Raw genomic sequence first — 72,089 nt, forward strand, 5'->3', positions numbered from 1 at the left:
CAGATCTGGTCAAATAAACCATCTGGAGAAGAGAATAATACAACACCTGTTCATGCTGCCAGCAAACAGGCAGATAAGGTCATGTGACCTACTAGAAAAGTTTAAGGTCATATGACCTATTAGACAAATATAAGGTCATGTGACTTACTAGACAAATATAAGGTCATGTGACCTACTAGACAAATATCTGGTCATGTTGCATACTAGACAAATGTAAGGTCTTGTGACCTGCTAGACAAATATAAGGTCATGTGAGTGTGACCCACAAGGCAAATAGAAGGTCATGTGACAAACTGAACAGTTATGAGATCATGTCACCATGTCATCTACTTGAAACTATTATGAAAAAAGATAAATTGACTGAATCATAATTTTTGTTTTGTCTTTTAAATGTTAAATAAAATGTTTAAAACTGCGTTTATAATTTCAGACAAATAAGAGATAAAAAGAGAAGACATCTTTAACGATCGCACATCTTTAACGATCGCACATCTTTAACGATCAACTGTTGTGAATGGAACTAACAATCGACAAAACCGTAAATGGATGTTAAAATTTTATTTTTCTAAGAACGAAAACAATAATTTGCAATGGAACCATTTTGGAAAAGTTTAAAAATCAATTATCCATTTATAACTCGAATTTCCCTTAATTTGAATACTAGAAACCTGCTGGGTCACGAAGGGTTAACTTTACCTATGGGTTTGAATGATGAAAGATTAAATGTGAATACTTTATTTTCCAAATATTCAAGAGTTTCACATTTCAGAAGTTTGATCTTGCAGGCATGTTTCTTTCCGCAGTTTATATTGCGATTGTTTGTATTTCAGAATTTTATATATCAAGAGTTTGTTTTTCATGATTTTATTTTTCATGAGTTTGTATTTCACGAGTTTGTATTTCAGAAGTTTTTATTTCAGAAGTTTGCATTTCCGAATTTTATATTTTATGAGTTTGTATTTTTGAAGTTTATTTTTCTGGAGTTTATATTTCAAGTGTTTGTATTTCAGAAGTTTTATTTTGGGAGTTTGTATTTCAGGAGTTTGTGTTTCAAGAGTTTGTATTTCAGAAGTCTGTTTTTAGTAGTACATATTTCATAAGTTTGTATTTCAGTAGTATGTCTTTAAGTAGTTTGTATTTCAGAAGTTTGTATTTCAGGAGTTTGTATTTCAGAAGTTTGTATTTCATGAGTTTGTATTTCATGAGTTTGTATTTCATGAGTTTGTATTTCATGAGCTTGTATTTTTGAAGTTTGTATCTCAGGAGTTTGTATCTCAGGAGTTATTATTTCATGAGTTTGTATTTAAGAAGTCTGTTTTTAATGAGTTTGTATTTCAGGAGTATGTATTTCAGAAGATTGTATTTCAGGAGTTTGTATTTCAGGAGTTTGTATTTCAGGAGTTTGTATTTCATGAGTTTGTATTTCAGAAGTTTGTATTTCAGAAGTTTGAATTTATGAGTTTGTATTTCATGAGTTTGTATTCATGAGTTTGTATTTCAGAAGTTTGTATTTTTGAAGTTTGTATCTCAGGAGTTTGTATCTCAGGAGTTATTATTTCATGAGTTTGTATTTAAGAAGTCTGTTTTTCATGAGTTTGTATTTCAGGAGTATGTATTTCAGAAGATTGTATTTCAGGAGTTTGTATTTTGGGAGTTTGTATTTCAGGAGTTTGTATTCAAGAGTTTGTATTTAAGAAGTATGTTTTTCAGTAGTACATATTTCATGAGTTTGTATTTCAGTATAAGTAATTTCTATTTGAGGAGTATTTATTTCTGGAGTTTGTATTGTAGGAGTTGGTTATGGCACCTCATGGAATATAGGTTTGTTAATAGACCCAAATAAGAACTGTTGTCAATAATTCGAAATTGATAACCAATAATATTGGGAACTTTAAATTATGTGAACATTTTTATAGTTAAATATAAACATTTACTGAATATCAATAAACAAATAAAGCTGTGGAAATATTGGACAAATTAATGAGAAGGGAAAGAATGATGAACAACTTCATGCATACCTAGGGTTGGTAACGTTTTGATTTTTGAAAAAAACGATCGTTTCGTTAAGAAAACGTCGAGGAAAATCGAAAAACGAAACGATCGTTTTTAAAAACGATCGTTTTTTTAAAAAGTTCGTTTTTTAAAAACTGTCGTTTTTTAAACGATCGTTATAAAAAACGATCGTTTAAAAAAACGATCGTTTTTCAAAACGATCGTTTTTATAAAGTTCGTCGTTTTGTTAACGATCGTTAACGACTACCCTTCGTTAACGATCGTTAACGACTACCCTTCGTTAACGACTAACCTTTGTTAACGATCGTTAACGACTACCCTTCGTTAACGATCGTTAACGACTACCCTTCTTGATAATAACCGTAAATTTGGAGACTACAGTCCTTCTTTCGATCTGTAGAATTAATTATCTTTATGTGACGTAATTATCAATCATTACCTTATCCAATCACTAATCAAATCAGTCTTCTAGGGATGACCTTTCATTAACTAAACAATTATGATCAAAACCTAATATTTTTAATATCTTGTACTTTAATTTCTTGTGTGCCAAATTTCAAGCATATATAAAACAAATAAAGAATTAGGTTTTAAAGTTCATATTGACCATTTTGCGGGGCTCATGGCGGCTCTGCACTCTCAAAAGTAGAACAAATTTCTTCAATTCAATTCAATTCCGCTGAACATTTTATAAATCTAATTAAAGACGACATTTATGACTATCTTCAGGACGTCGTAAAAATGATAATTTTTTTTTTCAAAAACGATCGTTATTTTTTAACGATCGTTTATTTAAAAACAATCGTATAAAAAACGGTCGCTTATCGTTTTTCTGAAAATGATCGTTTTCAAAAACGATTGTTCATCGTTTTCTAACAGTTCAAAACGAGTGGGTTGTTTTTAAAACGATCGTTTTTTTGAGAAAACGAAACGATCGTTTTTAAAAATGATCGTTTAACGAAGCAAAAAACGATCGTTAAACGATCGTTTTCAAAAACGATTACCAACCCTATGCATACCCTTAGTATCTAATGGGGTATTGTATGGATATGTAAGGAAACCATTAAATTGTTTAGAAATTGTCTTCATTATTTTTATATTAAGGAGAAAGTATTTTTTGTAACTTTTAATTCTGCATTATAATTTGCAAAAAGTAAATTCATTTTTGATGGTTTTAGGACTTTTAAAGGTTCACCAACAATTTAAAAATTGTTTATTCTAAAAATATGCTTTTCTTACACTAACTTTGATCCTGAGAGCAAATACATGCAGTAAAACGAACCAAAAGAGAAGATTTTGAAACAGTCATCTTCTGTTTCTTAGCTTAGGATAAAAGCAAAACTTTATAAAAGCAGACCTGAACAGAATACAGTTTAATAGTTTGAAGTTTATTTAAAGTTTTTTAAAAATGAACCAAAACAATTAACAACCCTAGTTATAGATATAGATATCTGATTGACTAGAGGGTCATCGTTTTTAAAAAACTAAGAAAAAACAATTGTTTTAACTGCCTACTTCTGGTTTAAATTTGACAGAATAACCAATTAAATTTGAATCAGTTGTTAAATTTGAACCAATAGTTGGTATTTCATTGATGTAGCTCAAACTCATTAAATTCAGTCCCTGAACATGCAATTTAAAACTTTCCTTATCGGTCTCATTATTTTTTTCCAGATTTGGATTCCAAGTTTTGAGAATTTGAAATGCTTAAGAAGTGTTTTGTTGTTCTTTGTTTTATTTGTGTGGCATTTATTATATGTAAATGCTTTATTAGATATACCAGGAAAATACACAGTTAGAATTCCTGATAAATAAAATAACATTTTATTATCTGTTCAGACTAAATTATATGCTCTGGGCCCAGAGGTCATATAACTCATAAAATAAACCTTAAGATGCCATAATTAAAGCAGTAATTGCTAGATAACTAACTGAATTATGTACAGGTTGGGGGAGNGTGTTTTTTTTATATTGAAGCACAATTTTTACACATTTTGTTAAAACTGAACCATTGACTATCTGACAATAGGCAATATTAAATCTAATGTGGCTACATCAATATGTTTCAACATTAACATACACACATTTCCCCTCTATTGAACAGCACTTACAGCAGGGGTTAATATTGTTGGCCTAGCTCAACAGGCAGGGCTAGCTGGTGCAACTAAAGCGGCAATTTGTCATGCCCAGTTTTGGGCTTTAAAGTGATCAACCGTGCAGGACAGTATTATACTTGCTAGCAATGAATATAAAGTGGGTTTGGAAAAAAGTAACTGTGTCGGATAATAATGTGGGCGTTAATGATATATACAAACTTTAAGATATTTGTCAGTAAAGCTATTTTAAAATTAATTAAGGATAAGCGAGGATTTAATTCTGTGAAAATTAAAACCCCTCCCCGCCCCGTTTCAACCAGTAAGTTCTATTGTCAATTGTCAATATGCTGTTAATTTTTTTTCCAAGAACCAAAATTAATTTTTTCATCTGATTTTTTTTATCAAACTGAAGTATTTCTTTGTAGAGATGAATCAGTTTCCTTCATAAGGTAGTTTTTTTCTTCAGAATATTGGGGAAATACAGTATTTTATAGAATATAGTAGAATAAATATCATTTTGAACTTCTTTCTTTCTTTTGCTGTTTCAAGAGAAATTATGGTTATGAATTTAGTAATTTATAATTGTAATTTTAAAGATACATGTCAAAAAATGTTCAAAGTATATTTAAAGAATAAAATCAGTTCAAAAAACAAATTCCATTGGGATTATTTGTAAAAAAGAATAAGAAATATATTATCAGCTATTCCACTATTTTATGGTTAACTTTTTTTGATAACAAAAGTGACAAATTGTAATTTTAGGATGGATTTTCTAAAACTAAATCTTTTTTATTAGATTCTTGTAAGTAACGGTTGGTTTAATGTTTATTTAGTACTTTCAATAAATATTGCCCCTTTTGTTATTGTTGTTTTCGAATTAGAAACCTTGCCAAGAATAATTAAAAATTAAAAATGTTGACTGTGATAAATCAAACATAACTATTACAATAAACAAAAGCTTTTTTATCTTCATCTTTAATTAAAAAACTAAACATTTAAATTTCTCTCATTCTACTTTAGAGGAGAGCTAACAACAAATCTTCTGAAAGATACTTTTATAATATATTTTAGCAAGGAAAGATATGTGGATACTCCTGGTGTACAACCAACTGTTGTATTCTGTTTCCGCAATCCATTCATCTTTGAGGGACAAAACATTATCAGAAAAGTCTTTTTGAAGTTGAATTTGTATTCTATGACTCGCATTACAGTTTATAAAGTACTTTAATTGTTTTTCATTTTCATGAAAGGAACTGACAGGACCTTCATGAATATGGTAAGTGTGCAGCTGTTTTGAGGCAATCCGCCATTGTGTGGCCAACCACCAATGACACCCCAATACTCCCTTTGAGGGTAGTGCTGTGATGTGGGCTCTACCATAACCTCTCTTTGGGCTGATGGATGACTGTTTTATTTATTTATTTATTTATGCCTAACACAAGGCATATGGAAAAAAGGCTCATTTACCTTGGCTGGGCTTTAATAGTATTCATTTTTGGATTGTTAATAAACCATTTTCACTATTTATATGTAACATAAAAAATCTATATAGTAGCTATAAATGGAAACTTCCACAATTAAAGAACAGGAAATCTATATGAGACTAGTGAAATATCCCTTTTTCATTGTAAATTGATATTAATAAACTCCTATTTAATCAAAACTCAAGAAAATACATTGATTTTATGGTAAGCATCAAATTACTAGAAAATGGTAAAAATTGTCAAACATTGTAAATTTTTATGACATTGATTCTGATGTTAGGTACTTTCCCAAAGGCATTTTCCCAAGCGGCAACTTCCCAAGTCAGTCCTAGCCAGTGAGCTTGGCCCTCAGCCTGTTTAAGCCTTTGTGCTCATCCCCTAGCCTATCTAAGCCCCTGGTCTTGGTCCCAATTGCAGCCTTTGGTGGCTCTGAGGGCCTAACCTTTTACTTTGGGAAGTTGCCTCCTGAGAAATTGCTCATTTGGGAAATTGCCATTTGGGAAATCAATACTTGGGAATTTGCCTCTTGGGAAAATGCCTCTGAGAAAGTACCTAACACCTTCATTCTATAGAAATGTCATTAAATATTTTAAAATCTAACCTTACATGCTATTTTTTTACTTTTTGATATCTGTCTTGAACTTGGTAATATCATGGAAATAAAACTTTCGAAAACTTTCCTATTTAACCCATGTTTTGGCCATTTTGCCAATTCTAGGACTTAATTCATATTTTACCAGATTTGTTCCATGCTCAAACTTTGCCAACACTTGGATGAGAGAAACTCAACTTTTTATTAGTTTTTAGTCCAAGTTCTGTCATGACCAGTATTTAAAAGTTGTTCACCCCAGACTAACCAGGGCGAGATGCATTTGGGTTCTACTATTTTCTCAACATTTTACAAGTTTGGGTTTAATAAAAAAGCTCATTTGACATTACTGGTACGACTTTGTGACCTTCAAATGCTTCTCTAGTTTTGATTTTACCTTCACAAATGAGAAAAACACATTAGAAATTCAAAACATTTTATTCTTCTCCAGAGCTCTTCAACAAGAGGAGATATGATTGAAAACTTCAATCTTAGGTTAAAATTACTTAAGTCTAGCGTGCAGCCAATTATATTTTGTAAGAGTCAAAATTTCTCGCATGATTGCATGAACTATTGTTAACCATGGTCTGAATATCTTATCAACATGATTTTGTTTATGATGAAGAATTTCACAGATGAATCAAAAGCCACTCCATACTATGGACAAGATTATGGTAATATCACATACAATTTAGGTATGTCGACCATCTTACATCACAAGTTTTGCAGAAACTAAAAAAGATTAATTATTTAGGTGAAAAGAGCAATGTTAAGAAAATATCAATTGAACTTCTTGGCATAAAGTCTATGTCATCGGATCGTGAAGAAATTGGTAGCTTCAAAGGTTTGATCATTGTCATCTAAAAGTTGATGGTTAAAATGGATAAACGAATACACTTTTAATATCTATACTTATTAGGAGTTGTAACAAACATGTCTTGGTTTTCTTTGAAGGATCGTAAATGCTTCATATATGATGAACTGATATCGCTAAGTATCAAATTGGCCACATTCCAAATTACATACTTTGTTCCAAAAGAGAAGGATGGATTTTTCAGCATTTGTCTAGGGTTCCCTGGTTATGAATATAGATGCTTGGGATCTAAATATCACCTGAAAGATGAACAACTGAAGTATCCAGAGACGTTTATTTATATGGACAACATAAATATGCTGCTCATGAAAAACCGAAACACAATCAGGAATCCTTGTATTAATGAGAAGTACAATGATAAATTGAAGGAGCTTATTTTTAAATTAATATTTTATTCCAATGTTTCCTGAGTTAATGACTATTTTTATAGGCCTTGATGATCCAGAGGTTTGGATGTGAGCCACCTTACTTCAATACTAAAACATCTATACCTTGCAACAACACAATGCTCTTCCTATTAGGTATTTTATATAAACTTGTATGTGGTTAACTGTTATTTAACATAAAATCTTCACCTTCAAAAATCAAAAAAAAAAAATTGATAATTTTGTATACTGTTCAATATATTTAACAAAAGAAAAAGACGTGCAATCTATAAAGGAAAGTTATAGGTTGGAAACCCATCATTTTCTGGCACTTTTTATATGTACGTCCACTTACTAAGCTTTCAACTGTTAAACTAACTTAGTTCTACCAAATTCCCTAATCAAAATTTGAGCTAAATCAGTCAAGGAGGTCGTGAGTTATGATCAGACATACAAACAAATAGACATCCAAACAAAGATCACTACTATAAATAAATAGAGAACTAGGCTTCCACGGGGCACTATGCTCTCCAATTATTGTATTTACTTTAAGGATTGCTTTTCAAGCTGCTCTTCATTCTTCATAATTGTAAATATCAAATGTTTGAGCATTTTTCTGGAAGCATTGAAAGATTTCTAAAAATCCCCCAAAAAAATTCTAGACAAAAGTTTCAGTTTCAAGACAAGCGATAAACTTACACTTGGGTCATGTGAGATGTCACATAAATTTTGAGCCTGGTCGGTTCGACCGATTTAACATTTCTTACCCAAATTTGAGTATGTATTGTAATATACAATAAAAAGGTAAATACTCTCAAGCCAGAAGGGCTAAAACCAAGTTCATTCTAACCAAATATTAAACGATGTAAGGTACAGATAATTTATTAAATGATAAAAATAACAAACAATGCTTGATACAAATTATCTGGGAAATGAAGTTTGAGGTTGAGTTTCGACTAACGATCCAGTTCTCTTTATAACTCCTTGATATGAAGGTTCGTCGTCAACTGCCTGTGGATTCGGTACAGGTTGACCTGTTCCCTTCTATCAGGGAATCCCTGATGCTAACAAATTCCCAGGTCAATGGACCTGGCCTCTCTACCCGAGCCCCATCCTAGCGTCGGGTCAACCAACTTGAGTTTCCCGTCATACTATTTACAGATTCTAACTAGGGATAAATATTTTTATCCTTGAACTATCATCAAAAAGGATCACAACACCACGGCATTGTTACAGTATTGTATATAGTATATACTGTATAAAATATGCTTTGTAAATGGATTGAATTCCATTCTGTTTTCATGCATTTTAAATTCTGATTTTCACATTCCACATGTTTTTCTTTTTGGAATGCTTGCTCTTTAAGTCTTTAAGACTTTGAGCCTATGCATTGTAATTTATACACATATGCTCGTAAAGCTATCTACAGAATCAAAAACGGTTAAATAAGTACACCTTTTAGCTTTTATTTTTCCTGACCTTTGAAACATCTTTGAGTGGAAAGATAGACATCCTTATCCTAATCCCATAAATAGGGATATTATGAGTATTTAAAATAGATATTAAAATATCTCATTTATGTCTAGGAAATACGTTCCATGGAACTGCTTTTGAACAGATCTACACCCCTCCCTGTACTGAAGGAGAGTTTACATTTGAGGAGAAAGTTAAAGAGATATCTAAAGGGTATGAAACCCTAACTGGAGAAAATGGAGCAGTATTTACCAAGAGGAGAGTTGTTCTTCGACTTCAATATTCAGATAAATACCAGATAATAGAACAATCACAAGCATTCACAGGTAAATTAATTGTTTATCAAATTACTATTCCTTTAAAGGTAAATGAATGTCAGGTGAACCCCCTTTAAGATGGTGTTTTCCCAGAGGCATTTTCCCAAAGGCAGCTTCCCAAATTTGCAATTTACCTAAAAAAAAACTTTCCAAAGGTTAGGTTAGGCTGCAATGGGGGGCCAAGTGCTGTGGTTAGGATTGGCTAAGGGGCCGGATTCTACATGTAGAACAGGCCACACTAGTCAAATGTAGGTTTTATACAAAATAGCTAACCTTGCAAGGGGTTCTTCTAGATACCTTGAGTAAAAGATTCATGAAGAGAACAAATTATTTGGTGTATACAGCCTAAAAAAGTAATTGAGAATCTTAGTTTTGCCACTGTATTACCAGTTAAATACTCTAAACAATAATTCCATAAGCCAATTTCTTTGACCAACCTACCTGTAAAATCGGACCCTATGTCTTATATTATCAGTTAGACCTTTAAATTGTGTTGTAAAGAGCAATTATCTAAAAAAAGGGAATAAAGAATTATTTATAGAAATATTTTTATGGTGATACAGGGGAGAAACTATAAATATTAATTATTATTTTGCTGTACTCTGGTCATCAAATTTAAATTCATTCTCATCATGAATGTTTTACTTAAGTTACCTGGGAGAACCATGAAAGGTTGTTATTTTGTAACAATTGAATTTATCTTAAAAACCTACATTTCTCTAGTGGCTAGGACAGAATAGGGAAGTTGTTCTGAGAAATTGCACAGTTGGGAAGTTGCCCCCTGGGAAAATTAAAAAACTTACCTGGTTGTCCAAGAAATGTAATGCACAATTTAAATCTAAATAAAGAAATAAAGAAGTCTAAATGTATGAGACTGAACAGGAAACTAAATGAAAAAGCTAAATGTAGTTTTTAACTATTCTGGTATAGAACTTTCTCAAGAAATGGAAAATCTTCTCAAGCTTTGCTACTTTCCCATTATCTCTTAATCTTTCACAGGTTTTAGTGGATTTTTCTAAATTTTAAAGGAGACTAAATTGAAGGGAGATTTTTGCCACTCAGTAAGATGACCATGAATATCATCCTTCAATCTTCAGACAGGAAAAAACTAACCTTCCTTGTAATCATAAAACACCAGAAGATCTCAAAATGTTCCTTCATGCAGTTAAATCAGAAATCCTAGACCCAGAGAATAGAAATAAAATCAGACCTAACCTACCTCCTGGAGAATTAACAGATCTGAAAGAGTTGATCAGTCTTTAGAGAAACTGGATGATCACTTTAAACCTTGTGATAAGGGTGCAGGAATCATAATTCTGAAGTTTGAGAGTTACATGGAATCCTGTCTGAATGAACTTTCTAATCAACAACTGCAAGAGAATGGAAAACTAAATCCATACTATGTACAAGTTGAAAAGAAGAAAGTTATAGAAACAAAGAAACAGATAAAGTGTATTGTAAGTACTGCAGCTGATAAGTATTTCATCACAACTGAAGAACTTAATGCTATGCTGACTGATGACAAGAATCCAGCAAAGTTTTATCAGCTGTTCAAAGTACATAAAACTTACATTCCTGGAGATACTCCAACAAGAAGGCCTATTTTCATAGGCTCAGGAAGTTACACAGAGAATATAAATTTATTTGTGGACAATTTTCTGAAACCCCTTTCCAAGTTACACCCATCTTATTTTCAGGATATTCCAGATTTTTTGAGATGTATTGAAGAGATTAACAAAGATGATTTACCAGCCAACTTTATTCTATTCTCATCTCATTCTAATCTATACCTATGTCATTTGTGATTGAGCTGCTTAACATTTGTTTGAAAAATAACATATTTGAATTTGGTGGTAAACTGCACAAACAGTTGATAGGAACAGCAATGGGAATACATCCAGCCGGTGCTTTGGAAACGCCTCAACACGGAAACGTCTCAACGCGGAAATGCCTCAAAAACCAGTTTTGAGGAATTTCCGTTTTTTTTTGGGAAATCCCTCAAAACTGGAAAATGTTGAGGGATTTCCGAATATTTTTGAGGCGTTTCCTAATATTTAAAGTTGAGGTGTTTCCTCTTTTTTTTTGAGGCGTTTCCGTTTTTTTTTGAGGCGTTTCCGTTTTTTGAAAAAACTTTTAAAACTTTANACATTTTTATGGCTAAGCTTGATGATCAAATTGTGAAACTTGCAAATACATACAAAATAACTGATGAGTGCCCCCTGAAGATCTGGAAAAGATTTCTGGATGATTGTTTTGGAATCTGGACAGATTTTATTGAGAAAATATATCAACTCCTGGATGATATCATTAAATTTCATCCTTCAAACAAGTTTACTCTAAAACATAGTTCTCCATTTTATTGTGGTTTAAAGGATGAACATGACTGTTGGTGCCACTGAACAAAAATTATTCCATTTCTTTCCACAAAACTGTACATTGAAGATGGAAAAATCAAAACAGATCTCTACTGAAAACCCACAGATAGATGTGTGTACCTAATGTGTGTACTCTAATATCCATAGGAAGATTGAGATTAATGGAACTTTAAACTGTAAGACCAGAAATGTAGTTTACTGTATTACATGTAAGAAGTGTAAACTACACTGCATTGTATTAGACAAACAATAAGATCTTTAGATGAAAGAGTGAGAGAACATATTACATTACATTAGTAAATTTCCATTCAAACCAGCCTACAGGAGAACAGTATAACCTTCCTGGACCTTTTTTTAAAATAATCTTTTTTGTTTTTTTATTTTCTTATGGCTTTTAACAATTTTTTTTATTTTTTTATCGATTTTGATGGTTACATCATTTGAACTGACGAGGGTCAACCCAGACCGAAATATATTTTCAATAAATGTGGAACTAACATCTACTTGCTTACTCTAATGGCTTTTAACAATTTTTGATGGTTATATCATTAGAACTGACCAGGGTCAACCCAGACAGAAATATATTTTCAATAAATGTGGAACTAACATCTACTTGCTTGCATGCTCTACAGAGGTTTAGTCCAACACCATCACCGAATTTTAGAAGGCATATTTGAATGCAAATCTTCTATATGAAAATTGTGGTTGATCTATGAAAGTGTTTTTTCAATTTAGGCCCCTCTTAAATCTTGAAACATTGAATACAATTTTAAGTGGAACCAACCATACTTGAGCTGCATCTCAAATTTAAGCGGCATGGCTTAAATTCTTTAAATTTGGCCTTTGAGGATTTAATCACAAAAAATAAAAATGTGATATGAAGAGTTCAACCTTTTTCTAAGATAACTTTGCCATTCTTGCTATTAATTTTTTGAGATCTAGATATTTATTATCTCCGTATCGAGATTATATTAGTTGTACAAAATTGTTTACATGTATTAACCCATTAGTGACGAGACAAAAAATTTTTTCTGATCTTGCTGAAAAATACAGGGTTAACTCATTGTAGTGTCCATAGATTAGATCTAAAGTTTCAATTTTTTTCAATAAAGGGTTGTGGAGATACAGAGGCCGGCCAATTTTGTCCGGCTCGGACCAGGTCAAAATTGACCGCCCGGTCAATTTTGACCGTCTGAAAAAAAGACAAAAAAAGAGCAGTAAACATAAACTTTTTACACTGAACATAACATTAGCATAAAGTTGAAATATAAATGCACACTTTTCATAAAAATAAATAATTTTTAAAAACATTTTTTCACTGATTTATACCTGTTGTCCCCAGAGGTTTCAGAATTTAAAGATGTTGACATTGTATTTACCCCCCAAGTGAAGCCGGTTTAACCTATCGACCTGTCACCTATTTGCAAAACTTGGCATATATGTAGGAAGGATCTGGAATAAAACGAGACGACATTTGGTTTAAAAATAAAGGCGCTAAAAATTAAAAACCTTACCCGGTCAAAATTGACCGTCCCGTCACGAATGGGTTAAATAAAACTATTTTAAGATACTATCATGTACATACATTTTTAAATTAATTGAGAAGAAATCAAACAGATACATTTTATCGTTTTTTCCTGCTAAAATTGATGATAAATTTATATTCAAGTATTGATAAGACAGCATTTTTAGGATAAAAAACGAACTACATTATTTATAAAAGGATAGCATATTTGTATGCAATAAGACTGAGAGATATTACAAACAAAGTTAGTGTAATCGCATATTAGAAAATGCTAAACATAACTTTGTGCATGTTTTTAAACTACATGCAGGGGGGCTAGTTTTCTTTTTTAAATTAAAGAGAAATTATGTTATCTCGTTACATTTAAATTAAAAAGTGATTATGTTAGCTCGTTATTATTGAGGCTACATAATAAAAGGAACGTTATAATTAAGGAATGTACCAACGAGGAACATTGATGGTTCCTCGTTAATACTAACAAGGACAGTCAAAAAGACAAGACTGCAGTCTCTTTGTTGTCCCCATATTTTGTGAAGTCATGGTCCCTCGGCAGTGAAGTTTGTCCGCCGGTTCACGAGGCGTTTCAGTTCTGTTCAATCTGAATTAGTAACAAGAACCATTAGTTAATTTAAAGCATTCTTAAGTACTTTGATAGAACTCAAAAAAATTCAGATCATAGACTCTTTCTTTAGTGACGAATTATAGAATAGTATTTATAAACAAATATTTGTAAAAAAGTTCTGGTTGGATAGATAAGAACTTTACAAGAGCTATATAGGACTACTTAATTTTGTTGAATTTCAAGAATTATTATGACACTAAAATCTTTAATTCTAGACTTTTGACAACAAAGTCTATAAATACAGAATTATGACACAAAAATCTTTAAATCTAGAATTATGACAATAAAATCTTTAAATCTAGAGTTAGGATGATCAGATCTTTAAATCTAAAGTATAACAATAAAATCTTTAAATCATATTTAAGAGTGGGGAAATTTGATTCGATTTAATGGGGTTAAACCTTTGCATTCCAATGTGGTCCATGTACACGCCCTTCGACCTCTGTATAAAAAAAATATAAAATCCGGTGACATAGACGGAAATCTGCCAGTCTCATCTTGCTATTAATAATAAAGGTGTTTAGGGTACTTTTGTAAATCAGGCATGCAAATCTTTAAATGATTGATCGAAAATATGTCACCTGTCAATTAGCAGTACCCCCTTCAAAGACCTACAAATTGGCTTTTAAAAAAAAGGCTCAAAACTGTAATTGCCAAAGCACATTTTAAATAAGTTAGCTTCTTTTAGCCTGTTATGATCTATACTTTGCGCGCACTCAGCAGTATCGATTTATCAGTTTATGATAAATGAATTTTTTACTAAACCCTAATGCTAGAAAAAAATCATCGGCTAATCATGAGCTCATGTAACACTGTAAACTTGCGTGAAAAAACTCATGATAATCCTGTTTTACTTGGACCTCCTGATAGTGCCTCATGATAATCCGGTGTGTCATGATAAATCTGTCAGATTGGTCGAAAACTCCCATGTAAAGCTTTGTTAATGTTTAGAATTGTCTTTGTTTGCTGAGATTGTTGGCTATCTTGGGATATTCCTTGGTTTTTCTTTTCTTCAACTAGTTGATTTCTTTAAATATCTATACAATATTATAATTAAATGGATCTTTAAAATAAAAATAAATAATAAATAAAACAGTAATATTAACAGTTAGAACAAGGGTTTTCATACAAGTGGTAAGGAGATTCATATTCAGGCTAGGTGCCTAGATAGTAGATATTAATGGCCCTTACGGGAATTGAAAGTGACATCATAATGTTTATCCAGGGGAAAAGATCTCTACGGGAGCAAGTAATACATATTGACCACTGAAATTTTGGGACCCAGGGACACAAGCATCCAATAATATAGGACAAATGTGAGAATCTATACTCAACCAGGACTGGCTCTAAATGTCACACAGGGACACAAGCATCCAATTATATAGGACGAATGTGAGAATCTATATTCACTTAGGACCGGCTCTAAATATCACACACGGACACAAGTGTCCAATAATGTAGGACTCAAGCTTAGACTCTATACTCAACCAGGACTGGCTCTAAATGCCACACAGGGACACAAGCATCCAATAATGTAGGACTAACTCTCAAGATTGTACACAAGCTCTATCAGTCTATATCAATTATCTAGGTACAACATCTGCTTGTATAATTTAACGTGTACACAAGCTATCTTTCAAGCTAAATTTGATTCAATGCCAAATTGCACAATCTCAAAAGCTATCGATGTCAATCAGAAACTAGCTCGAATCAATGCTAAAACAATTATATTGGACGCTCGTGTCTCTGTGTGGCATTTAGAGTTGGTCCAGTTTGATTTTGTTAATTGATGGACCCGAATAGATACATCTCAATTGAATTGTAATGGAGTAGGTATTTGCTACAAGCCAACTAACAAAATCTTCTTTCCTTCCTTTTCTTGTTTGCTTCTTCAACAAAGATTTCAGAGGGTTGATAAGATATAAGTTTATTTTCATTTAATACATACACTATCCAATTCCTCATTATGCCCATCTTTCACAATATATCTAGCTAATGGTAAATTATCCAAAACGTTAGATATATAGTCCAAAACTCAGTGGTAAAGTTTTGATGATATCTGAATTTTCAACTTTTTCACTGTTTTTAACTAAAAATAATTTTATATAATTGTAGCCTGATTTAAAATTTTTTTTTTATTTTCCAAATTTTTAAACTTTTCAAACCAAGTGAATTCAATATAGTTATTGATCTTGACCAGGCCCGTAACCAGGATTTTTCCAGGGGGGTGCAAAGAAGCGCGCTGCAGGGAAATTTTTTTTTTTTTTTTTTTTTAGAAAGCAATGCTTGGTTTGTTTTTATGGTGGTATATGGTTTTCTTTATTACATTGTCAATGTTTGCTATAAAGACTAACCTTTTTAACAAGTGTATTTAAGCTTTTAAGGGTTACATTTTAGTGCCTGTACTGCTTTGTACTGCTTAACCAACAGAATCAAGTTATCATATGATAATGATATATTCACATTTCTTATTTATTTTTAAAAAAACTTTTCAACCGGGTCATATCAAGGGGGGGGGCCTAAAAGTCTGAAAGCTTACAGGAGATTATCAGTTCATTTCCATGGACTCCATGCATATAATTAATAAAACATACTGTTTTAATTAGGCTTAAACAACTGTTTATTGACTATGAGTAAATTAAGATGTTGTGTTATATTTAAATAACAGAGTGTACTGACTGATCAGCTGTTATGTTAGCCTGCGACAGCTGTGCTGTGGAGCACATGAGACAGGACTCAGGATGTTCAGGATGAGGTGACTTGATAGAGTACACCTACACACACAAACACACACACCCACTTTTAATGAGTAACAAACAATAAGATTATAATTTGGTTTGGGAAGGGAATCAACTCTTGCTTGAGCTATATTATAGGTAACTAGATTTTAGAAAATTATGAGAAACAATTTCTTTTATATGGGACTGGGGGGGGTGCACTTTCGTCATTGCACCCCCCTTTCAGAAGAAAGGGGGGTGCACATGCACCCTTGCACCCCCCCCCTTGCATAGTTACGGGCCTGATCTTGACGAAAGTAAAGTTGTACACTGTATGTCCAATAATTCTATTGCATGCTCTATCTATAAATCAATCAATGTTCGAGCAATGAAAAATTTAATAATGTTTTATTTTCAAAGCTTTACTGATTTTTAAAAAGTTTTACTTTTAAATTGGAACCTTCTCCAAGAAGCAGCCGGCGGGGCACCTCCATCTGCCGCCGCCGTCCACCGCTGGGTTATCTGAAAAAACACTAGAACTTTCTGGAGAATCAGAGCCTTCTCCAAAGACGACTTAACAATAAATAAATAAAAAGATCAAAAAGAGTGGAAGATATAATCAAACATAAAGGATGTCAAAAATCAGCACGAATTAAAAAGATGTTCTAAAGAACCTATATTTCTCCATTACAAATAAATCTATAATTTTTATTCTAAAAGTTATTAGTTCATCGTCGAAAAATACTAACAATCCACCACCAATTTATATTAAATAGCGTGAACAATAAACATGTAACTTACCTAATCTTTCCCTTTCATTTTTCTTTTATCTATATTTTTATATTTTTTTCGAATTGGGGGGAAATATTCCCATAACCTCTACTTTTGGAGGTTTTTAAATATTTCCTCCTGAAACACTTAATTTTGTACGTTTTTGTTAAATTTCATAAATAAATAATTTTTAACTTATAAGAAAAATCAGGGGTGAACATATTCTACTAAATTTTTCATTTTTATCCAGTTTTTCCAAGTTTTTCAAAGTTTTTTTTTTAAATCTGAGCCTTCTCCAAAATTTTAGGGGTAAATTTATTTTACTTACTCCTGTAAGGACCTGTTCCCTTGGAGAAACATTATGAAGTCACTTCCTGTTCCCGTAAGGGTCCTTTATATCTGCTTAAGATCAAAGTAAAGAGCCTTCAGTGAACTTTAAATAGTTTGTGGAAATAGTAAAAAAAAGTGCACGCAAAATGTCAGTGCCATCTTTGTTCTCAAAAAGCTTATCTTGATACACAAATCAAAATGTAAAATATGTGCACAAGAATAGTCAGTAGATCATGAGATAATCTTGACAAATAAAACTAGCCAATGAACAACAGGGACCTTCTGTTCCTTCTATCTGTTGAGTGGTTTATCTGATTCGCAACAGTTACCTTTAAACCTTTGACTGATCAAGTTAATCTTAAGTAACGCTTGTGATTGTACAACACTTTGTTTACAAGCTATTTTGAATTTAAAATATTAATATTTACTTTCTAGAAATGAGATAGGAAAAATTCTTCGATTTAAATGTAAAATATTCAGTAATTTTATTTCGGGGGACACAAGTAACGGATGAGATACGTATTCACACAGTCCGTATGTAGCATACAACGGTTTTTAAAGGAATACACGGGGGATTTCGATAGATTTACACACATATGTCTCTGAAATCAATAAACAAACAAAAAGATTAAAGAGGACTGTTGTAGGTCACTTGAAATTACCCTTACAGTCCCTTTGTGCAAAGAAAAAATTGATATTAAAAAATTTTGTTTTCTGTATATTTTTATTCACGGGAGGGGGGTTAGTTTATAATGTTTGGCCGAAAATATCCGTTTTCTATTTCAATAAACTTTAGAATTTTTAAACGTTTTTAAAGAAAATTATGATTTTGCAGCTATTTCATTGAACATACGAAGTTTACCAGGAAAATGGAACAATTTTTTGGACTTTTTACTAGATCTTAATCAAGGTGAATTTAAGTTTGATATAATCTGTATGCAAGAAGTTTGGACAATACCTAAATATTTCAAAACGAATATCCCTGGATATAAGCCTGTAGTACACAAACTGCGCAATCAAATGGATAATTTGTGTTCAACTGTAGGGGGAGGGGTAGCATGTTGGGTAAAAAATGAACATGATTTTGAGGTCCTAGAAAATATATCTGTCTTTGAGGAAAGAGTTTTTGAATCTATCTTTTTANCTTTATGGAAACTGTGACCATCTTTCTGGGCCATGCGCTGCAGCTAGGACACAATTTGCATTATTACAGAGTATGAATTAATGGTGTCATATACAGGGTTAGCCACAAGAAATGAGATTTTAATGACAACCTGAAATTCTGAAATAAACTGATCTGAATTTCATCTTCTGTTCGTTTTGAATGTAATATTGCAAAAATGTTTAAAATATTTGACATAAAGGAAACAACACCTTTACAACCTATGCATGCAAGGTAAAAGACTGAAAAGATTTTGCACAGTTGTCTTTAATTCGTGCAATGTACCATATTGATAAGTTTCCAAACAAAGCTGGGTTTCCAGACCAGTATTTATATCTTAACAAATTATTTGGACGAGCTTGCACACCAGGCAAGATACTGTTTGGTTACGGACCAGGAAAGGGGTGGGGGTGGGTTGAAAGGGGGAAGGTGGGTTGAAAGGGGGGAGGTCGAAAGGTAAGAGTTAGTATGAATAAAGGGGGAGGGTGAATATGATTTGACCGCTGAAAATCCTGGACGCAGTTGGGCTGGTCAGTCAGTCTGACATGAACCTGGGTGAATGGCAGGTCCAAATATTATAGTATGGGGAAGTCCCAAATCCTTAGAATTTATTGCAGCAAAATCTTTTGTAGGAAATCTTATATTAAGGTAAATTAATTATAATCTGTTTCGTTTCTAGTGAGCGCTTCGTAGAGCTCTCACCCTTGAGGGGGGAGTACAAAAGTAAACAAACGCCACCCAAACGTGTTTTGCGACATGAACGCTCCTCAATTGGTAATCAGAATTAACAAAAGTTAACATTAAACCGTTTATTTCTTAAAAATAAGACTATATTGACCTCTGCTAGAATTTGAATATAAACAAATACAATAATTTTTCAAAGTTTTGCAGAGTAAAAATATTTTTTATGTAACTTAAAATTAATTCAGTTTACAGATCTTTGTAGTTAATGAAAAACGAATGACTATAATGAAAGATATAAAACAAGATGAAAGCTGAAATTGGTAGGAAATTAAGCCTATATTTGATGGAGTTTGTAAATGCCAGAAATGAGTGGAAAATGCAAATCAAACCAAACTAAAACCAATAATTTGATATACATCATGATATTTTTCTAGGGTGGGGGGGGTGTAAAAAAAAATCGGCGCTCTTCGCGCGCGCCTAATTAAAAAAATGTACCCCCCCCCTACAGAATCCTTATTTACGCCCCTGAGTTCATGATTGGAGTTAAGATACAAAAAATTTAGCTGCCTGTTCACTAAAAATTATCTTACCGCGCCCAAAGTAATATCTATCTCCATTAAATAGATATTTTCAAAAAACCTTTACAATGTTTAGATTTTTGTATTTGCCTACTCGAGTTCAACATCTACAACAAAACTAATTACATGCATAGAAAGAACAAAAAATTTAGAAAAATTGGTCTCATCGCGCCCACTAGTGAAAATGAAGTATTAAGTTCATTAATTATTTCTAGCGCAATTCATTGCGCGCATGCACAAAGGTTCAAAAACGTAATTTTATTTCTAGCGCTTTATATGGGTTACTTATAGATTTATTTTCGAAACTGGTGAGTTATAAAGAAAGCTATATCAATATTACACGCCATAGGGCCATTAACAGAGTTTAATATGGTCTTATTTCTCAGAAATAAACAGTTTAATGTTATCTTTTTTATTTCTGATTACCAATTTAGGAGCGCGCAAGCCGCAAAACGCGTTTGGATGGCGTTTGTTTACTTCTGCACTCCCCCCCCCCCCCCTGCACCCTTTTCGACATAATAATGGCTCAAAAAAATATTTTGTACTACATATTTACAATACGTCTTTACACATCTTAATGTGACTGCAGACCTAATATCAGTTAGCTCTTCATTTGTATAGCAGCATGGATCCGATATACTGCGGCACTCTATAGAAACCTTCGTCTGATCAAGAAAATGAATATCCTCGTTTTACTGGCTAAAATTTTTCAATTTTTGATTAAAGTTTTAAATGGGAGTGTGGATTTGTATGCTGCAATTAAGGACATTGCTAGAATTCAAAATAAGAAAAAACGATTATACCTTTCTACTTTTTTTTATGTTTTACTCAGATATAAATGTTTCTAATTCGCCTATTTTAGTTCCAGATGCCAATCTTTAAATGCAGGGTCAATTGAAATGAGGTCCACACTCCACAGTCCCTTAAAAGAAACTTTTCATTGAATATATTACCTGAATGTAGACTAAAATACTAAGATTGTAAAAGTAATATTTCTTCACATAAAAATACCGATATTTCCGTTAGAATCGCTGCTTTACGATCAAAAGAGGAATTGGAGGCTCTAGTAGTAGACACAAAAAGATCCTTGGAAAACAATCTCTCTGGGATTGCGAGTTCAAATTTGAGGTAATACGGTTTTGTTTACATGAAAAACGATTCAAAGTGATTTAATTATGCATATTAATGTTTTAATATTAATGTTTTACATTATCATACAGAATGCATTGAGTCGCTGACGGGTCAACATGAACTCGATATCGGGGAATAAAAATAACAAAATAATATTTATCAATAGTTGGATTCTACAGTCAATTCAAGTGATCCATTTAAAATAATAGCATGTCCGATTTAGTACCCTTTACATATTTATCTAAATTACAATAAGCAGGATATCATCGTTTTTCTGATTTGAAAAATATAAAATTTCAAGGGAAAAAATAAGAATATATGATTCATTTGAGATTAGCCAAGGGTTCAAAGGATACTGTTGTGAATCCGACATACCACTCTCAAAATACAATCCCTTTGACCTAAGCGAGTATGTTGGGAATATGTGGAGAGAATGGGATCTTAAACCTGGAATATCTGATTCAGGGCTAGTAGGCTGAGAATGTGGAGGGGATGGGAGTTTAATCCTGGAATATCTGATTCAGGGCTAGTAGGCTGAGAATGTGGAGTGGATGGGAGTTTAATCCGGGAATATCTGATTCAGGGCTAGTATGCTGAGCATGTGGAGTGGATGGGAGTTTAATCCGGGAATATCTGCTTCAGGGCTAGTATTCTGAGCATGTGGAGTGGATGGGAGTTTAATCCTGGAATATCTGATTCCGGGCTAGTATGCTGAGGATGTGGAGGGAATGGGAGTTTAATCCTGGAATATCTGATTCAGGGCTAGTATGCTGAGAATGTGGAGTGGATGGGAATTTAATCCTGGAATATCTGATTTAGGGCTAGTATGCTAAGAATGTNTTAGATTTCAAGACCGCTGTATTAAAACCAAAACATCCTAAAGTTATTTAATTTCTTGTTAAAAAAATTATTAACAATTTATATGTAAACATTTTCACATTTAGAACTTATGAGTGAGAAAGCGCTTATTTATAAAGCTTGATCGATATCCACTTTAGCAACTTATAAAATTGATGAAAAAGTTCTGAATACCTCCAGATATGGATCCCGAATCCAGGGGTTAAAATCTTATAAGTTTTAAATATTTTTGGATACTAATAGTTACTTTACAACTACTTCAATGGATGAAGTAGTTTTAAACAATTTTATCGTCTTTTAGGATGAAAATACGCAATATTTTAGACAACATTTTTACAGTGCAGGTCTTTCATCCACTTAATTGTCCCAAAGGAACGTCCTCATTTTTGGGGGAATCATCATAGGTCGGCAATGATGGTCAAAGATGGTAAAATATTATATTTTAGAATTTTTTTATTAGAGAGATAAGTATAGAGACTGAGGGGGGCAGTGAGTGGGCGAGAGGAGAGGCCCCTGCCAAAGATGCATCTCAGATGCTGAAAGGTGATCTTCAAAAATAATTAACCATGTTTTTGTTTCAATCCTTCCTTGACCCTATCCCGATTGGACTATTTTTGTCTAATACAGAGGGGGGGGGGGGTTCCCCCTATGGTTTTGCCCTGAGCGTTGAGATAGGGAAGTGAAATATATACATTTCCCAAGTCCAACTTAAAAAAAATAAGGACTTACAAAGGTTCAAAAAGTACGTTGGAAAAATGTTGAAAAATATTAGCATGCTTTTGCATCCATTTTACAAGGGCTTCTCAGATGTACAAATTTTAGCCCTGTAGCCTACTTAATTTAAAAGCTATTACCATTTCTGATTTTTTTTTGAACCATCGACCCGCCGTCTGTCTGTCCTCCACCCTACCCTATGCATAAATTTTTTTTAGCAAAACTGTGAAGTTGAAAAGAATGTCAGTCGTCTTAAAGTTATTTAGAAAAACACAAGGGGGGGTGTAAGCGCCCCCCCCCCCCAACCGTGACTTCCCTTCTGTGCCCGATTCGCAAAGGCACCTTAATAAACCGGTGTCTCACTTATCGCGAATGATCGAATCTTAATCATCTATTATTAATTAAAAAGACATTTTTTGCTGTTAAACCGTAAAATTGACTGGGATGGGATACATAAACAAACACTGTAGTTGATAAATATATTTTACCCATACTTTTATTTTTAGTTTTAAGAATGGATGTCGATAAAGGAACTGAAATGGAGGCTAGAAAGTTTAACTTTCAAGGGTAGGAGTTTTAAACTATACATATTTATTTAAAATATATCATTTTAATATAATAAAATAATTTTCTAAATTTTTTTAAGATATTAATTCGTTTCTGAGCACTCAGCTGGATGTTTGTATGAACTTGTAAATATTAATGGGTAAGTTAAAAACGAACATGGAGAAAACTATTTATGTTTTCAACAAGCAACTATTCAAAAAAAGTTTAATTTTCTTTTTTTATCGATTAGGCACAAGTCATCTTCGATAATATGTAGTCTCGAGCTTTAATCATAAGATGCATCTTATATTTGTTTAGGACCATGTTCCCCCCAGGGACCTGGACCAAGTTACAGGACCTCTCTTTGGTATACTTTGATTGGACCTGGACTGTGATGGGGTAAGTAGAATAGGGACATTACTTTGACTGGACCGGCCATGAACTGTCCTGGGGTAAGTTTTGGACCTATCCCTGATGTTATACTTTGACTGGACCTGGACCGTAATGGAGAAGGTAGAGTAGGAGACCTCTCTCTGGTATCTTCGACTTGACCTGGTTCGTTGTGTGAATTGTGTAAGGTCGGGTATGGCATATTTCCTTGACCTTGACTTGTCTGATGACTGTGGTAGGTAGGGAATAGGTTGGGACCTTTCTATAGTAGAGTAGGTAAGGTTGGGACCTTTCTATAGTAGAGTAGGTAAGGTTGGGACCTTTCTATAGTAGGGTAGGTAAGGTTGGGACCTTTCTATAGTAGAGTAGGTAAGGTTGGGACCTTTCTATAGTAGGGTAGGTAAGGTTGGGACCTTTCTATAGTAGGGTAGGTATGAATTAGATATCATTTTTTTTTGTTTCTTTAAAAGATTTATTTGCAGTATCTCTGCGAAAGTGCGCATTTCTTGTCTATATTATGCAATGGAGAAACTCAACAGAAATAAACACTTTCTAAGTTAGAAAAATCTTTATACATTATTGATTAAGTTTCAAGGGTTACCTTGTAAATCGGGCATTGCCATCTTTCCATGGAGGTTCACTGGAAATTACGACTACAGTTCCTTTTAAAATAATCTATAAAACATATTTTACATTTTAGGGAGATTACTCAGGAGAATGTAAGAATCTACTACACCAAGATGACCAGCCTGTTTTCCGCCATTGGAAATAACCTTCCTAATTTAGGAACATCCTTAACTTTTGACAAACAAACAAATCTTATCTTTTAATCTCCTGGCATACTGCCTAAATGACAGATTTTTTTTAGCCAAACAAATCTCTATTTTGTTTGATATAAATAATATACAACACGTTTTGGAAAATATATATATCAAAAGGAAGTAATTTTTAATTTGATATAATTAAAGTGGGTTTGCACATTTTATTCTTATCTTGATACCACACCTGGCTCCAGGTTTTAGAACATTTGAAAATTCGTTTTTTGATATCAGAGTCTGGAAAATATATGGCTTTTAAATGTTTCATGCTTAAACATTATGCGGAGAATTCAGAGAGGCCCCCGTAAGACGATATTAAAGCAATACTAATTTGCATTTAATGTTGTTAAAAAGCAAATAGTTTAACGAGTAACTAATTAAAGCACTGGGTCTCATGTTCACAGGAATATTTAAAGTCAAAACTTTTCCCAAAAAGTCGTCGTTCTTTTCCAAAGTTTTCTGGTTCTCACTATAGTTCAACCACGACTTACAGGGTTTAAGATTTCCCAGTTCTATGCTCAGTAGAGGTGTCCTAACTTTACTTTCTTTTTTATATAGAAGATATGAATTTTTTAAAATTTTGATTTGAATATATTTTAAATTGAAGTTAGACGTATTGGTGCAGGTAAACTTGAGTTGACCCATTCTTGGATTCTACGAGATGATATTTATCTCTGGTTGTTCTGCCAGGATCCCCCGGCTCAATTCAGGAAACTATTATTCATTATTAAACAAGAAAAAATATTAATTTAATTTTTTGGTTTACTCTAAGTCTTATTAGCTAACTATAATATAAAATCTAAAGAGTTTAACTACATTCAAAAGTTTTTGCTCTAAGGAAATAAAAGATATTTAACTCTGAATAATTGTAAACTATTTAAAGTGATTTATTGAGTGAAGAAGAATGGAGAGATGGGAGACTGGGCTGGCATAAGGAAAAGTAAGACGAAATGTTAATCAAACATCCAAAGAAATTGAGTCTTTGCCGCAAACTCTGATTTTCAAATCCCTATATCTTTAGATTTCAACGACGTAATCCTTTGACATTTCAAACTTTGACTTTTGTTAGGTCAAATAATATTAGTTGAAATATCAAAGGTTTACGACATCGGGTTCCAAAGATATTGGGATTAGAAAATCAGAGTTTGTGGCAAACACTCAATTCCTTTGTTTCAATAATGTATTTATTTTGTTTTAAAACAAGTTGAGCTGAAAAAAATTGGAGAAATCAATGAACCCAAACTCGCTAAAGAAAGTTTTCTAGAAAGAAAAGTTTTTTCTTCATTAAAGTCTAAAGCTTAGCTCCAGGAGTGCAGGGGATTGACTTTAATCAATCAGTAACATTTAAGTGACATCTTTTACTGAACTAGAATTTGAGGAAATAATCTTTTGAATACCCTGCATGGATTTTTATAGAGCCATTTGTGCATACTTTTACACAAAAGTCTTAACTTCATGTCACATTTAACAATTTTTTTGTAATCATTAGTTTTATTTATCATAAAAAAGAAAGAAACCATCCACTATTTTTAGTTACCACTGTAAACAAATTTTTTTAGAAAACGGTTTCTTCCCAGAATTACTGCTGCCGCTACTTCTATAAAAAGGTAATTAAATATATTTTAAATTTTTACAATTTTAGCCTTGGTGAAAGAAAATATCATCATATTATTTGAAAAAAATTATTTTTTTTCAGAAGATGTCAGATGCATTTGGATACAGTGCTCAAGAAAAAGGTAAAGTTTCACTGTCATTGTAACTTGATGTGACTTAACAGAGGGGTATATAGTGTCCAGTACAATAGATGTACATTCTCAGTACAGTTGTATTCTGACGTCACAAGTGTCAACTCAGTTTTTGTGTCCATCAAAATTATTAATAATAATTTTAGAATAAAGTGCTTATCTTACAATAAAATAAGTGGAATTTTATGTGTTCTTTTTTCAGTGTTTTACATTTTTTTATTTAATCTTGAAAAAACTGTCAACTAATGTGAGAAAATTTTATTTTCCTTGTTATATTTGACACTTGTGACGTCGTGTATAATTGGTTTATTTCTCTGTTGCTACCTATTGTACTTGATAATCTACTTGATTTAAACCATTATCTGATCAATGATGTTGGCGAGGCAGTAGTAAGAAATACCAATGATACAAGCAACAAAAACTGGTCATAGCTTCAAAATGTCTATTTAAATGTTCTCTATAAAATAAAGATCTTCACTTATAATATATACTAGCTGAAGGCCCGGCGTTGCACGTGGAAAATTTTTTCCCCAATTTTTTATGCTAAGATACCCCCATGAGTGTCCACAAAATATTTCAGCCCAATCGGTCCAGCCGTTTGGCCGGCTATACGCAACATATATATATACGAATGTCTTGTTTTATAATATAGATATTTGGATATGTTTATACAAGCTTTTTTGTTTTTACCAATTGCAAAAATCGATTTTTTTTCTAAATAATTTTTTTTCAATATTCGAATTATTTTTTAAAAATGTACGGGAAACGCCGCGCCGTGTACCTCAGCTAGTATTGCATATTACAGGTTGAGTTGACCCCGCTAGCTAGGAGTTTAACATTCTTTAGTATCCACAATGCGACTGAACGAATAGGTAACATTATATTACACAAAATTTATAAAAAAGTAATGGTTAAAGATTAAGCTAGGGTGGGTACAATTACTTATTAAAGAATACACTTTGCTGGAAAATTTGAGGTAAAATTTCGATATTTATTGAAAACTTTTTAAAAAACATTTATCATCAAATTTCTGAAAACTTTCCACACTTTTGAATTTTCAGGTGACGAATTTAACGATCATCATTTCATTTCTTAACTTTTTAGATGCTTCCACTGCTGTCATCGCTTGGTGTACAAGTTTACGGTAATGGACCTTTTTTAAATCATAAATTTTTAAGAATCAGGGACGTATGCAGGAATTTTCAGAGGGGGGGGGCTTAACACTTTTCTTTCCAGGTAAAACCCCACTATAAATCATAGGTTTCACTAATCCAGGGGGCTTGGGAATTCAAACAAAGAACATTTTCGTAATTATATCGAGTTCCCCCCTCAAAATTAAAGGCAAATCGGTCATGAGTTATGATCGTACAAACTAAAAAGAGTAATTGCTTATTATTTATTTTTCAGACACTTGGATTTGACTGATTTTGACATTGTAACAGATGTTAGAAAAGTATCCCCTGAACACTACAGGAAACCTTTATCAATAAATCATCATTGAACATTGAACCTAAATATCCATATTAAAATTCAAATTAGTAATTATCAATAAAATGTCTTAAACTTTAAAATTAATACTTATAATTTTATCATTATTATTATTACATTTACAGTGTTGACCAAAAAGTGGAAATATTTTTTTAATAAAGATCGTTAAGAATTTTGCCATTTGTCTAAGAATGTGCTTTAAATAAATCAGTTCTAACAATTACAAATTACACAATACTTTGCGACATTCAATATTGTAATGAAGAAGACGAAAACAATCTTTCCATAGTTTTATGGTTTTCACTGTATTGTAATAATATATTTGTTTTGATATTGGTTGTACTATAGAAGAGGTTTCTGTCTACCTAGCGTGCATAGGATCTATAATCTGACCGGCCAACCCACTGCTCTAGCTGTAGCAGCTATACAACAACCTGATTCAGGTCTGTCAGCTAATATGAAATATGAAGTTTAAAAGATTATCTGTAAATCGTCTTTAATTTTTATATTTATCTGATAACAAAATGTGTTTTCAGCAATAAGTTTCACGACTTCTAAAATTATTGAAATACAGTATTTACTGTATATGAATTTTGTTTGATTCAAATAAAAATAATAAGTTTGAAATATAAGGTTTACACCATCAGGTTGCAAACATTAAGGGATTAGAAAATTTGTGTTTATGACAAAACTCAAATCCTTTAGAAGATGAAACAAAAATACATTCCAAAAAGTATATATCAAAAAACTGAATTTTTCAAAAAAGAATTTTTGCCTAGAAACGATGACGCGGTTGTGGAAGGGATATAATGAAAGTTTACCTGCCGAAGGGAGATTAGAGTTCATACTAAAATCTTTAGTACTAGGTCAGAAATTAACAATAGTAAATTCTTTTTTATATTTTTAAAATTTTTTATTTTGATAAATTAAAATATGAAAATACAAAATGTAAAAAAGTCTGTGAAAACACCTTTAAGTTTTCTACACATTTTGTGCATTGTTTAATTTACTTTTATGTTTTTTGTTTTTACATTTTTCAAGAATGATAATAATGTTTTATAAGTTGTAATTTGCTTTAGCAAAATACAACTATGTAGAACTTGGTGACTTTATAAATTTTCTTATTGGATTATTTTATAACTTTGTCAATGTTTAATGTTTAGGTGCCCCTAAACTTCAAGATCTTTATATTGGCGTTGATTCAAGGTAATACATATTTTAAGTTTTAATGAAACCAATTGCTTAAAGTTCAAATAGGAAAACTTCTTATAAAGCTAATATTAAATAATCTTAAGTTTATAAATTGAAAATGAATGAATTATTTTTTATTTTTTTTTATTTTTAGACAAACTGTGAATGGGATGGATCATGTCAAGTTATCTAGTTCTCATATTCAGCAGCTGCTGTCATTTAAATCTCTTAATATTCTAGAATTAGGTAGGCTTACAATTAAACTTACACTTACACTTACACTTACACTTACACTTACACTTACACTTACACTTACACTTACACTTACACTTACACTTACACTTACACTTACACTTATAAAAAATCGCATTTTAACTTGTTTTAAAACAGAAAATGTGGACCCTGCCTCCTGTATGATGTGTTTAGAAGCTTTAAGTATTCAACTAAAAAAGGTGATTTAAACGCAATGAAAGGATTGTAATAAACCAAAATGAAAAGAACTGAGGGCAATACTGAGTTAGTCCCCCCCCCCTTTCTTTTAATAATTTATCACATTTTATCGCTAAAATATCTTGCCAAAATTTTAGCTTAAAGGATCTGTAAACGTTATTTCAAGTGACCCTCCATGCAAAGATGGCGATGCCCGATTATCTGAAATGTTCCTGTAGCCTAAGTGCGCATTGCACATGTGGATTTAACGGTTCTCTCAATATTCCAGAAAGCTGTGACTTCTGATCACAATTTGACCTATTAAACAAAGTTTTTTAGCCTCTTATCTTTTATACTTTTTTGTCGGCATGTACGTTTGTAATGAAAAGTATAAAACAAATAATATTCATAAGTTTAAAGATTGTTTAATCATAAACCAAAACGCGTATGATTTAAAATAGAAGCAACCAAATGCCTCTCTGCACTCTGGTTAGTCTGGGATGATTGGATAAGTCTTTATTGTAGAGAAACCACAATTGAAAATAATCATTGATATCTAATTTATTCCTAATCAAATAAAGCGTTAAAGGGAACCGATCTTTGAATCATGCAGTTCCATCTTTGAATGGAGGGACATGTACAGTTACGCTTAGAGTTCCTTTAAAAAAGAACTTTTATCTCAAAGTGATGCTAAAAAGTTTATATATTAATTTAATCATATCCTCTTTTTTTTAAGGTTACCATAACAAATGTGTTAATAAACTTTGCCAGAATATTAAGCTCTATGCCTCAAATAAGAGAAATAATTCTCAGGTAACTCATTAATTTAGTATTATCCTTATCATTATCATTATTATGCTTATAACTATTTTGAATGTTACAACCATAATATCATAATTACTAGCTTGGGAACCCAGCGTTGTCCAGGTTTCTAATAATTACTCCCGCCGTTTACCCGCATTTGGTCGATTTTACCAGGAAAATAGATTTTTGCTATTTAAGTGTTCTCAAGAGTTCCCCAATCAAAATTTGGGGCAAAAATAGTCATGGGGTTCATGAGTTATGAACTTATGTTAAGACATAAAAACGCCAACTACAACTTTATACAACAAGTTGAAGTTTAAAGGGACTGTAAAGGAAAAATGAAAGGTGGTGTAGGCTCAAAGCTAATCACTTAAGCTCTTGATCGTGACCCATAAAAGTTATATCTGATGTTCCTATCTCGAGAAACTGATTCACAACTTTGTCCAATTTATACGAAAATCAATATATATACAATTTTGTATAAAAGTAGTGGGTTTAAAAAGATTATTTCTATTTTTATAGATTTAATTCATAATATTATTTATACGTCCGTATTACTTGACCAGAAATTCAAACAATGGCAGTGCAGTAAAGTGGTCACGTGATACAGGCGGAGACAAGTGACCAGTATACTGCTATGCGATTGGTGATAGTTCTGGTCAAGTGATTAAGTTAAAGATTTTCTAAATTTTACATATATGAACTTTCACATAATTTTAACACAGCTTTATATCAATTTCTCGAGACAGGAACATCAGATAAAACTTTCAAGGGTCGCGATCAAGAGCTAAAGAGATTAGCTTTCAGCCTATATCCCCTTTCATTTTTCCTTTACAGTCCCTTTAAGCAAGTGCATAATGCATCAAATAACGACAAAATTATAAATAATTAAGAAAATACAATCAAGGGTTAAACTTGAATTTGTCTAAATTTACACTCTTAGTTTTAATACAATGTATTCTTAATTATGTTTTAATGATATATATATTATATATATAAAAGTTAAACCATTTTTATTGACTGATGAGGATCGAGAGATCTGAAACAATTTTAAAAATGTCATTAGTAAATATAAAAACTGAGAAGCTGTTCTGATTATAGAATATATATATATATATATATATATATATGTATCTAGGAATACAAATGCTGTATTGTATGATGATGTAGACGAAAATCAGATTGTTGAGTTCGACGGAAATCCCCCTTTACAGGTAAGTTCAAGGCCCCTGTATGAAAATTTAATTGACAATTTCGAGATTGTCTTTGTAAATGATTTTGTTTTAGTCTTGTGACTCATCTGACGTAAGCTGTAGTTAGTGTTTTTTTTTCATTTTGCAGAAATGTTAGAAAGCAAAACAGTCTTATGTTGTTTACACAACATGTACTCAAGCATAGGTTTATAATAAGATTTTTCGACGCTTTTTTAGTTCGTTCATCATTTCATGTAGATTATCTCCCGGGGTTAACATTTTATTTTAAAAAAATTGTGGATTCTTTAATAATTCAAAAAACCTTAAAAGTCACAAACTCAAAATTTTATATTTTAGTTGCCTGATGATAAAATATCAAATTTCAGGTTGCATAGATATAGGGATTAGAAAACTGAGTTTGTTTCAATAAATTAGTTTCTTTACCTGATAAATGTATTGTAGAGACGGCTGCAAAGACTGAGTATTGAATACACTGTTCCCTTGACTCTGGTCGAGTATATATTCTCTAAACTTCCAGATCTGGAGTACCTGGCACTGGGACACGGCAGTCATAGGTATACATCTTAACACTATTCCGACTGACGTCCATAGTTTACCCAAAATATACTGGTTTTGAGGTCTCTGTGACCCCCCTTTCATTTCCTTATTGTGATGATACAAATCTATAACATACGATACATGTTTGGAAATTAAATAATCTGCAAAAAAATTTGCAAATTTATTTAGCGAAAAATGTGAAAGAAAACTAAAAGTGCGCACGCAATTTAGAAAAGCTCTTATACCAACAAATTCAAATACGCAAAAATATTTGCAAAAACTAAAAATGTGCAAATTCCCCTTTAAGACGTGCAATCTGCTTCCTTGTGTTTAAGGCTTTCCAAAGAGAAGCATGTATTTTCCAAAGAGAAGCATGTATTTTCCCAAGAGAAGCATGTATTTTCCAAAGAGAAGCATGTATTTTCCAAAGAGAAGCATGTATTTTCCAAAGAGAAGCATGTATTTTCCAAAGAGAAGCATGTATTTTTGGAAAAGTAAAAAAATGATGGAGATATCTTTGATTTACACCTAAAGATTTATTATTTAAAAGTCCGGTCTCTATATATATTTCCCTTTTTTGGAGCAAAACCATTTTGCAAGGAACGATATTGAACGAATTTATCTTTTTTTTTCAAAACACAAATGTTCCTCACTGTCAGTTACATTCTTCAAAGCAAGCTTTAAATGGCTCAGGTAGAAAATTATTATTTTTTGGTTTCCTTTAGAAACTTGAAGCTTCCCCCTGTGTCTGAGGTGTTCTGGTTCTTATTGTGTAGGTATGCACACAACTTTTTATTTTTTTTTAATGGGGACCGGATTAAATCATGAAATTAAAAAGAAAAACATATTAAAACTAGGTTGAGTTCATTACTACTAATAATCAAAGTAGTTAAGGTCGGCATTAAGTCTAGTTGTCTAGAAATCTAGCCACGATTTGCCCTGATATTCTTTTTTTTTTGATTGGTTTGAAATAAGAACAATTGCTTTTAACTATCATGTAATCTCTTTATTTAGGTATTCTTCCCGTGGGTCTATCAGCCGGTTAACTCCTCCAACCTGGAAATATTTACTCCGAACCTCGAACCTGACCAAGCTCAGGACCCTCTCAATACCTGTTCTATACCAACCAGGTCTACATCCGGATACACAGGTTGGAGAACAGGCGATAGGCATAACTTACTTTAATGGATTTTGTTGTTATTTCATGTGTTTTTTCGTTGATCAAGAATGTGTCTCTAAAGCAGAAATCCACAAGAGAAACCACAATTGAAATTAGTCAAATTTCAAAGAGAAAGCATTGATCAGCAATACCTTCAAGGGTACCGTTGTGAAATGAACATGTTAATATATAAACTTTGATGAACATGTCGCATAAAGTTTCAGGTTGTTATTATAGTTCCATTCTTTAATTAAGATTTTCTGATATTTTTAGATTAGTATTCTGGATTATGAGGATATGGTGGACTTGTTTAAGTATCTACCATCCCTGGAGAAAGCCCATGTACACAGGTTAGAGTATTTTTTTGGCATTATTATTGTTATTGCATTTATAATCAAAATTTAATAAAATGGTTTGATTTTCATCGATGACGAGGAATAATTTAATTATTATTTTTTAGGCGGGATTATTCACGTTTTGGTGATCAGCCCAGCTTTCCTCAATATATGATAACAGATCCTAGATATTCATTCATTCATCCAGGAGACTTCTAGATACATACTTTCATCCTGGGGACTTCTAGATGTTCATCCTTTTATCCTGGAGACTTCTAGATATTTATCATCCTTAGATTTCTAGATATTCATACATTCATCCAGGAGACTTCTAGATTTTTATCCATCCTTCCTGGGAGACTTCTAGCTATTCATTCAGTCATCCTGGAGACTTCTAGATATTCATTCAGTCATCCTGGAGACTTCTAGATATTTATCCTCATTAGACTTCTAGATATTCATTCATTCATCCTAGAGACTTCTTGATATTTATCATCCGTAGACTTCGAGATATTCATTCATTCATCCTGGATACTTCTAGATATTCATTCATTCATCTGGAGACTTCTAGATATTCATTCATCCTTCCTGGAAGACTTCTAGATATTCAGTCCTTCGTCCAGGAGACTTCTAGATATGCATTCATCCTGGAGACTTCTAGACATGTATTCTTCTAGAAGATATTACATACTTTTTTTTCCTATTGACTTTTCTAGTATTTATTCATTAGATAAACATTGAAACATGAAGCTTTTGGAATTTCAAAATTTTGGGCCACGAGACCTCGTTTAAACATCCAAAGTTTCCCCTTTCTAATTTTATCTATTTTTCTTAAATTTGATTAGAATAGATACACTTTTACTATTAGTTCTGTTCCAAATTGCAACAAAATTTACAATGTTTTTATTATGTCTTTTTAATGATGTTGAAATTTACATTTTATAAAATAATAATGTCGTATTTGTTATAGTATTGTAAAAAAAATTGTTATTGGGTTTGTAAAAAATATTGTAATTTATTTTGAATAAAATTCTATTTTTTTAAATATTTCGAAGTTTAGATTATTGTTATGGTAATGACACTCAACACTATAAAGATTTTTATTTGATTTTGTTCAATTTCGTTTTATATATATAAGAACTGACAAAATCTCAGTGGGAGTAGCCCCTATGTGACACTCACTTGAAAGCGATATATTCTCGATGCTCAAAAAATGAAGGTTTTATAAAGGGTATGGTTGTGAAACCAATGTTTATTCTATAAATTAGTTGTCAACATTTTTTATTTTTTTCCAAAAACATGGTTTTTAAGCAAAGGGAACATTGATGAAGCTGGACTTGAACCCGGAGGTGCAACTAAATATTTAAAATTTATTACTTTTCAATATTTAAAATTATTTGAAAAAAATATTCAAAAACCTACTTAGACACGTTATTAGTGATCCTAGGATCTGCTGTTTCCAAATTGCAAGTATCTTCACAATACCCCCAAGCCTAAACAATCAAGAAATTAAAGTCATATTTGTCATTTTTCCTGTGTCTTAAAAATATATTTATGCTAAAACCTTTAAACTTATGAACAAATAGTCTTTTAATATTTAAATCAGTTGATACATATTTTATTTCTATGATACAGAATGAATCGAATAATATACCTTACATTCAGCATCAGATTCGCACATTAACTGACAGCTGTCAATTGTATACCCACCGAGTTGTCTTTTGTCAGAAGAAGTGATTTGTGTATTGAACATCTAAAAAATGTTTAAACTTTTCTCTAAAATATTATAGACTTTTTAAAAAGAAAATTGCAACAATAATTGCCTTGAACTAATTGCCTACTACATTGCTTGAATTTAAAATTTTTAGGAAAGAACTTGAGTTTTTGCCACTAATTATAATGTTCCAACCCATATATCTTCCATACTTCAAACTAAGATTATTTATACTAACTATCTAACTCAAACGATACAAAATGATCCAACATTTTTATGTTTAACCCTATAAAGGCTAGGGGGACTGAATCTATACATAGCCTGGGAGGGGGCGTTTGCCGCCCCCCCCCTAGAAAAAGGCACTAGAGAATAGGTAAAGGGTTAAAATGCATGTTCATCGCCCAATTTTAAATGGCCAGCTCAAAGAAAAAAAAATGACACCGATAACGTTAATAATTTGGGTGCTAGGGAGGGTGGCAAAAATTGTCGAAAAAAGGGTCAAAAATAGGAAAAAAAAAATTTTTGTTTTAAACAAATATCAAAAATGCATTTTTAAGGGCTTTTCAAAAATATAGTTTTTAGATCTGCAGCTTTAGTCACAAACAAGTTATGTGCTATTTTAGATTTATTTTTTCACAAGCCGGACTTTATTTCTGCCGTGTACGCTAACCGTCAAATTAAATAAAAAAAACAATATTTTAGCAAACAATCCTTCAAATTACAATTCATAAGTCACAAAATTTCACGGTGATAGTGTCAAAAATGAGAGTGCTAGGACGAAAAAACTACGGGGGGGGGGCGCCAATCGCCACCCCCAGACTGTTTAGGGTTAATGAGATACATGGTTAATAAAAAAATAGCATTTTAATCTTAATATATACTTTGCTTGTCTGGGTGTCTGTTTGTTTGTTTCCAATAAACGTCAAAACGGCTGAACCGATCAGGCCCGAACTTTTTGTGGGACCTCACATGACCACATCTGTAAGGATTATGGATGATCAAAATTACAAAATGTTTCCCCCAACAAATTTTGATTTTCAAAAAAAATTTAAAATCTACGAAAAAATATTTTTATTTCCGCGAACTTTTTTGTTTTTGATTTATAATTTATACACAAAGAACATGTTTACAGATAGATCCACAATTAAAAGTTAAAATAGAAGATGTGCGCGAAGCGTCCTTAAAGCCTAAATACCTTAAATTTTTACAAAGCTTTTGGGAAACAAAACAAATTTTCTGGGACATGTAAACAATTATTAAATTAACGGTTTTGAAAAGAAATATTAAACAACCTGTAATGAGTTTCTGATAGTAGGGTTGAGTTCACATAGCCAACCAGCTGAACACGCTAACCGTTGAGACCTAGACAGTATTAGGAATGAGTTCACACAGCTCCAACCAGCTGAACACGCTAACCGTTGAGACCTAGACAGTGTTAGGAACCAGTTCACACAGCCAACCAACTGAACACGCTAACCGTTGAAACCTAGACAGTGTTAGGAATGAGTTCACACAGCTCCAACCAGCTGAACACGCTAACTGTTGAAACCTAGACAGTGTTAGGAATGAGTTCACACAGCCAACCAGCTGAATACGGTAACCGTTGAGACCTAGACAGTGTTAGGAATGAGTTCACACAGCCAACCAGCTGAACACGCTAACCGTTGAAACCTAGACAGAGTTAGGAATGAGTTCACACAGCCAACCAGCTGAACACGCTAACCGTTGAAACCTAGACAGTGTTAGGAATGAGTTCACGCAGCTCCAACCAGCTGAACACGCTAACCGTTGAGACCTAGACAGTGTTAGGAATGAGTTCACACAGCCAACCAGCTGAACACGCTAACCGTTGAGACCTAGACAGTGTTAAGAATGAGTTCACACAGCCAACCTTCTGAACACGCTAACCATTTAGACCTAGACAGTGTTAGGCATGAGTTCACACAGCTCCCAACCTACTGAATACGCTAACCATTGAAACTTAGACAGTGTTAGGAATGAGTTCACACAGCACCCAACCTACTGAATACGCTAACCATTGAAAGACAGTGTTAGGAATGAGTTCACACAGCTCCCAACCTACTGAATACGCTAACCATTGAAACTTAGACAGTGTTAGGAATGAGTTCACACAGCACCCAACCTACTGAATACGCTAACCATTGAAACTTAGACAGTGTTAGGAATGAATTCACACAGCACCCAACCTACTGAATACGCTAACCATTGAAACCTAGACAAGTAGACAGTGTTAGGAATGAGTTCATATGCCCAACCTACTGAACAGGAAACCGTTTAAACCTACACATTGTTTGGATAGAGTTCATATGCCAAACCTACTGAACAAGAAACCGTGAAAACCTACACATTGTTTGGATAGAGTTCATATGCCCAACCTACTGAACAAGAAACCGTGAAAACCTACACATTGTTTGGATAGAGTTCATATGCCCAACCTACTGAACAAGAAACCGTGAAAACCTACACATTGTTTAGTTCATATGCCCAACCTACTGAACAAGAAACCGTGAAAACCTACACATTGTTTGGATAGAATTCATATGCCCAACCTACTGAACAAGAAACCGTGAAACCCTACATATTGTTAGAATTGAGTTCATAAACCCAACCTACTGAACAAGAAACCGTGAAAACCTACATATTGTTAGAATTGAGTTCATAAACCCAACCTACTGAACATGAAACCGTTAAAACCTACATATTGTTAGAATTGAGTTCATATACCCAACCTACTGAACACGCTTACCATTTTGATCTTCACATTGTTAGGATTAAGTTCACATAGCCAACCTTCTAATCACACATCCCATCTATTTTTGCCCACCTCTTTTAACCCCCCCCCCCTTCCTCTAGATATTCAGTGATTATTAAATATCCCCATATTAACCTACAGTCCTTGCTGTTGATAGTTAGAAACCCCCGTGTACCAGTTCTAATATTAGCGAAAGGATTTTCTGCATTCGTCTGAAACAACAAAGTTGTTCAAGTCTCAATGCACTTTAAACTGAAATGAATAATTGAATGATATATATTAGGAAAATTTATGAGACTAAAAGAGTTTTGACAAAAAAGTTTTAAGACAGAATTTTCTCTATTGATTGAGTTCTGGTATAAAGTGAACCTTTATGATATTTTGTCCATCGGTAAAGCTCGGAACGAATTATCATTAAAAAAAGTTAAAATCTTATTTATCAAATGACAAAGCACTATTCCTTGGTCAATATCAAATTTAAGACAACGATAATTTCTGTCCAAAAACTTTATAATATAAGCCTTGTCAAAAAAAGCTTAGAAAAAAAGCTTTAAAAATCTTTAACTTTTTCGATCAAAAGAAATTTTCATTCCAAAACTAATAATTGTCGTTAAAGGAATTAAGTCTTTGCCACAAATTTAGTTTTTGTAAAACCTATATCTTTGCAACCTTATGATGTAAACCTTTGGTATTTCAAACTTACACTATTTGATCTAATAGCATTCATAGTTTGAAATATTAAAGGTCTACGACATTAGGTTGCAACGATATTGAAATTAGAAAATCAGAGTTTGTGGCAAAAAACTTTAAACTCTATGAAAAAAATAATATCTATATCAATATCTTATATATACTATCCTTGCAGCATTTTGTTCCTTTTTGAAATGGATATGGATAGTCTAGGGGGCACCCAACCTTCCCTTGTATTCCATCCATCTAGATAAAAATAGTAATATAATGGAAATGGATAGTTTATAGGGCACATAACCTTCCCCTGTATTCCATCCATCTAGATAATAATAGAAATATAATGGAAATGGATAATCTAGGGGGCACCCAACCTTTTCCGTGTATTCCATCCATCTAGATAATAGTAGTAATATAATGGATATGGATAATATAGGGGGCACCCAACCCAACCTTTCCCTGTATTCCATCCATTAAGATAATAATAGTAGTTTAATGGATATGGCACCCAACATTCCCCTGTATTCCATCCATCAAGATAATATAATAGTAATATAATGGATATGTATATCCACTGTCCCTTGTTAACTAAAGATGAATTTTATATTATATTATGCGATGGTGATTAGCAATCACACTGAGATAAGAAACTAATTTTATTTTTAACTACTATAACATATTCTAAAAATACTGCTACTTTTTTGTATATTGTCATTTTTAGCAATTCAATAAAGCATTGATTTTTGTATCATAAATAACCTTGGTAAGAAGTATGTAAGGACATGAAAAGCTCAAAGGTATGTAAAGACATGAAAAGCTCAAAGGTATGTAAAGACATGAAAAGCTCAAAGGTATGTCAACTAAAATCTTTGTAATTAAGGAAACTATTTGAAATAACACTTAGTTGAGCAAAATTTCCAAAAACAAAGAAAAAAATACCCAACAAAAAATACCTTGATATTTTCGAAAACTAAAACTGATTTGGTTTGATAAAACATTGTCAATAATGGATCCAAAGGAATTGAGTCAAAGTTTCTAATCCCTATATCTTTGCAACCTGATTGTGTAAACTTTTGATATATTAAACTTAGACTATTTGATCTAACAGACATCATAGTTTGAAGTATCTAAGGTCTACGACATTGGGTTAGGGAGATATAGGGATTAGAAAATCAGAGTTTGTTGTAAAGTATTAATTTCTTTAGTTGCAACTTGCACATGGAATCCTAAACTTACCAACACTGACAAACGGTGTTTCACTCTGACTGATATAAATATAATTAGCTGAAGGGCCCGGCGTTGCCCGTGGAAAAAACTATTTTTTTATATAAAAAATAAAAATTTTGAAAATAAAAATGTTTAAATTTTTTAAACCAAAGACACCCCCGGCTACATATGAGTGTCCACAAAAAAATTCAGCCCATTCGGTTCAGCCGTTTGTCCAGTAATTGGCAACATATATATATGAATGTCTAGTTTTATTATATAGATTTCATTTGAATACCTGCATTTGGTTTATTAAAGCATTTTGAAATTTTCTTCTCTTTTTGATTTTTAAAAATTCGAATAAGCTTACATTGCCTCTATCATGAACAATTCATAATGTAAACAACTTTATTTCTAGCAACAACCATAGTTAATCAAGATTAGAGAGACAGGTAGTTAAACTAGGTATAGTTAGCTTAACTACTGGTTCAAGTTAAGATGTACAACGAACTAAGTTTGAATAAATTTGTTCCGAGTTCAACTACATTTCTCTCATCCATAAATTCTCATCTAAGGTTTAAAATCTGTTTAGTCAAAATATGATATCCCTGGATTAGGATTAGATGGAGCTGATTCTGGGATATATCCTACATCAAAATTTTCCGCCTCCTTACTATAAACATACAATATACATCCAGGGGTTACTTAACTTTCAGAATATTTTAGTAAAAAAAAATTGTTACTCCGCTAGGTGATTGTTTTCTCTTTATCTTGTAAAACTACATAGAATACTCAAGCTAATAATATTTTCAAGGGTTTCAAAGCTTTTAAACCGTGATTTTAAAAAGAAAATGGTGTAATATAAAAAAAATTTAAAAGTTCATGCTTTATTTGAACAAAACTATATTTATTTAAAGATGAAGAAAAAAATCAAAGATTATTTGCTATGGACTATTTATTCAAAAAACACAGATACAGAGTGTCCCATATCACATTTTATCATCTTCAAAGCTGCAATATGATATACCATGATCTGACCGTGGGACATATTTTCAATATATCAAGTGAAGTTTTATATTTTTATACCTGTATTTCAGAGTGGAACTTTTGATCAATGGTTGTTCTACAGCCATTCCAGAAACCAGCACTCACCTCTCTCACACCAAATAAATAGGACCTATTGCTGCCCAGGCACTAGTACAATCACAGGGACAATAAAAAAGGTATTAAAGAATGTAAAACTGTAGTTGCTGTCATTTATAGAGAATTAAAATGTTCAAAATTGCATTTTGAAGAACCTTTAATTAAAAAGATTTACACAAGTACACCTTATTCTGAATAATATTGTGAAGATAGCGTCGTTTTTCATCTATTCTTTTTTTCATATTTATAGTTTCTGAATTGCTTCAGAAGCAGGATATGCAAAAGTTCTTTTATTGAGAAATCATAAAGGGAAAAAGTCAGCTCTTAAAAACAAGAACATGATTATTCAAAATTCATTCTTCAGAGCTGGGAACTGAAGGATAATGCTTGATCCACTCTTTTTCTTAATCTCCAGATTAAATATTGCTTGTTCTCCTCATGAATTTAATCTCCAGATTAATTAACAGATCGGGATTAAGGATATCACAATCAAAAGTTTTCAGCTCAGATCAGACAATGCTTTCAAGGGTACTGTTGTGATTTGGACTTGCCAATATGTGAGTGGAGAGTCCTGGGTCACTCTAAATTACGTTCACACTCCCCTTAACGAATGAAAAAACTAGTTTGATATAATTGAAAATCAAAATGTTAAAAGCATTTTGAAATGGGTATCACTGAATTCTGCGTGAAAACCGGAGATCAAAATATAAAAAAATTTAATTTTTTTATCTCTTTTTAAGTTTTTATTTACTTAAAAAATGTTTTTTGTGTGCTTTAAATCGGTCAATTTGCAATATTTTTATATTCTATATTTTGATTAGAATTGGAGAAAACAACCCAGTTTAAAAAATATCAATCATGTGTTGAATATCTGTTTAAAATTTAAATTTTCATTTGTAATGGTATTATTTTTTACATTTTTATCATTACAACTCTTTTCAGGGAGCAATTTTTGATTTTGTAATTTTGTAAACATTTTATTTTTAAAAGACTAGAAATTCAAGGCTCTTCGTGCCCTTCTTTCTAGGCTTTTAGGGCGCTTCACGCCCATCTTCTATTTAAATTGTGAACATGTTCTTTTTGTTTACATTTCAAAACAAAGAAGAAGAAAATTTTGCGGATTTTAAAAAAAAATTTGCGGATTTTCAAGAATTAAAATTTTTTTTACAAAATAAAAACCTTTAAAACACATTTTTTTAAATTTTATCATTCATAAACCTTCCCTGTGGTCACGTGATGTCCCACAAAAAATGTTGGTCCGATCGGTTCAGCCGTTTTGACGTTTATTGGATACAAACAAACAGACAGACAGACAGACAAACAAACAGACAGACAAGACAAATTTATATATAGATACCAATAAGAATTCCAAGTAGAATACAATTTTGCTTTGGGTCAAAAGATACTCGATTGGCCCCCTGCTTTTTTCCAAAGGGGAGGGGGGGAGGTCTTCGACCCCTTGATCCGCGCCTGCTATTGTAGACCAAGATTGAAAAAAAAAACTAGTTTTTAATCGGTAACCAATTTCGGAGGGAATAATTTATGCCATGAGTTTGGTCTGTGTTACCTGGGAAAAGTGAAGAAAAATGAGCACTAAGTTGAGTTTCATTTCTTAATCCGTTGTCCTCTGATCCTGTTCTTCCATGGCTGGCAGGGTTTTATACGAGTGTTTGTGGTGGTGGTGGGGCGGGGTTGGGGGGGGGAGTGATAGGACTCAGCAATTTTTATTTTCATACAGGGTGTTCCCCTAAACATGACAGTTGATAAATTGTTTTGAATGTCTTCTTCCACATACTGTATTAGATATTAAAGACTTTGCATTTTATTCTTAAACAAATGTTTAACTTATATATATGTTACTGTGAAATCAATTTTACTATAATGTAATTACTTAAAATCATCCATTTGGGTGGTTACGTTTTGAGAATCGATTTTTTAAAAATTATAAAATAACGATGACGAAAAATGTATCAAAAATTCTACTATTTTTTTATTATTATATTGAATTTCTTATTCCAGTTCGTTCTCGGATTTCTACAAATTTTTCAAATGTCGTCTTTTCAATAAAAATTCCAGAAAATGTTTGTGAACATTGAGACATTTCGGAAGAGTTAATTTTGATTTTCCCTGCCTGGTCCTAAACAACTGATTACTTTACTGTAGAATTTTGATACATTATTCGTCGTTATTTAATAATTTTTAAAAAATCGATTCTTAAAACGTAACCAGTAACCACGCAAATGGATGATTCTGAACCTCAAACTTAGTAATTATAATCTGAAAAATAGAGTTTAAAACTTTTTAGTCTACTTAAAATCGTTTAAATGTGCTAAAAAGTAGGTACAATGACCTAAAAGTAGGTACAATGACCAAATATTTTTCTCTAAAATGCAGTGTTAACCTTCAATAATGGACATAATATAGTATATGAATAAAAATCAATAAAGCAATGCACTGAGTTTCTCAAATATTCAACGAGTCGGTTTTTCTTACAATATATTTATATACAAAAGATACAAACTCTAAATCGAACGATACTAATACAAACTAAATATTATGAATCTAATCAGTTCTATCAAACAGGAGACATTTTACATTTTCATNGAAATTGTCACTTGGGAAAACACTTAACATCATTTTTTCCCGCAAGATCCTAAAAATGTAGATTAAATAATGTTATTAGAACTTCAAGAATGTTATTTGTAAAGTAAAGTACAGAATAAGAACTCAAATGTATGTAAACCATCTAATGCTGGTGTAAACCTTTAATTTTTCAAACGTTGACCAATCTCTTCATTTCCACTGTATGGGTACTGTACTTATGAGAAGTATTTTTTAACACAAAACTTTGATGTTCAGTAGTTACTGATGCTAAACATCCAACACGCTTAAATTTCAGAGACACCTTGTACATCATTAAACCGTTTTACATGTCTCAAATAAATCCTAAAAATATTCTCCGCAATACTACATTCGCAATTCAACTACCATCCATTGCCGGTCACTCCCTTTAAGTCATTTGGATAAATGCAACAAGTATAGATTACGTTTTAAATAAATATGTTTTGTTCTTTACTTGTAAAATGATTTGTTGGACAAGAGTTGTTTTGTTGCCCCCTAATTGAGAATTTTGTCCTTAGTCTCATAAATTATTAATCTACTTGTTACGTGTTTGATTTGTTTGACATTAAAGGGAATGTTCGCGAAAAATGAAAGGGGGTATAGGCTTACGGCGAAAAATAATCGTTTTTTATCGCTGCTAATCTTAATTCTATCTGTTGCGTCTATAAGGAGAAAATTGTTAAAAACGACTTATATTGAGGAACGTATGTCCATACAAATTTAGAAAGTTGTAATATTCAACTCGGATCGTAAAAAACCAATTTAATTCCAAACAAATCATCCAGATATTACAATCTATAGTCATGGATTATTTATCGACGCATTTGTATATAGTTAATATTTCATAATATTTTTTATTCGTTTTGTTTACTTAAAACGCCGAAATACTTGGCCATCAGATGTCTCTGCTCCCGATGTTTGAATATTAACTTTATACGAATGTGTCGAAAAATAATCGATGACTATAGATTGCAGTAATATCTGAATTGCAACTTTCTCAATTTGTTTGGACGCTACGTTCTTCAGTATATGTCGTTTATAATAATTTTCTCATTATAGGCGCCACAGATAGAAGTAAGATTAGTAGCGATCAAAATCAAAAGCGATTATTTTTCGCCTTAAGCCTTTACCCCCTTTCATTTTTCGCGAACACTCCCTTTAACCTATTAACCAATTTATAATTTTATCATAAGATAAAGCGAGATCGCATGACTGTATTAAAATGTTGATAATCATTTTATCAATTTAAGTGCAAATCAGAGTTTGATTTAAAAGTTTAATGAAACATTCTTTATTAAAGTATGAAGCTTTGACCAATATTACTAATTTATATTTCATTTTAAAATCATAATATACAGAGTTATCCACAAAGATTTAGACATTAATGACGACCTAAACTTCTGAAATATAAAGATCTAAAGCTTGAATTTAAATTCTGTGCCGTAAAAGTCATTTGTAAATCTAATTAAAGTTTGTGGAGTCAGGGAACCATTAATCCAAGAAAAAATAGTCGCAAAGTCGTCTCTGAAGTCTCATTTTTCATGGTTACCCCCGTATGAATAGTTTGTATAGTGACAAATAATACTAATTTTACAGTCAGCATAATATGGTGGATAATACATGAGTTCTTAGTTTTTACTATCTCATGCTCTATTATGTAATAGTTTTCCTTAATATTACATCAATATATATTTTTAATAAATGTTATTAGGTAATTCGTTTTCATTTCATGAAATTACATATATATACATATATATAAATATATATATAGAGTTGTTCAAAGAATTGTAACTACTGAGTATAATTCTTTTTTTAATAAAAATGTGAAGTTAAAAGCTGAAATATATATATATATTTATATATATACTAGCTTGGGATCACTGCGTTGCCCAGAATACTTCTAGACCGTTTACCCGCAGTTGACCGTAAATTACGATTTTAGCATACACCCACTCAACTTAGAATCTCAAAACCAAGATAAGAATATTCCCTTGGTTCTCCCGAATTTCCCAATTGCAGAATACAAACAGAGTAAACTTGTCCTTTTTCACTGTTCATCTTTCGGAGACATTATAGACACATCTTTACAGTCTTCTATCCTTTTTATAAGATAAACTCCAGCAAACATAATAATATTATGGCTTTTAAAATTGTTATTACAATGCTAATTCATAACAAAGACGATATCGAATTCGTCACTGAATTCCCATGTTTTATGGGACACCCTGTAAGTCACAGTTTTGTGCGTTTTTAGTTTATTGCGTCCTCTATGTGTGTCATTTATTTGTATCCAATGCCAATCAAATGTGCGTCCTAATGAAAAGTGGTCTAATTCCTCATTAGTCCACTTTTAGTCGCTTTTTTCAGAATAATCTGAAAATGATATTAAAAATATTTTGGCACGTTTTCGATATCCAGCACACAGCGTAAGGGACGGGATAGGTACAATTTTAGTAGAGCGTTTATAATCCCTAACGTTCTTAAAGGGAGTGGAATATTGAGTTTAAATTTCATAATCACCAATTTTCTCTCAGTTTAAAAAATACGTGATAAAAAATAGATCTATATTTCAATTTTTCTCAAATTTTCATTGTTACAATAAATTTTGCAAGCATTAAATTTAAAATAATTTTCTAGGTTTTTGGAGAAAGAATTTTATCCTGCCTACAGAAACATATATTATTATAATACAGATTCAGATATTCTTAAACTGAAATAATTTTAATTATTAATAACATTTTCCATGATAGTTATTAAGCCTTCAAATTCGTTATAATGCTCTAATTATTTTTATCAATTGCATAAAAAATCAAATATATTTGAGGATATGGACATTGTATTTTTGATGGAAATGAGGTAGAAGGTTTCAGGTTTTTGGAGATGAACAAATTGAAATTAATGAAAATAATATTTTTTATTTAAATAAATTAAACTTGGTCTCTTATCAAACGGTAAAATTTGAAGAGTTTATCCTCACAATGTCTAGTGATTTGAAACCATTAAAAGGATTTTGAGTGACTTAGAAACTAGCAAAAAACCTGAAATTATGAACTAAACTTTTCTTTTGTTTCTTTTTTCTTAATCAAAATTTGAAAAAGAATAAGCCCCAATTTAATAGGTTGAATCTTATTGTACAGTTTACAATGCATAATGTAGATTCTTGTTTCGGCGTAAAAATTATTATGTTAAAAATTAAGCATTCAATAAAATCGGCGAAAAAACGAGTCATATTTAAAAATGTTTGTATTTGGTATCACAGATAAGCGTATATGAACTGAGCTGGGAACTTTGAGATGAACACCAACAATCTCGATATTTACAGTGGACAATTTTGAAATTTTTTGGCTAAACTAATCTACTTGATCTCCTATTTTGGATATCCGTACTGGGGTCTGAGTCTGACCAATGAGAGTGCTTGATATTTTGTCCATTGTGTTAACCAATGAGAGACGTCCGCAATCGAATAAGACCTGAATTCATCTGTAGACTAATATAAAATATCAAGATCAAGCATTGATCACCATAATCCACAATACAAGAGTTCCCAGCTATGGAAAAACTAGTTTGGGGAGTTAAAATAGCTGAAATAAAAAGTGTACACCAAAGGAATTGAGTCTTTGCAACAAACTCTGATTTTCTAATCCCTATATCTTTGAATTCCAATGTCGTAGACCTTTGATATTTCAAACTGTGACTTTTGTTAGATCAAATAACATAAGTTTGAAATATGAAAGGTTTACGACATTGGGTTTCAAAGATATAGGGATTAGGAAATCAGAGTTTGTGGCAAATAATCAACTCCTTTAGCTAGAATTTTTAAGAAATATAAATTTTTAAAAATTTACTGATAAAATGTGTTTTTATACAATAGTGGCGAACCCTTCCTTGTCTGAGAGAGTAATTAAATGCGGGAATATTTTCATCATAAACACAATGTCGTCTTTGTTAATATTGTCGTCTTCAATACTTGGAACCACAGAGGAGAGGGAAGTTCGTCTACTCATTGTGCTTGTTGGACTAGAATTATGCAATTATAATTTTTAAGAAATCTTTTAAAAATGTTAGATTCTTAAAATTACTCAGATTACCAACCTTAAAGTCATTTGATTTAGTTTCTCAGTTTTTGTCTTCAGATTTTTTTGTCTGAGATCCATCTGAAGCTTTCGTGGGATAGGAAGAGTTTCCATTACCTGGCTGGGTTCACGAGACCTGGAATAGATCCAAGTGATAAAATACTAAAGTTGGATAACGACATTTTATGTCCCAAGTATTTAAAAATGTATATATATGTATATATTAACTAGAAATTCAAGGCGCTTCGCGCCCTTCTTTCTAGGCTTTTAGGGTGCTTCGCGCCCATCTTCTATTTAAATTGTGAACATGTTCTTTTTGTTTACATTTCAAAACAAAGATGAAAAAAGTTTTGCGGATTTTTAATTTTTTTTTCTCAATGTGTTTTTGTAATGGATTTGAAATCATTCAAATAAAATAATGTTGGTCCGCCAATTTGTTCTTTTCAGAGATATATTTTATCCTCATATACAGGGTTTCCCACTAAACATGACAGTTCTTGAATAGTTTTTAATGTCTTCTTCCATATTTTATATTGGATATTAATGTCATTTCGTTAAAATCATCTTTTCTCAAATATATTTTACTTTGAAATCAATTTTCAATAATATAATGGGCATACAATATTTTTCATCCTTCTCTTTAATATCTAACAACTTAACTAATTATGAAAGAAGACATTTTAAACTTTTCACCAACTGTCATGTTTCGTGGGCCACCCTATATAAACAAATTTCTCTTTAAAAAAACTAGTTTGATGATAAGTAAATTTACAATACTAGAAATTAGGCGCTTCGCGCCCTTCTTTCTAGGCTTTTAGGACGCTTCGCGCCCATCTTCTATTTAAATTGTAAACATGTTCTTTTTGTTTACATTTCAAACCAAAGATGAAAAAAGTTTTGCGGATTTTTAAAAAAAAAATTCGCGGATTTTCAAAAATTTAAATTTTTTTACAAAATTAAAAACCTCTAAAACACAAATTTTTAAAATTTCAATCATTCATAAACCTTCCCTGGGGTCCCTAGATGTCCCACAAAAAATTTGGGCCCGATCGGTTCAGCCGTTTTGACGTTTATTGGATAAACAGACAGACAAACAGAAAAACAGAAAAACAGACAATTTATATATAGATTAGTCTCTACGGAGAGCACAGCTACAACAGAAACTGGACTCCCTTTGTTTACAAACTCAGACTTAACTTTGTATTTAACTTAAATATAGATTAACGTAAATTCAGATTTTAGAAGTGAATTTAAGCCATTTTACTGCACAGAAAATGATTTCAGACAGCACAATAATGCCTGCCTGCATGATCTGTAAAACTAGGAAAACAGAATTTGTGATATCGAAAAATAATTAGATCTTCGAAATATCTCTTGGTCTTCACTTTTGTATTTTGACAGATTTAAGAGTAGTTGAGATGAGAACTAGACATAGCTTTAAAGATATTAAGAAAGGCGTATTCAGGTTTTTTTCCCAGGAAGGGCTTACATTTCTTTTTCTTTTTAGAGGAGGGAGGGGGCAAAACAAAACTAAGAAGTTTTAAAGATAAATTCTTAAAGAATTTAAAGTGAAAGCTTGTCATGCAAAATCAATGAATTTTAAAGCGACTATATAGTATTTGCATATAAAACACATACAAACTTACCAAAAAATTTTATTTTTGATTATGAAAAAGTTCTAGCTGAAGACGACATTTACATGGGTCCTTTTTTTCTAGTCTTTACTTTCCAAAAGCTATCTTTTCATGCAATTATTTCCAAACCAAATAAAACCCTGTGGCCCAACCTGTCGTCGTTGCCTTAGTCTGTTCCATTTATTCACTTTGGGACCAAGATAAATTTACCTAAGTTTCTTATGCCTGTAAACAAGAGCAGCGAAGAGGATTAGAAATATGAGAATGACAACTCCAGACACACAACCAGATATCAGGTTTACTCGGAACACCTAGAATTGGTTTGGTCTGGATTGGAAAATACATGGTTTACTACAAAGAATTAGACTTCAAAGACGATTTTATACTCTTCTATATCTATTACTCCTGCACTGATAGGGATAGATCGTTTCCACTACTTTGAAAAAAAAACGATCGTTTCGTTTTGAAAACGACGAAGACCAGTTATTTGTCTCGATAAAAAAAACATTCAAGAAAAAAATGAAATGAATTGTTAAAAAAAACTCAGATTCATTTTTTTATTTTTTTTTGTTTAAAAACGATCGTTTTTCTTTATATTTGAAAGTTCAAAATGAGTGGTTCGTTTTTAAAAAGATCGTTTTTAAAAACGATTAACAACCCTACCTGCACACTTGTTTAAATTCTGTCCAATGATGCGCATTTACAACACAAAATAACCGAATTCAACTTTCAATCGTGGTAGAAAAAAGTTTTGAGTTGTCAATAAAGACTCTTCTTTTTTGGTAAACCCAATCTGAGTATTTTTATAAATTTATTTTACTTTCAAATCTGTTTCAAGTTACCTCAGCTAACATAGTCTTGCCATTTGAAGGTATAGATTTTATTCCGGAAATTGGAATATCAACATTCAACATCCTTCCATTCCTTCTTGCAGGGGCTCTAGTTGATGTTGACGTGGTAGTTGTTGTTGTTGTTGTTGTTGTTGGTGAGTACACTTGAAACCGGTTTTCCCCCCGTTTGCCAGATCCCAAAGAGCCCCCGAAAACGTACTGCTCCATCTGAATTAAAGTAAAAAAAAAATAATAAAATAATAAAAATAAAATATTTTTTTTTCTTCAAAATTGTAAACAGTGAACTGGCGAAAAATGTTTTTTAATACTAAAAATATCTCTTTTATATATTCTACAATCCATTGTATGTACAGTTAAACCCTAAATATTCAATACATCAAAAGAATTCTTCAATTCCGATAATGAAATGTTGCAGATATTTAGTTTTTTAATTAAATGGTAAAATGGAGTTCATTAAAGCTGTTCCCGCATATTCATGGCTTTTTTTTTTTCTTTTTTCAGTTGCCTGCTTTCTCTCTAGCAGAACGGACCTACTATGCAGTCCCAGAATTGCAGCTGGGGAAGCGCTGTGTTTATTTACGCATCTAGTATCCTACAGGGGAAGCGAGAATTGTACATAGATTAAAACAAAACTTCATCTTCAGCTTGGTTCACTGAAAGAGGAGTTTAACCCCTCGTGGGAATACAAGCCATGCACAACGATACCGGTTTTTTACTCGACCAGATGTGAGGACTGGACTGCCATGGAAGACACCTCTCAATAGAGCTTTCAGGGATCACAACTCCCCATTTTGCATATGGGGTGCAGTTATGGGTAAATTCCTTAATTCCCCTAACTGGGAAACAGTATAAAATGAAGGAACACAGGGAGAAATCCCCTATACCCTTCTTCCTACAAATCTCCTTATCTCTCTCCTACCTGCTCCACAACTCGATGTTAAAAGAACTATTTGGAAAGGCCTTAAAGTGTAAAAACAAGAAACAAGAAGCAAGAAGAAAAAATAAATTGAACAGAAAAAAGTGGAAGGGAAATCTCTTGACAGTAGAGATGTGTGCTTAAAGCAAGATAAGCAAGAAAGAAGAAGAAAACTTTGAAGATAAAAAAACTGGAAAATGTGTAAAATGCCCCCCTCACCCCTCTCCCCCTCCAAGAAAAGCTAGGAATGCAGGACCTGACCCGACACAGTATCATGACTGAAGCAAAATTTAAATATAAACAAGGGGAAGAGTAACCTTGCCACTCTCAATATATAGAATATAGATACAGGGCTTCAAAAAATAGTTCTACCTCTGCAATTTGGCTAGCTGCAGAAAACATCCAAAAAATTCATTTATTTTTATTTTCAAAATTAACCATAGTGTGATTGAAGGATGGACAAGGAATGGAAGATCAAGAAGAAAGGATTAAAAACAAGAAATATAGAAGTCTCAAAATGTTTCCATCTGATTTCATATTAAAATTTAAAAATATTGTAAAATTAAATAAAATAACTTATTAAAGTTAAAAAATTCATGGCTTTTTATTTTTTGTCACAAATACTGAGATTTACGTAAAATAGTATAAAACCCTTTGAAAAATTGTCAAGACGACTTTCGATGTTTGGCTCATTTAGGGTTTAACTGTCTGTAAATCGATCGCGATTTTCATAGATTTGCAAAGGAGGAAATTTTTTTCAACTGATATTTATATTCCTAACTAAAGTCAGAACTTGTGTATTGTAAATCTCGGGATTGATCTTCATCTGATGGATTGGTTTGATTCCTCTCCGATAGCCCGGGTCATTTAAAAGAAGAATCTAGCATTTATCCTCAAATTTAAAAATGCCCAAATTGGATATCGATATCTTAACTGTTTAAGATTAACGATGCATACCTCCGACCTCTGTTATAAAACTAAATACCTGACATTTCCAGATTCCTAAATCTGCTCGAGATATCTCAGAGATCTCAATCCCACATTCAAACTCAGTGTAACTTAATGAAACGGAATCAGGAATATTGGAAGGGAAAAAAGTAGAAAAAAAATAAACGAATTTTAATTACGGTAAATATATAAAAATGACTTGCGGAAATATACAGCTGCAGAGACAATGCGGAATATCGTCAGAATTAAATCAACTATTAAGAAATAAAATCTATGATGTCTTTCTAATCATTAATCTGATAAATGTTTGATCTTTAATATTGTAAATTGGCCATGAAACAATTTATAAATCACTGGAAATTACGGTTGACAATGACATCCCCCTAAAAGCCGAGTAGTTTAGGAAAACAAACTTATGTATCTCAAATCTGTGAGGAAAAAAAAGCTAGGAAATGTTTAAGAATATCAAGGAGTTTTATAAGAAAATCTAGAAGTTTTTCGGAAAATCTAAAAGTTTCTGGAAAAAATGTAGAGTTTTCCGAGAATTTCTAGGAATTTCTCGAGAAAATATAAGAGTTTTCGAGAAAATCTAGGAGTTTTCGAGAAAATCTAGGAGTTTTCGAAAAAATCTAAGAGTTTTCGAAAGTTTTTCGGAAAATCTAAAAGTTTCTATAAAAAATGTAGAGTTTTCCGATAATTTCTAGGAATTTCTCGAGAAAATCTAAGAGTTTTCTTGAAAATCTAGAAGTTTTCGAGAAAATCTAGGAGTTTTCGAGAAAATCTAGGAGTTTTCGAGAAAATCTAGAAGTTTCTCGGGAAAATCTTGGAGTTTTTCAAGAAAATCTGGGAGGTTTTCGAGAAAATCTGGGAGGTTTTCAAGAAAATCTGGGAGGTTTTCAAGAAAATCTGGGAGGTTTTCAAGAAAATCTGGGAGGTTTTCAAAAAAATCTGGGAGGTTTTCGAGAAAATCTGGGAGGTTTTTAAAAAAATCTGGGAGGTTTTCAAGAAAATCTGGGAGGTTTTCGAGAAAATCTCGGAGTTATATAGAAAATATTTCATAGATACGATGCAAAAAATGTTGGATAGAAAAAAATACACACTTAGCTATTTGATACAAAAATTATCATTTATGATAAATTATTCAAGATTTGTTATGTACCTGCCAATGAATTTAACTTTCTGATTTAAAGTTGAACATTTTCTCATTGTTATATTCCACTGCTTTCGACGCCATTCAAAATCACAGGTCTAAATATTAAAATTAAAGTAAGTGAAAATATTAATTATTTTTATCGTGTTTCATGTCGTTTTTTTACTGTCGAATGTTTTTTTTTTGGTTAAACTATAGTTATGAACAAAGCCTCTAAAAATAATTTTATTTTGTAATCCAAGAGCTGTAATACAAATCAAAAAAGGAATGTTTTTATTTTAGCGTTGCATTTTTCGAGTTATGCAATTCAAAGTAGAAATATTTGTAATTGCTTTTTTCATGACTAGACCATTTATTTCCGTTTGGTGCATTTACACATTATGTATATATTTTGTTTCTTATTTATTCAACAATTTGTATTAATGTATGTCAAATATCATTAGGAAAAGAAATTATGCATAGAAAGAATATGAAACGTAAAGATATCTTTGATTAGATTTGGTTTTTCAAAAAATAAGTTTAAACTCTATAATGGAACCAATGGACCAAATTTAATAAAGAAGAATTTATACCACTCAGCCTCAGCTAAGCTTTAGGCGTTTACTGAAGTTATTTGCAGTACTCAGACCAAAGAAATATTGTTATTTAGTGGAGAGTGCATTACTCATAAACTAGAAACGGCCAAGGATGTAATGCAAGGAAAGTTATTTCAGAGGTGTACCCATCTTTTGTACTGCAGTGTACTGTCTATGTAATGTAAACACAAGACGGATGTCGAAGCCTGACATGGGATCCCTCTTTTACATAAAAAAATCAATGAAATATTCTGGTCATAGGAAACTAATATGTGAATCATCAAAATTTAATACTTTTAATGCTTTTAACCTCCTCGGATACTAAACGAACACTGATGCATCTATTCTTGTTTACAAATTCCGCCCAGAATGAACTGGTTTCAAAATATACGCGGAGTATACGCGACAGCAATTAACTTTCCTTGCATTACAACCTTGGAAACGGCGCAAAACTTGTTTAAATGCTTCTCGCAAATAATAAAACTTGGTGCCTACTGCATAAACGTTTTAAAACTAAAAAGGCACATTACAGTTTGTTTCACCATGATTGTATTTGTTTACTGATGTTTTAATTCTAAAACTTGTTGGCTTTTAAGAAAAAGTAATTTAGAAGAATGTTTTTCCTAAAAAAAACTTACGTACGTACTACGTACACAGAAAAGGAACAGCTCTAGAATTGATTAAAGAAACCCTAAAAACAGGACAGTATACCAATAATGAATCAATCTGTGGGAGATTCTATTGGAATGTTATTAATCTAAAAACTTGCGAGATTTCCGTAAAAGTTTTCTTCATTTAAAAAAAACATGTTCGTAATTTTCAACTGGTTTCTATAGTTAAAATACAATTTAATATACCTCTCCTATTGGATTTATAAAGGTGCAGTACTCATAAAAACTACTCGATCTAAAACATATTTAGAATATTCATAAAAACTACTCGATCTAAAACATATTTATAAGAATATTCATAAAAATCTCTATATTATACAATATATATATTTATATTGCAGTATATATGCAATATACAAAAAAGCTATAGCTGGCAAAACGCCTGGACTAAATGAGCTGGATTTTTTTAGGAAACCTATGGGTACCCGAGGGGTAACATAACCAAAAACAAATTCGATTTTTTTATACCACGGGCAACGCCGGGCACTTCAGCTGGTATCATATATCTTTTAAAGAAGCTCCAATCCACAAAACATATCCAAGCTAAACATATAAAATAGATATCCCAAAGAAACATATCAAAACATCCCTGCAGTGATAACCAGAAAACTCTGAAATAGGAAGACGACTTGTAGACTCAAGGTATGAAATGAAATAATTCATTAAGCATACGACACATCAACTGTGCAGTTGTGTTTTTACTTAATGTTTTGTTTCTGATCTGATACGTTTTGTAATGTATTTTAACACGTTTTGTCGTTTTAAATATGTTCACATATATATGTTTTGATATGACATATTTTGTATGATATATGTTTTGTTTAATTTGATAGGTGTTGATTTAATATGTTTTGATTTGATTTGTTTTGATATAATATGTTTTGTCGGAATATTATTTGTGATGTTATGTCAAGGTCATAATGCAAGGAAAGTTGCAGTTGCGTATACTCTGCGTACATATTTAAAACAGTTCTCTCTGGAGGGAATTTGTAAACAAGAATAGATGCATCAGTGTTCGTTTAGTATCCGAGGAGGTTAAAAGCATTACATTTCGATAATTTTTGATAATTCACATATCAGTTTCCTAATTATATGACCAGAATATCTCATTGATTTTTTATTTGAGAAAGATGGATCCCATGTCAGGCTGTGGCATCCGTCTTGTGTTTAAATTACCGCCCAGAGACAGTACACTGCAGTACAAAAGATGAGTACACCTCTGAAATAACTTTCCTTGCATTATAACCTTGTTATGTTTAGTATGTGTCCCTAAAATACCAGGGTGTTCTGTTTCAAATATGGGGGTTTGAGACGAAACTAAATCATCTTTAAATTAAATTACATTAAGATTTCAAAATATTTGTACACTGCAAAGTACAGATATCTCTGGTGAGGGGGGGGGGTTGCAAATAATCGTCACACTCTTGTAACGTTAATTATGACTAATGTTACAATAATAAACAAAAAATTAATCATCATGTTACATATATATCTGCAATGTTGATTTCTGATAAATAAATAAAAAATATATGACACTATAATACTGCAGGGATGTAAACCCAAGAAAACAATTTAATGATTCATTGGATTAACATCATAATGGTAGTTTATAATTATGTGCCCTCGTGCCATATTTTTTGTGTCTCCCCCCCCCCCACACCATCCTTTTAGATCAGTCGGGTTCTTTAGAGAATAAGTATTAAATTATAGAAAGTAAAGCGATTCTTTGACTAAAACTAACATTTAGTAATTTCCTAGAGAACGATAGCTTAGAACAAAATTGATATGAGGGGGGGGGGTCCAAAAACCGTATACTAGGACGGACCCCGATCAGTTTTCAATTCAAAAATAAAATACAATTTCATAAGAAGATGGTTACCTGCATGTCATATTTACAGCGGCTCCCAGAGCGCCTTGAACTAAGGCTTCTCCCACCCCTTCAACTTGAAATCCATTAACTTTACTAAACATGGCACCACCATAGAATATAAATATTATCAATCTCATTCTGCTTTATATCACAAGCAGACAAGAAGAGTTTGTTCTCTGGACTCCGGAGAATGACTAATAATATCCCATACCATTCCATCCTTGAGAGTTGCAAACCAATCTTCAACTAAGACGACATTTCAAATTTCCGACGGACAATTAAATTTATTATGAATAAAATGTGTCATTTATAATTTATCTTAAAGATGCAATCATAACTTTCGAAAATTTTAATAATTATTTTTTTACTTAAAGTTTGATTAGGCCTTTTTCAAAGTTCTGGAATGTTTTATGTCAATGATCATGACTCATGACTTGTACTCTTATAAACCTTGAATTACAATGTCGTCTTCTAATTGAATATTTTAGAGGATTTCTCCGTGACTCACAGTCACACGGCGAGAATAATTGCAGTGTTGGGGACATTTCATCGAATTCCCACACACGAAGAATTCTTTAATAATCCCCCCCCCCTAGCTTAATAACCTTTTTATCTTGTTTGCATTTATAAGGGCTTAATAATCTTGTTATCTTGTTTGCGTTTTTAAGGAATTAACAACCTTTTTATCGATGTAGCGTAACGTAACGTAACGTACCGTTCGGTAAGGAAAGTTGTGTTATGAAAAATGCAAGATTTAAACTAAAATTATGAATGATGATATTCTAGTATAGTGTCTGTCCTTTTATATAGTCCTTGCTTTCCGTTGCATTTATTCTATCCCTGCCGCTAAATCTCGTAGAGAGGAAAAGAACGGAAGTGAATCAGTTTCTAAATATACCTGTTAGGTTAGACAGATAAATATTAAACAAACAAAATACAAGAATATCTTTATTTACAAAACAAGCTATATTGTAATTGTTAATGATGTACACTGTACACACTGTATAGTCTGTAAATACATAAAGTTCGAATGATTAATTATCATACTCGGACAATGGTTCACATTTTTTATTCATAATGATAAATACAACATTTAAGCAATCTTAAAAATATTTTATGTTGTTACATAGCAAAGTTATTAATGAGGATAATGCTTGATCCCTCAATTAGAGATATCCCTGTAGAGTATGACCATCGCATGGATATCTGAGAGTAATTAAATTTATCCACATTCCGTATGTCTCCAAACTGACTTCTGAAGTTCCGATCAGTGTTGATTTTGATTATTTTGTTTCCAAAAATGATAAAAACCTTTTTTACATTACATAAATCATATTTACAGAAAAATGGGTTTATCTATAATCATTTTAATTTTCTTTGTGCTGCATATACAGGCAAACCCTCAACTTCTGGTATCAGATTACGACAGGTATTATATATATATATTTAAATATTTCAACTTTGTTCAGTTTAAATGTCTAACCCAATCATCAGTTGGAATAAAACAATTAAAATAAATTATTTATATAATGTAATCCTTGCAAAGATAACAATGCTCGATTCACAAAAGGACCCTAGAAACCTTATTTCTGATCAATGTTGAAGATAATGTCGTTTTAATGATTTATTATTATTATTTTTAAACTTTGAATTTGTTAAAGGGAGTGTTTGCGAAAAATGAAAAGGGGTATAGGCTTAATGCGATAAAAAAGCGCTTTTGATCGCTTCTAATCTTACTTCTATCTGTTGCGTCTATAAGGAGAAACTTGTTAAAGACGTCTCATACCGAATAACCTAGCGCCCATACAAATTGAGAAAATTGAAACATACAACTTAGACCGTAAAAAATCCATTTAATTTCAAACAAATCATTCAGATAGTACAACCTATAGTCATCGATTATCTTACGCTTCATTTGTATATTATTTTATTTTTTTAGAAAACGTTTTAACTGATTTCGAAAAATGTGAGTGGTGCGCGGCATTCTTAGATAGTTGCGCAAGCGACAAGAGAAATAATCAAATTCAAAACAAATTAATTAAAAATATTATAAAATATAANAGCCGCATGGAGCTAATAAAACTTTAAGTGCATTAAAAGAACCCATTTAAACATAATTTCAGTGAATCATTTGCAATCAAATAGTGAACTTATTTAATCAGACGAAATATTTATTTTCAGAAGAATTAAATTTGCTTTAGACTTCAGTACAAACAACTTTTCAACCCAACACAGTTTTCTAGATTGTAAGTTCCATTCACAATAGTACCTTTTATTAATCAATTCACAACAGTGCCTCTAAACCCGTTATTTATTGATTTACAACAGCAAAAAATATAATCCCCAATCCTGCTAAACCTACTAAACCTAAAATCTCCAATCCTACTAAACCTACACAACCTAGAATTCCAATACTCATTTATTGATAAAAAAAACCTTCAACTGTTTAATCTTTATTAACAATTATTATTTATATGCATGTACGCCAATAACAATTTGTATTTTGTAGGAAACCTCGTTACTGAAATATACATTTTCAAGAAGTTCTCATCTATCTGTGTATGGTTGGAAAGAGTGTTTTCCTTGCCAACTCGCCTTATTTTCCCTCTTTCGAGTGTTATTCCTTTTGATCGGCTCACAGAGATATATATATATATATAATACATACTGTAAATCCTTACCATGAATTCTGGTTTTCTGATGCCTATATCTGTGCTACCCCATGTCGTACACTATTGTTATGAGTTATGTTAGATAAAATAATATGAATGTTTGAAGTTTCAAAAGTGTACAGAATCAGGTTGCAAAGATATAGGAATAAGAAAATCGGAGTTGAATCTACTACTTGTATAAGCTTGACATTCTGAGAAAACTCAAAAAATGTTTTTATTACATGTTTATAGGGGACGAAGCATTGCTAAGCGCTTTGCGATGGCAGAGCCATCTTTATTTGATTATATCGCCAGGTGAATTGTATGAACAGGGATATCCACAAAGGATGAGACTTCAGATACGACTGTTTGGAGTTTATAGTGTCTAACTGATACGACTGTGCGGAGTTTATAATGTCTCTGTTTCCTTATATTTATGATTCCCAGCATGGCAGCAACTGTAAACTTGTTTTTTTCCCTTAATTATTATATAAGCCATAAAATGATGCTATTCAAGGAAAAAACTTCATTTAACCTTTAAATTGTCAGATTTAACGAGTTTTAGGTCTTCTTTACAGTCTCATTCTTTGTGGATAACCCTGTAGGACCGTAGGGATGGGTAGTTTTAACCTTCCTGAAAAAAGAAATAATCGACGAGGAAAAAACCTAGAAATTAAAGAAAAGGTCAAAAATACCAAGTTTTGTAAGAAATCAAGAGAGTCACAAATCGTGCAAAAATGAATATATCCATTTTTATTTGTAGTTTTTGGTCTAAAAGAGGCACACACATGCATATACTTATTCTCTGTGAGAAATATATAAAGAGAAAATATCCATTATTTTGTACTTGAATTCAGCTCTTTTAAAATACGTAACACGGTTTCACTAAATTTGAGATACTTTGACTTTTGATTTTTTAATCAGCCAGGTTTTGAATACATTGTACATTAAAAACTAAAAAAATCGCGGATTTTATAAAAAAAAAATTAGTGGATTTTCAAAATTTTTAAAAATCTAATTTTGTTAGAAGCACATATTATAAAATTCAATCATCCAGTAACTTTCCCTAGGGTCACTCAATGTCTTACAAAAAATTTGGGCCAGATTGGTTCAGCCGTTTCGACGTTTTTTGAATAAAAATTGACAGACATACAAGCAAAGTATATATATAAGGTTTGCGGATTTCAACAAAAAATTCACCGATTTTCAAAAATTTGAAAACATTTTACGAAAATAAAAAATTTTAAACACAATTTTTTTTAATTTTGATCATTTATAAACCTTCACTGGGGTCACGGGTGGTGCCACAAAAATTATGGGCCCGATCGGTTCAGCCGTTTTGACGTTTATTGGAGACAAACAAACAAACACACAAGCAAATTATATTTATAGAAATAGATTACGAGAATCTACCTTATTTTTTTTTTTTTTTTTAGGAGACCTTGTCCTGAGGGGTTTGAGCTTGTAAATGGAAAATGTGAACCAAAATCAGTTTCTGCTTTAGAATTAATGTGATGAATATATTCTGCATATGTAGAGAACATACAGTGAGAACCAGAAAAATGTGGTATGGGAAGACGACTGTTAGTACAATCGTACAATAACAATTGTGCAGTGTATACCACGCTAATCGTTAAGTAATTATTAAAGGGACAGTAAAGGAAAAATGAAAGGGGGTATAGACTGAAAGCTAATCACTTTAGCTCTCGATCGCGACCCATGAAAGTTTTATCTGATGTTCCTATCTCGAGAAATTGATTTACAACTGTGTCAAATTTATACGAAAATTAATATATATACAATTTTGTATAAAAGTAGTGGGTTTAAATAGATCAAATTCAGCAAATAAGCAACCAATCTGAAAACGATAATATCCCCGAGAAAGCTAATTATTACTTAGGTTTACTCCAATTCTAATTTTATATTTGTTATTCTATTTTTAATAGATTTAATTCATAATATTATTTACACGTCCGAATTGCTTGACCAGAAAATCCACCAATGACAGTGCAGTAAAGTGGTCACGTGATACAGGCAGAGACACGTGATCAGTATACTGCTCTGCCATTGGTGATAGTTCTGGTCACGTGATTTAAGTTTAAGATTTTCTAAATTTTACATATATGAACTTTCGTATGATTTTAACACAGTTTTATATCAATTTCTCGAGATAGTAACATCAGATAAAACTTTCATGGGTCGCGATCAAGAGCTAAAGTGATTAGCTTTCAGCCTATACACCCTTTCATTTTTCCTTTACCGTCCCTTTAAGCAGCCAGTACAACCTTTTGCTTTGTAAAATTATCAAGTACACTTCATGATTGATTAAATGTCGTCTTCTTATTCCACAGTTTTACAGTCTCACTGTATCCCCTTGATGAAAATATTTTAAAGTAACACTACTTTTTTAAAAGCAATATATGTAATTGTGATAAATTTAGAAAAGTTTGTTGTTTAATATTACCTACGGGTGTTATACTTTGTTAATATAGAATTTAAGATCAATGTATTTTTAGAATTTATGTAGTTTAATCCTGGAAATACATAGATTTCAGTCTATAAATTTGCTTGCAGATTCATGCCGCATGGAAAAAAAAGGAAATTAATGAAATTGACCTCTTTCCAGAGAAAAAAAAACCAATGATATCTTCCTCATTGTTTTTCAGATAAAGGTTTACATATATGCACAGATACAGGGTGATAAGGGTGGGTGCTATGTCATTTGTCCTACATTCATTTGTCCTACAATAATTTGTCCTACACATTCATTTGTCCTACAGAACGGAAAAAATCATAAAATATATACATTTATATAATCTCTTACGTTCTATTTCTATTGAACAGGTGAATATATTTACTAAGGGTAACATAGTGTCAAAAAGTGTTACAAAAGGGCAAATGTTTTTTGGGAGACAGCTCATTAATTAACATTTATTAACACGCCGCAGCGCTCGGCCCCCTAACCCATCCTAGCCGCAACGCTCGGCTCAGAAGATGACAGTATATTATTGAACATATTAAAAAAATTTGAATTCAACTTTTTAAACATTACTAATTACTATAGAAACAAATGATTTTTTCTATTGTAGGACAAATCATTGTATCCCATCTCTGGTGGACAAATAATGTAGAGTGCAATAGATTGTAGGACAAATGATGTTTATTTCCCTCTGTAGGACAGTTCAAAAAGTAGAAAAAATGAAGTGTATGAAAAATTATGTTATCTCCTATCTATAGGACAAATGAATTGCAGGACAAATAAGCTGTAGGACAAATGAGGTGTAGGACAAATAAGCCGTAGGACAAGTGAGGTGTGGGACAAATGAGCCGTAAGACAAAATGATGTTTATGTAGGACAAATGAAGTTTTCCCCGCCCTGTAGGACACATGATTGTAGGACAAATGGCATAGAGCCTCAGGTTGGAGTGCAGGATAGTTGTTTTTATTTCAGCCCCTTAATTACATGCAAAATTACACACACAAAATGTGCTTTATTATAATATAATTATTATGATATATATTATTTTACTTAGAATATTCAAAACATCTTCATACTTTAAAGTAAACAACATTTTTGAGTTTTTTTATCTAATTATAAGGACTTAAATCCCGAATCCAAATTTGTCTTAACTTCAATTTTTAAATATAAAGTTTGGATTATTTTTTTGTTGGAATAATTATGTAAAAACATTGATAAAAGAAAGTTCAAAGTGCAAAATTATCATTATAATCCTTAATATAGTGTCACTGTGACTCATAGATAAGGCAATTATTAAATAAAAAAGAACATTTCAACTTTTGTAGAAAGTTCTGCTGACCTTATCTTTACAAATTTGCATATTAAACAGTACAGCCTGATCATATACTCCATCAGTGTCTAACTATGGGTGAAGAAGAATCAAGTGAAATAAGGAAATAATGCTTTTCTCAGTTCATTGCAAATATATTTCAAGACCTACTTTTAGAGTTTGTAACAACGTTTGTAACAGTTCAATTTTTGATATTTATAAAAAAAAAAACTTTTGTTTGTGAAAAAAGAACTACTTTTAGATGTTGATAACTTTTGGGTATTTCTTTAAAGAATGCTTGTCTTTTTAAACGAACTGTTATGTTTTGATTTCAAAAAGAAATTTTGAAAATTTTCTTTTTTAAAGATTTGATATAGAAACACTTTATTTTTATCTCTGATGACATTATCATAAAGTCTTGATAAAAAACTTTTTAAGCCTTTAAGCTTAGCTGATTAGTGTCCTGAGTTTTGCAGTATGATAGGAGGTACCTGGAGAGAACTGTTGAGTTTACTCCAAACCTGGAGATAAACCTTCTCAACCTTCCTTCTCTATCCTTTAACCAATGGTCAAGAAACAAGAATTCTATGCACAAGGAAGATGGAATTATGGTCTAAACATTTTTTTTCAGAATAAAATGAATCAAAAATTAGATAGACCTTTCATAAATATTTAAAAGTACAGTTGTTCTTTTAAAACAAACACTTTGCCAGGTCAAGATTAGATGTCCTTAATGCAGCCGATCCAAGATGTTATTGTGAGAAATCATTTTAAAAATCATACAATTGTAGGTGTGGGGCAGATAATAGGTATGTCAGATGCCAGTTTTTCCGAATCAATCTTACTCACAGAAAACGCACTGTATTTCTGCCTTCTCTACCTAGGGTTCAAGCCAGGTCTATTCAACGCTAGGTTTTACATTATACTAATTATTTATTGAATAATAAGGTCACAGGTCAAATTAGGGTGACTGGCGTAGCGGGCACCCAATTAGCACATATATATATTTACAAGGTTCGTGAACGATAATGTTTATTTGGTGACGAAATATGCATAAAATGATAATAATAGTTATTAGAAGGAATATAGGTCCCTGATATAGTACTCGGGGATATTTATTACAGGTATAAGAAAGTGAAAAGTACCAAAATTTATAGCTTAGACACATCTTTTTTTTTAACGTTCAACTTTGAAGGAAAAATACAAAAAAAAAGAAGTTATAAAGTTGGTTGGCCAGGGATTAAAAAAAGAGGCAAAATATTTGTTTTTAACAATTTAAAAATTCGAAATAAAGAAGCTGTCTCTAGTTGTGTACAAAATAATTCTAACGGAGAAACACCTTTTCTATTTGTCAGGGGCAATGTCTCCCAGCCCCCTAAAACTCCACGGTTACATACGGTGATAACCAGAAAAGTCTGAAATTGGAAGACGACTTCTCGAATCAAGTAATAATTTTATAAAGTATAATTCACATAAGGAACAGCAATTGTGCAGTGTAAACAGGCCCATTTCACTTCCATTTATTTTCTGGTTATCACTGTAATACCTTATCTTTCTTGAATAAATATAATTTGAATAAGAAGCTAATATTGCCTAAGTTTAAAAAATCATTTTTTTTCTTTTTTCAGCCATTTCCATTATATTGAAGGAGGAGTTTTCTAAGTATGCGTTTTCCAAGATATTTGAATCCGGAAGAGAGGATATTGAAAAACTAAGGTTGGAACGCATTGAATTTTCTAAATCAAAACTCTAACATTCATTTAAATATTCTAACATTTAAGATTTAAAACTATTCAAACAATTCATATCATTAATAGTAGTTTTCTAAATTTTATGTTAATTAAAAACCTTGACTAGAAATATCCTGGTTAACAATGATTATGAAGAAGCTGGGACAAAAATCACCGAATACTTGAAAGCAAGGAATTTTTTATACAATCATTTGTTAAATATAAAACAGGGCTTTTGCCAAAAACTTTATCAACACTAAGACTTGAAAACCCGCTTTGCGGCTGTAAAAATAAAATATCCCTGGCTGGAGAACATTTCAACTTGTGTTTAAAGGTAAACTACCATTGTGACACTTTAAAATCGGCCCAGTTGATGGGTATTTTGCATTACTATATATAGATCAATGTGAGTCAGTGTACCGTTGTAAATCGATGACGATGACATGGTTGTTTTAATTCAGGGGGTTACTTAACCCTAAACAGGCTGGGAGGGCATTTGGCCCCCCCCCCCTGTAGTTTTTTTTGTCCTAGCACTCTCATTTTTGACGCCATCACCGTGAAATTTTGAGACTTTAAATGAATAGTAATTTAATTTTTTTTGTTAACAAAATATATTTTTTTATTTTTTATTTAATATTAACTTAAAACAACAACAAAAAAATTCTTCATTTTTTTACCCTTTTTTGGCCTTTCTTTACCTCCCTCCCTTTACCACTAATCTATTAAAGTTTTCTTTCTAATTTTTTTTCTTTGAGCTGGCCATGAAAAGTTGGGCTATGAACATGCATTTCAACTCTGTACCTATTTTCCAAGGCCTTTTTCTAGGGGGGGGGTCACGAACTACCCCCCCCCCCCGCCACACAAAAATTAAAACCCCCCCCCCCCCCAGCCTTTATAGGGTTAACATTACAAATATATCTTGAATAAAATTTTTGAAATGATGCTAAGGGGTCATTTTGTTTAAAAAAACATTCTAGAGTTGAAAACCCGGCATCTAACAAAGGTAAAAAAGATGAATTTAGATTTTAAAAAAAAACTAAATTATCTAATATTGTAGAAAAGATAAAAGTTCAAAGTTTACAATCTACTTTGTTAAGTACTGGTGTAAACTCTGATCAGGTGAGTCAACTTTAATTATTTAAAAAATTTTCCCGGTGTGGTTTTACAAGTAAAGGGACTGATTACTGACCTCAAACTCTTATTTTCTAATCTTTATATTTATGCCAACTTATTCCATAAACTTCAAACCTTACATCTTGTTGGATTATATAGTTGAATATTAAAATTTCGAAGGTTTACACCATCAGGTTGCTTAGATATGGGAAGTTGAAAACTAAATTGTGTTGTAAACAGTTATTTTTCACTTTTTGAGTTTAAAGGCAAAGTAAATGTATGTAAATTTCTTAGTTTTAAATGATTTTTAAAAAATTATCTTATTAAAACATTTTCAAATTATCTTGTAAAACATTTTAAACTTTTTTCTTGATCTTTCATAACTTTGTCATTAAGTTTTATAAGCAATTTTGGAAACAAGTGTGAAGTTTTAAAAGTTTATTTCACAGAGTCTAAAACTAAAGAATGCGCGAATTTTAAGTTCGAGGTTAAAAGTCCTGTAAAATAATGAATAGCTACTTAAATATTAAACTTTCTCAATTTTAAATTTGAATTTCCCGGGAAAAATTTGAACCAATCTGAATCAGAGAAAAGGATTTACGGAGAATTATTACGTAAGTATCTGTATTCGGTAATCAGCTGTTTTTTAAATTTTAAATTATTTACGTCACACGTGACGAAAAACAGAACACATTTCCAGTTACAACCGTATTTTGGGTTTACGTGCAAACATTAATTAATCTAAAACGAGAAATTTATTAAATTAAACCTTGAAAGGTTAAATCAAGGTTTTTACTTTTAAATATATTGTAATTAGTTGAATGCCGGACCGCTTACCGCTGAATGATTATAGACAAGTAGGGATTGCGGGATTTCAAGATTTTAGCCCTGTGTTTAGATTTTAACTCGTCGATTTCGGCGAGTTAAATATTTAACCACAGGGTTAAATATTTAAATATTTAACCTCACGGTTAAAGTTCTGGTTTAAATTAAGTCAAAAGTGGCATTTTAAGTCAAAACTTTTCGTTCTTTAGTTTTAGACTCAGATTTGTTTGCACTAAATATAGTATTTAAAACTTCTAAACTTCATTTCCTTAATTCCTTTGTAAATTATCCGTATATTTCTTTAATGTTATTATATTTGCATGACTAGGAAGTATTGACAGAAAATGAAAGAAAAAAGCTCAATTTCCCAGTTGTAGAGAAGTTGACAAATGTTGGACAAATCACAGTTAACAGGTTATAAGATATTTTTGGTGTAAACTTAAAGATATAAATTCAAAAAAATGGTTTAAACTTCACAAATACAACTTGTCTTAAAAATATAATTCTTTACACAATTTTTACCCAACACATTATTTTCTCTGCATATTATTTGTCCTTCACATCATTTGTTTTACACATCAATTGTCCTACACATTATTTGTCTTACACATCACTTGATGATTTGACCTCAACACTATTTGACCTCAACATCATTTGTACAACATTGCATTTGTCCTACACATTTTTTGGCCTATACATTATATGTCCTGTGCATTATTTACCCTACACATCACTTGTCATGCACATTTTTTGTCCTAAACATTATTTGTCCTGCGCATTATTTGTCTTACATATCATTTGTCCTAAAATTAATTTGTCTGCCAGATTATTTGTTTTTAAGATATCTTGTCCTACACATTATTTGTCTTACACATTATTTGTCTGAGGGGAAAACTTTAGAATGGTTTGTATCGAGATTAATGCTTGATCCTCTCTTTTTCTTAATATCGAAACTAACCTAAACTAGTCCATGTATCCTGAAAAGTGTATAAAATTCAACCAATCAGAGTCGCGTATATGAAGCCGATAAAGGAACTGAGTCTTTGTCACAAACTCTGATTTTATAATCCCTTTATCTTTGGAATCCATTGTCGTAAATCTTTAATATTCCAAACTTATATTATTTGATCTAACAGAATTCATAGTTTGAAATATCTAAGGTCTACGACATTGGAATCCAAAGATATGGGATTTAGAAAAGCAGAGTTTGTGGCAAAGACTCATTTCCTTTTAAAATTTTGGGCGACATTAAAGATTAATATACAGAAACGGGAGGGACTCTCTAATTTTGAAAAACCAGTTTTTGATTTGTCTACACTAAATCCTATTGTACTAAATCCAAAAAAGAACGGGTTGAGAAGAAAATCAAAAGTGAGTCCAATGGATACTCAAATTAAGAAAATTGGGATTAAGGATTTCTCAGTCTCAAGTTTTCAGCTCAGAAAACATTTTGTCTTGCAAATTATTTGTCCTACATATAACTAATTTGTTAAGAACATTACATGATTTTAGATCAAATATAATTAACTGAATTATGATTGTGGAACAATGCTCATCCAAACATTTTAGAAATTTCAATGAAATATTCTTGTTAAAAAGAATTAAAAAGAGTCAAACTAAGATGCTGAAAACTATAACAGTTTTGTTTTTATTTTAACAGAATGGTTTTAGAACATTTGTATGTGTTTTATTTGCTACAGTTGTATCCCTGTGTATCCGATGTATTTACTGCAGTTGTATCCCTGTGTATCCGATGTATTTACTGCAGTTGTATCCCTGTGTATCCGATGTATTTACTGCAGTTGTATCCCTGTGTATCNAATTGAAAGGATTATATCAGACTAATAGGACTTTTGCAAACTATAAGAGCGAAACAGGAATAAACCCCGTACTGGCAAACAAGGACAAAGGGATTTCGATCATAAAGACTTTTACAGACGAAATATAGTCCAGTACTGCCAGGAACTACTTACTACTTAGGACTGCACAGACCTACGATTATGTGACTTAGTGGACAAATATGACTAGTGGATGAATTACAAAAAACTGCTGTAGACTGTAAAAGGTGACTAAAAGGTGAATAAGATTAAGCAGCCAACTGATAAATAATACAAATATATTTCATAAAATTGGATAATGTAAAACAATGAAAGAATGAATATTTTTCCGCTTCGCACAAATATTGAACAAAGTGCACTATGCAGCTGTTGGAAGTTTATTTTAAAAAATCACAACAGAAGCATGGATTAATTCGGTGTACATTTAACATCGAACACAGCAAGGTACTAATGCAAGGAAAGTTATTTCAGATGTGTACGCATTTTTTGTGCACATCTGAAATTTTGTGGAAAGTAAACACAAGACGGATTCCACAGCCTGACATTGAATCGATTTTCACAAAAATAATCTATGAAATCTTCTGTAATAGGAAACTATTATGTGAATTATCAAAATTATATTATCAAAATTAAATGCTTTAATCCTCCTCGGACACTAGACGACCACTGATGCATCTATTCTTGTTTACAAAGTCCGCCCATAGAGAACTGGTTTTAATATGTACGCAGAGTTTACACAACCGCAATTAACTTTCCTTGCATTATTACCTTGGAAAGTTGGAACACAGAATCAAAAGTAGAGCAATTTCAGATTTAAACACAACTTTCATCCGCCGTGTTGCCCGCCACTCTCTACCTTTGTAACAAAAATATTCGCCCCCCCCCGCGCCTCCCCTTCCAAAAAGGGAAAGTTGCGCCCTGGAATTAATAAACATGGGAATCAAGTTAAAATTAAGAAACTTAGCATGTTAAAAGACTATTGCTTGCATTCATGGGAAAAGAAATTATAGCTTCTAGTTCTAGGATTCAAGAATAACATTTTTGTTGAAAAATTAATCTATAAAAATCTATCATTTATCAAAATAAAAAAGAAACAATTTTTCTGCAGTTTTTTGTCGTTTAAAATGTAAAAATAACTTTTTTGTATTATCACTGTTTTACCCAAATTATTCCTAAAATATGTTATTTGTCTGATGAATAGACAATTATAGACTTGGAATAGGAATTGAGTTTTTGCCACAAACTGAAATATTATTATCCCTGTACCTTTGGCGTATACCTTTGATATTTTAAACTAAGACCATTCTATCAATCAGAATTTATAGTTTGAAATATCAAAGGTCTACGAAGTCGGGAATTAGAAAATCAGTTTTTCTGGAAAGAACCTAATTCCTAAATTTTAGAAAGCTGTGACTTTCGACCATAATTTTACCCATTACACATAATTTGTTTGCCTTTTTTTCTCAAGTACTGTTTTGTCGGCATTTATATTTTGAATGAAAAAGTATAGATAAACAAATCCGTAAGCTGAAAGGTTGTTGATTTATAGACCAAAATACGTTTGATTTCAAGTAAAAGAAACCAAATGCTTCTCACTCTGGTTAGTCCGGGGTGGTAAATAAATCCATTTTCATTTTGACAGAACAGGATCGCGTAGGGATGAAGAAAAATTGAACTCTCTTCTGAAACAACTAGGATTCCAAGTAAATATAAATTTGATCTCAAGTAATAATATTTATATAATAGTTTGCTTGGGTGTCTGTCTGTCTGATTGTCTGATTGTTTGTATTCAATAAAGGAAAAACAGCTGATCCGATCGGACCCAACTTTTGTGTGGGACCGCACATGTCCCCAGGGAAAGTTTATGGATGATCAAAATTTCAAAATTAGCCTCCAAAAAAATTCAACAAAATTCGATTTTCATAAAAAAATTTTAAATCCACGAAATTTTGTTTAACAAATCCTAGGACGTTTTTAATATGAATAAATNTAGGGTAAATATTTTTATCCAGGAAACTACCCGGGACAAGGACCTAGGGGGTAAATATTTGTAAACAGTAGAAGAATCTCGCTTGATCTCAAAAACCAATGTGGGCGCTTTTAATTTTAGGATCAATTCTTGATTCCTTTATTTTAGCTCTTCCATTTTTTTTATTGGTATCCTTGGGCCTTGATAACTCTTCCATTGGGTTAATTATTACCCTTGGTATTGATAACTCTTCCATTGGGTTAATTGATACCCTTGGACCTAATAATAACTCTTCCATTGGGTTAATTGATACCCTTGAAACTAATAATAACTCTTCCATTGGGTTAATTGATACCCTTGGACCTTAGTAATAGCTCTTCCATTGGTTAATTGATACCCTTGAGCTTTGATAACTCTTCCATTGGGTTAATTGATACCCTTGAAACTAATAATAACTCTTCCATTGGGTTAATTGATACCCTTGGGCCTTGATAACTCTTCCATTTTTAAATTAGTCTCTCAAAACTCAAAACGAAAACTATCAAAAGTTTTTTAATTTTTTTAAAGATCAAACATTTCTGAGATTATTAAAAGATTTAACAAGATACTCTTCATCCAAGGTGAAGCGTCAAAAAAGTTGATTGTTGCTTTAAAATCGTTATAAACAGATTTTAAAAGAATGAACATTTTAAAAAGAGAAAACTTTTAATTCGGCTAATTCCCAAAAGTTGATACAAAATTCTTGTACATGTTTTGCTCAATTGTGTCATATTGATGTGGAAAAAATAAATTTGATTTAAAATTAATTTTAGTAAATGTGAGATGATGATTGTTTGTGTTCTATCTCATGGAGAAGAAGGAACTATCATAACTTCAGATTCTCAGAAAGTAAACCAACTGATTACTTGCTTCAAACTCTAACTTTTTATTTTTTTAAGTTGCTATTTCAAAGTTTGACTATTTGATCTAACGAATTAATAGTTTGAAATATAATATAATAATATAATAATAATATAATATAAATATATTGCGTTCAGATGTACAGTGATTCCCAAAATGTGTAAAATAAAAAAATACTTTAAAACAAAGAAATTTATTTAGAAAGTTTAAACTTATAAGAACAATCTATATAATAAACCAAGACATTCGTATATATGTTGCGTATAGCCGGCCAAACGGCTGGACTGATTGGGCTGAAATTTTTTGTAAACACTCATAGGCTAAAAAATCGCAATTTTTTTTTTAAAATTTGTATTCCACGGGCAACGCAGGGTCCTTCAGCTAGTGGTAATTATAATGAATATAAATATACATGTCTAATAAATAGATTTGACACTGAATTTAGGTCAACCCCATTCCACTTTATTCTATCGATCACTGTACGTATATTAGCCGATCTTGTAAACGTTTAAGAAACTTTAATTGTTTATTTCTTTTACCATAGGGTCACCTTACCATTATTATCTACTACAGTCATAACCAGAAAGACCTGGAATTAATTAACAGTTAATCAGACGACTTTACATTTACATCAATGGTAATTTCAAACGTTACAATAAAGGCAGACAACATTTTAAAACTGGGAGGACTAGGGCTATTTTGTTATTTTCGTTTCATTAATCAAATTTCTTAAATTAGTTTGAAAAGTCGTCTTCTTAATTATAAATAAATTCAATGTCTTTCTGATTATGAGTCTTTTTAAATTAACATATGTACACTGTTTAGGTATGCATCGAAAAGGAGATCATAAGGTATTTTCAAAACCAATTCAGGAAAAAGAGTCTATACTTTTTTTCCTAAAGAATATTCTGTTGAAGGAAGTTTAACAATGAGAACTGCGACACTCTGCGGGGAAAACCCAAACTATTCCTGTTCCAGGCCTGCAGGGGACAAGATATTGATTACGGAGTAGTTCAAGGTTACTGCAAATAATATCTGTAAACAATTATTTTTAAAATTTATTACCTTACATAAGACACAAAATGAAAATGAACTATGTTGTCTATAC

The 72,089-nt window shown here is 31.8% G+C and overlaps 5 protein-coding genes across 9 annotated transcripts in view; 4 read left to right on the plus strand and 1 right to left on the minus strand.

Moving 5' to 3' along the window:
- The window catches only part of LOC111708477 (putative Delta(7)-sterol-C5(6)-desaturase 2), a 22,474-nt gene extending 22,059 nt beyond the window's left edge, over nucleotides 1-415 (plus strand). The window contains exon 14 of the mRNA XM_023481866.1: nucleotides 1-415. This exon is cut by the window's left edge and continues 6 nt beyond it. Coding sequence (XP_023337634.1) covers nucleotides 1-87 — 87 coding nt within the window. The 3' untranslated portion in view covers nucleotides 88-415.
- A 22,926-nt stretch (nucleotides 416-23,341) lies between these two features.
- LOC111708478 (uncharacterized) lies at nucleotides 23,342-34,254 on the plus strand. The gene is made up of 22 exons (XM_023481867.1): nucleotides 23,342-23,384; nucleotides 23,543-23,623; nucleotides 24,315-24,400; nucleotides 25,058-25,142; nucleotides 25,316-25,372; nucleotides 25,992-26,039; nucleotides 26,129-26,168; nucleotides 26,983-27,049; nucleotides 27,282-27,321; nucleotides 27,585-27,650; nucleotides 28,014-28,108; nucleotides 28,445-28,531; nucleotides 28,829-28,871; nucleotides 29,011-29,102; nucleotides 29,247-29,308; nucleotides 30,022-30,098; nucleotides 31,228-31,303; nucleotides 31,745-31,857; nucleotides 32,566-32,616; nucleotides 32,855-32,990; nucleotides 33,273-33,349; nucleotides 33,460-34,254. Exons 2-22 carry the CDS (start codon nucleotides 23,547-23,549, stop codon nucleotides 33,551-33,553), a joined length of 1,569 nt encoding a protein of 522 aa, XP_023337635.1. The 5' UTR covers nucleotides 23,342-23,384; nucleotides 23,543-23,546; the 3' UTR covers nucleotides 33,554-34,254.
- Nucleotides 34,255-47,307: 13,053 nt separating this feature from the next.
- LOC111708473 (uncharacterized) lies at nucleotides 47,308-56,363 on the minus strand. 2 transcript variants are annotated; one of them, XM_023481857.1, is made up of 8 exons: nucleotides 56,177-56,363; nucleotides 54,484-54,532; nucleotides 53,061-53,149; nucleotides 51,939-52,011; nucleotides 50,029-50,244; nucleotides 49,397-49,497; nucleotides 47,572-47,688; nucleotides 47,308-47,496 (listed from the first exon to the last, which is right to left on the minus strand). In XM_023481857.1, the coding sequence occupies exons 1-8, from the start codon at nucleotides 56,302-56,304 to the stop codon at nucleotides 47,340-47,342; spliced, it is 930 nt and encodes a 309-aa protein (XP_023337625.1). In that variant the 5' UTR covers nucleotides 56,305-56,363; the 3' UTR covers nucleotides 47,308-47,339. The 2 variants fall into 2 exon arrangements, with proteins under 2 accessions (XP_023337625.1, XP_023337626.1); XM_023481858.1 differs by lacking the exon at nucleotides 54,484-54,532 and having other exon boundaries at nucleotides 56,177-56,254.
- Nucleotides 56,364-62,549: 6,186 nt separating this feature from the next.
- On the plus strand, nucleotides 62,550-70,039 carry LOC111708475 (uncharacterized). Of its 4 annotated transcripts, none has more exons than XM_023481862.1 (8): nucleotides 62,550-62,730; nucleotides 63,091-63,202; nucleotides 64,255-64,322; nucleotides 64,464-64,529; nucleotides 65,314-65,339; nucleotides 65,394-65,455; nucleotides 66,603-66,688; nucleotides 69,755-70,039. In XM_023481862.1, exons 1-8 carry the CDS (start codon nucleotides 62,702-62,704, stop codon nucleotides 69,906-69,908), a joined length of 603 nt encoding a protein of 200 aa, XP_023337630.1. In that variant the 5' UTR covers nucleotides 62,550-62,701; the 3' UTR covers nucleotides 69,909-70,039. The 4 variants fall into 4 exon arrangements, with proteins under 4 accessions (XP_023337630.1, XP_023337632.1, XP_023337628.1 ...); XM_023481864.1 differs by lacking the exons at nucleotides 62,550-62,730; nucleotides 63,091-63,202 and adding exons at nucleotides 63,210-63,319; nucleotides 63,398-63,502 and having other exon boundaries at nucleotides 64,235-64,322; XM_023481860.1 differs by lacking the exons at nucleotides 62,550-62,730; nucleotides 63,091-63,202 and adding an exon at nucleotides 63,210-63,502 and having other exon boundaries at nucleotides 64,235-64,322.
- A 69-nt stretch (nucleotides 70,040-70,108) lies between these two features.
- The window catches only part of LOC111708479 (caspase-2), a 7,288-nt gene continuing 5,307 nt past the window's right edge, over nucleotides 70,109-72,089 (plus strand). Inside the window, exons 1-4 of the mRNA XM_023481868.1 lie at nucleotides 70,109-70,150; nucleotides 70,894-70,969; nucleotides 71,807-71,832; nucleotides 71,899-71,999. Of these exons, the coding sequence (XP_023337636.1) occupies nucleotides 70,904-70,969; nucleotides 71,807-71,832; nucleotides 71,899-71,999 (193 nt within the window). The 5' untranslated portion in view covers nucleotides 70,109-70,150; nucleotides 70,894-70,903. The remainder of the gene's footprint in view (nucleotides 70,151-70,893; nucleotides 70,970-71,806; nucleotides 71,833-71,898; nucleotides 72,000-72,089) is intronic.

The sequence above is a fragment of the Eurytemora carolleeae genome, unplaced genomic scaffold, assembly GCF_000591075.1.
Source record: "Eurytemora carolleeae unplaced genomic scaffold, Eaff_2.0 scaffold873, whole genome shotgun sequence".
Lineage (NCBI taxonomy): Eukaryota > Metazoa > Arthropoda > Copepoda > Calanoida > Temoridae > Eurytemora > Eurytemora carolleeae.

Bases quoted from the DNA above. Each gene is read 5' to 3' on its own strand.
- LOC111708473 (XM_023481857.1), bottom strand. From the start codon at position 56,304: ATGAGATTGATAATATTTATATTCTATGGTGGTGCCATGTTTAGTAAA. The intron at 49,498-50,028 runs GTAACTTGAAAC...AACCAATTCTAG, and splicing joins GCAAGACTATGTTAGCTGAG to GTGTTCCGAGTAAACCTGAT. The intron at 47,689-49,396 runs GTAAATTTATCT...GATCTATTCCAG, and splicing joins TACAGGCATAAGAAACTTAG to GTCTCGTGAACCCAGCCAGG.
- LOC111708475 (XM_023481860.1), top strand. From the start codon at position 63,331: ATGTCCTTAATGCAGCCGATCCAAGATGTTATTGTGAGAAATCATTTT. The intron at 65,340-65,393 runs GTAAAAAAGATG...CTAATATTGTAG, and splicing joins AAACCCGGCATCTAACAAAG to AAAAGATAAAAGTTCAAAGT. The intron at 65,456-66,602 runs GTGAGTCAACTT...TTGCATGACTAG, and splicing joins CTGGTGTAAACTCTGATCAG to GAAGTATTGACAGAAAATGA.
- LOC111708478 (XM_023481867.1), top strand. From the start codon at position 23,547: ATGTTCCCCCCAGGGACCTGGACCAAGTTACAGGACCTCTCTTTGGTA. The intron at 24,401-25,057 runs GAACATCCTTAA...GTATTGGTGCAG, and splicing joins AAATAACCTTCCTAATTTAG to GTAAACTTGAGTTGACCCAT. The intron at 27,322-27,584 runs GTAATGGACCTT...TTTATTTTTCAG, and splicing joins GCTTGGTGTACAAGTTTACG to ACACTTGGATTTGACTGATT.